The sequence below is a fragment of the Erigeron canadensis genome, chromosome 2 (genome assembly GCF_010389155.1).
Source record: "Erigeron canadensis isolate Cc75 chromosome 2, C_canadensis_v1, whole genome shotgun sequence".
NCBI lineage: Eukaryota > Viridiplantae > Streptophyta > Magnoliopsida > Asterales > Asteraceae > Erigeron > Erigeron canadensis.
Window position 1 is genome coordinate 4047213 of NC_057762.1, and position 71010 is coordinate 4118222.

At 32.7% G+C, this 71010-nt stretch overlaps 9 protein-coding genes across 9 annotated transcripts; 4 read left to right on the forward strand and 5 right to left on the reverse strand.

Moving 5' to 3' along the window:
- Nucleotides 1-2620: 2620 nt before the first annotated feature.
- On the forward strand, nucleotides 2621-8351 carry LOC122589197 (probable cinnamyl alcohol dehydrogenase 6). The gene is made up of 6 exons (XM_043761446.1): nucleotides 2621-2731; nucleotides 2845-2958; nucleotides 3253-3480; nucleotides 4972-5260; nucleotides 5873-6026; nucleotides 8030-8351. The coding sequence occupies exons 1-6, from the start codon at nucleotides 2637-2639 to the stop codon at nucleotides 8230-8232; spliced, it is 1083 nt and encodes a 360-aa protein (XP_043617381.1). The 5' UTR covers nucleotides 2621-2636; the 3' UTR covers nucleotides 8233-8351.
- A 5240-nt stretch (nucleotides 8352-13591) lies between these two features.
- Nucleotides 13592-20058, forward strand: LOC122589319 (probable cinnamyl alcohol dehydrogenase 6). Its single transcript, XM_043761604.1, has 6 exons — nucleotides 13592-13698; nucleotides 13800-13913; nucleotides 15231-15458; nucleotides 18276-18564; nucleotides 18869-19022; nucleotides 19692-20058. The coding sequence occupies exons 1-6, from the start codon at nucleotides 13604-13606 to the stop codon at nucleotides 19892-19894; spliced, it is 1083 nt and encodes a 360-aa protein (XP_043617539.1). The 5' UTR covers nucleotides 13592-13603; the 3' UTR covers nucleotides 19895-20058.
- Nucleotides 20059-20177: 119 nt separating this feature from the next.
- LOC122589571 (peroxidase 64-like) lies at nucleotides 20178-21634 on the reverse strand. The gene is made up of 4 exons (XM_043761874.1): nucleotides 21340-21634; nucleotides 21040-21228; nucleotides 20783-20945; nucleotides 20178-20679 (listed from the first exon to the last, which is right to left on the reverse strand). Exons 1-4 carry the CDS (start codon nucleotides 21610-21612, stop codon nucleotides 20285-20287), a joined length of 1020 nt encoding a protein of 339 aa, XP_043617809.1. The 5' UTR covers nucleotides 21613-21634; the 3' UTR covers nucleotides 20178-20284.
- A 1990-nt stretch (nucleotides 21635-23624) lies between these two features.
- On the reverse strand, nucleotides 23625-24845 carry LOC122587542 (F-box protein CPR1-like). The gene has a single exon (XM_043759726.1). It carries the CDS (start codon nucleotides 24843-24845, stop codon nucleotides 23625-23627), a length of 1221 nt encoding a protein of 406 aa, XP_043615661.1.
- A 3326-nt stretch (nucleotides 24846-28171) lies between these two features.
- On the reverse strand, nucleotides 28172-29386 carry LOC122587543 (F-box/kelch-repeat protein At3g06240-like). The gene has a single exon (XM_043759727.1). It carries the CDS (start codon nucleotides 29384-29386, stop codon nucleotides 28172-28174), a length of 1215 nt encoding a protein of 404 aa, XP_043615662.1.
- Nucleotides 29387-29606: 220 nt separating this feature from the next.
- On the reverse strand, nucleotides 29607-31097 carry LOC122589857 (peroxidase 64-like). The gene is made up of 4 exons (XM_043762177.1): nucleotides 30882-31097; nucleotides 30567-30755; nucleotides 30259-30421; nucleotides 29607-30074 (listed from the first exon to the last, which is right to left on the reverse strand). Exons 1-4 carry the CDS (start codon nucleotides 31095-31097, stop codon nucleotides 29680-29682), a joined length of 963 nt encoding a protein of 320 aa, XP_043618112.1. The 3' UTR covers nucleotides 29607-29679.
- A 3052-nt stretch (nucleotides 31098-34149) lies between these two features.
- On the reverse strand, nucleotides 34150-36025 carry LOC122587008 (expansin-A1-like). Its single transcript, XM_043759065.1, has 3 exons — nucleotides 35783-36025; nucleotides 34823-35144; nucleotides 34150-34644 (listed from the first exon to the last, which is right to left on the reverse strand). Exons 1-3 carry the CDS (start codon nucleotides 35913-35915, stop codon nucleotides 34338-34340), a joined length of 762 nt encoding a protein of 253 aa, XP_043615000.1. The 5' UTR covers nucleotides 35916-36025; the 3' UTR covers nucleotides 34150-34337.
- Nucleotides 36026-49268: 13243 nt separating this feature from the next.
- On the forward strand, nucleotides 49269-56035 carry LOC122588500 (tRNA-specific adenosine deaminase TAD3). The gene is made up of 11 exons (XM_043760632.1): nucleotides 49269-49541; nucleotides 50717-50819; nucleotides 51000-51093; nucleotides 51208-51259; nucleotides 51351-51424; nucleotides 51876-51997; nucleotides 52110-52192; nucleotides 52877-52973; nucleotides 53384-53797; nucleotides 54101-54213; nucleotides 55498-56035. Exons 3-11 carry the CDS (start codon nucleotides 51009-51011, stop codon nucleotides 55733-55735), a joined length of 1278 nt encoding a protein of 425 aa, XP_043616567.1. The 5' UTR covers nucleotides 49269-49541; nucleotides 50717-50819; nucleotides 51000-51008; the 3' UTR covers nucleotides 55736-56035.
- A 3399-nt stretch (nucleotides 56036-59434) lies between these two features.
- LOC122587214 (probable ubiquitin conjugation factor E4) lies at nucleotides 59435-65728 on the forward strand. The gene is made up of 16 exons (XM_043759319.1): nucleotides 59435-60395; nucleotides 60505-60709; nucleotides 61002-61153; nucleotides 61241-61421; nucleotides 61512-61664; nucleotides 61753-61956; nucleotides 62058-62170; nucleotides 62262-62379; nucleotides 62748-62837; nucleotides 63192-63395; nucleotides 63481-63576; nucleotides 63670-63792; nucleotides 64372-64464; nucleotides 64558-64722; nucleotides 65135-65224; nucleotides 65365-65728. Exons 1-16 carry the CDS (start codon nucleotides 59551-59553, stop codon nucleotides 65548-65550), a joined length of 3018 nt encoding a protein of 1005 aa, XP_043615254.1. The 5' UTR covers nucleotides 59435-59550; the 3' UTR covers nucleotides 65551-65728.
- Nucleotides 65729-71010: the final 5282 nt, after the last annotated feature.

Below are 71010 nucleotides of genomic sequence, written 5' to 3' on the forward strand. Positions count from 1 at the left end.
CGGGCCTAAATTTTATGTAATCCTGGTTTACAGGCCGGTCCGGGCCAACCCGGGGAGAAAACCGAGAACCCGACCAACCCGTAGCAAAGCACATAGTTCTGCTGAAGTTCTCTTGAACCAGCCAAAGTCATAATTCAAGGTAACTTGACATGGTATTATGTTGCATACTGTAGGGTTTTATTGAGGTCAATCATTTACGTACTAAATTACGTTACATATTTACTACACTTTAACAACAGCAAATACCACAAGTATGTGGATGGCAGTATGAAAGTTATAAACTCCAAGTGTCACACACCCATGTGTTTATATATAGTTATAGACTATGGACAAGTGTAAAGAAACTAAAATGAAGATGAGCTTTAAGCATACCATGACATAGATAATACAGAAGATGGCAATGATCCAATGTCTGCCATGAAAAAATCTGCCATGAAAGGCATCAGCAAGAAATGCCTCTTAATTTCAGCTAATGAGTTTTCTAACTCCATTTGTAACGGGCTACGGATTAGCCCGTAAAAAACCCGAGCCCGCATGCTAACCCGGACCGAACCGACCCAATGAACATGGGCCGGTCCTCGGATCACTTTTTTTGGTAATTCACGGGTTACGGGTCGGGCCGGGTTGAGCCCATGATCACCCCTAGTTATTATTACGTAAATTATAAAAAAAACAAAAAAGGTAAGTCCAAGGGCAATTACGTAATTTTAAAGACAAATATATTTATTGGAAGAGGGGGTGTTTCTTTTATAAAGTAGTAGAAAAGATTTTAACTCAGTGACCCACTTTTAAATCACATCTCCCAACTCCATTAATTTGATTAAAAATTTTTTTTTATTAGATCTATGCCCAGGGTTGGATGTGCGTGTGGGTTAAACGAACGTTGGCACGGTCATGTCACTTGGTTGCGCCAGTTCGTTGAGTTGCTTAAGTGACAAGCGGGAGAAGTGTTGGGTTACGCGGGTCCCATGCATAATTAACCGTTGCTTTTATTAAAAAAAAAAATTCGTTTTTTAATTATTTAATCTTTAGCAAAAAAGAATTATTGATTTTAAGTATCTGATCTTTAGCAAAAAAGAGTTATTTGAAAAATGCATACCCCACCTCGAAGTTTTAGATCCGTCACCGCCTACAAAAGAAAAATCTGACACGAACAAAAACATACGGATGTATTTAAGGGATCAAGTACCTAAACAAAAGTGCAAATACATATATCGAGTAACTTTATGTGTGTTCCTTAGCGTAAGTTGTATTTGTAGACGTCTACGCCCCTCGTTTTGATACCTGCAGTAAGTGATGACTAGCTAGTAGCTAGATAGGAGTGTGTGAGTGATGGTGTGCCTAACTCTTTCCCCATTCCCCTCATTTGTCACTATACTCTTTCTCTCATTCTATCCCTTAAATTTTTTACTCTAAGATCTGAATCTGTGATCCGGAGAGTGGGATCGAGTTTGAGATTAAGAGTTTGAGATTAAGAGTCTGAGATCGAGATCCGGTTAAGGTTTCCACTACGGTGGATCTAACCCTATTTTTCACTTTTGGGCCGGAGGTCCCTTCCACTCGGGTGGATCTGGAAGCAGCCTCTCTACCTTTGAGTAGGGGTAAAGTTTGTCGACATCATACCTCCCCCGCACCCGGCTTTTGCCGGGATTGGGTATCGTTGTCGTTGTCGTTTCTTTCATTTACATGAACCAAACACCTATTCACTAATCTTTTCTCAATCTAAATTCAGGTTTTATCATTTTCGGTCAAGTAAAACTGTTAGTAAATTGTATTAATTGTAATAATAATAATCATATTTGAAAATTCAAGAATTGGTTTGGTTTCAAGAATTATTCATGTCTTCATCAAGACACGACATGTCTTCAAGAAACTAAAATTGTTAGCAAGACACGACATGTCTTCAAGAAACTTTTCGAATTTTGAACCATTTCGGTTTAGGTGAATTAGAAAATTAAAATGGTACCCGCTCAACTACAAACGGCGTGTTTAGATCCCAACAGAAATAATCCTTTTAAAAAGTACTTTCAAAAATACACTCAATTGACTTTGCTCCTCCTAATTAGGGTACGATTGTATATACAATGTGAACGTTTTAACAAACTGTTCATAAATAGTCCTTAAAGGAGCAGAATCAAAATCCGTTAGTTTATCTATATGAACTAACTTGAACATAGCTTTCGAGCTTTCGTTATTATGTAATGACATTAAAACCCTGATTATATTTTCAACGGTACTTAATCTAGTCTTTATGAGGTATCATGGAGATGAGATGTATCATTTTAGCTCCCACTTTACAAATGTTATACATATGTTTTTAGGTAGTCAATTAGTTCTAATATATTACCAAGCAAATATTCGTATACTCATTCAAATTATCTCGACTTAGAAAGATAACTTGACTATTTGAGTGACTTTGACCATATAATTGGAAAGTTTCCTTTTAGTTTCATTATATATTTTTTGGTATATACAATTTGGAAAATAGAAAACTTTAATGAAGTTGCTAGGTAATATACTCGATATTATCACAAGAAGTACGTTGACACAAGGCTAACTTATTACTAGCCATGAGTCTATATATAGAAAGTATGTGTCTTCATTTATTTGCAAAATTCAAAAGCTAATTTGTCACAATGACTCAAACAACTCCCAATCACAAGCTTAGCGTCTCCGGCTGGGCAGCTCATGATTCCAACGGTGTAATTACACCTTATACTTTCAAAAGAAGGTTGCTTCTTTTTTCTTTTTTTTTTTCCTTTAACTTTTTTTTCTTTCTATATTTTTTCTCTCATTTTTCTTATTAAAAGTGAGGTTGAATTTGATTTTATTTACATCCTTTAGAGTGAATGGAGCTGACGACGTTTCAATCAAAATCTTGTATTGCGGGATTTGTCATACTGATATTCACCATGTCAAAAATGATTGGGGTATCACTAGGTATCCTGTTGTTCCCGGGTAAGTCTCTTTTCTAACCGATTATAAATGTTTTTTTTTTGAGCATGTGCTTCAAATAAATAACAAAATTATATACTACACTAAGAAGTGTGCAGTTTTAACTATGATTATCAAAAGGTTGATAATCAACCCAAACCGGCTTGGCGGCTTACAATATGTTACTAATTCGACATATTGTAATATTCAATTAATTTGTCACATTGGTTCAATGTCTTTATTTCATCTATAGCCAGAATATGTATACATTCTTCAAAGTTCGGCTAATTATAATGAACTTGTTTTCAATGTTACAAGGCATGAAATAACAGGATTGATAACTGAAGTCGGAAGCAATGTGAAAGGGTTCAAGATCGGTGACCGGGTTGGGGTAGGATGCCTTGCGGCGTCGTGTTTGGAGTGTGAATTTTGCAAGGGGTCAGAGGAGAATTATTGCGAACAAATCCAGTTTACTTACAATGGCATCTTTTGGGATGGCAGTATCACCTATGGGGGTTATTCCGAGATGTTAGTTGCGGATCATAGGTAATTTACAAAGTGCATCACCTCTGTTTTTATCTACAAAAAGTTTTTGTCCATTTTTTTCGATATTCCATATATCACGTTGGCTTTATCACAGATAAAACTTTGACATATATGTATCTATAATATTTTATGAGATAAACAAATATTGAAACAAAAGCTCTTAAAAAAAAATTGAAGCTAGACCTACTATGTAAATAAACACTTTGTACCAATAAACCAAAAGGATAAGTATCCTGAAATATAACGAACTTTGGACGAATGTCTATAGTGTGAAGTTAAAGTTGTATTCTTTGTATGTAATTATATTTAAATTATGTGTATTGTATGTAAGAATACATACGTGTCAACCATATATAGCTTTCACTTGTTAGTTTGATTGGTCAGATATATTTTTTCACATACAATACTCATAAATTTAAAAATGATTATATACAATGAATACAATGTTACTTATTTAACACTATATACATTTGAACAGAGTTTGTTACATCTTAGAATACTAATCCGTAAACCAAATAGCATCTTGTGTTGTCATTTTGGCTATTTAAGACATAAATTATACAAACTTGACATTCAATTCGAATTATTGTCAGGTGATAGTTTTAAATTTAAATATAACACAATACATATGTGTACACAAATTTATTGTAAGGGTTGTTAGGTATAAACACATTAAATAAAATACTACACGTAATTAATAGACGAGGTAGTAATAATGGTTAAAGAAAGTGGGTGAACCAGTTCAATGGCCTTGATGTAGTGCCTGCGGGACCCGCATTATATACACCACATATATAGTACCGTCATCATGACTCGTACTAATGAATCTTAATATCTTATGAACCCAGTCGATTTGATAGATGTTTTTGTTTCTTTTAGGGTGAAATTCAGTGTCCATTTGCTGACATGAATGATTTTAAGACAATTTAAAGTAATCTAAGAGTAAAAAATAATAATTTACCGTTCAAAACTTCAAAATAAAACAAATAAGGGCTGAGAACATCAAGACCAGTGGGCTCAAAGATCACCCATTCACCCCTGTTTGTCCAATTTACTAAATTCACATATATTCGCATGCTTTTCATTTCTTCTGAAATCTTAATTCATAAGGGGATCCGATAAAAGCAAAAGTTAAATGGAAGTTAATATCAGAAAATCTCAAAATATAAGAACCAATGAAAAACATACAAGATATAAGAATGAGATCAAGTACCTAAACAGAAGTGCAAATAAATGGACCAAATGAGTAGGGGTCCACGACCATATGTTATACAGAAATAAAAAAGTCAATAAATACGAGTACTTTTTATGAGATTAAAGAAGAACATAACTAGCTAGTCATATAATTAAATTTGACCCCATTTTAGTTTTGAACTGACTAATTGTATTGGTTTCTTTTTGTATATGACCTTTTTTAAATAAAAAAAAAAATCATTTGTGAAAAGTAACTTCAAAAGAAATGGTAATTTAGTTTTTTTATTTTCGTTGAAGGTATGTAGTTCATGTACCCGAAAGCTTGCCAATGGACGCGGCAGCACCATTACTATGTGCAGGAATCACAGTGTACTCACCAATGATCGACAGCAAGCTGCACGAGTCTACTGGAAAGAGAATAGGGATCGTTGGTCTGGGAGGGCTCGGTCATGTAGCCATTAAATTTGGCAAGGCTTTTGGGCATCATGTATCTGTCATTAGCACCTCCCCATCAAAAGAGAAAGAGGCCAGGGAGCATTTAGGTGCCGAGGATTTCATAATCAGCACTGATCCGAAACAAATGCGGGTTAGTAGTCTACGAGTACTCACACAATCACTTATTATAATGAGTGACTTAACGCTTGAGACTAAGATTTATTAACATATCTAATGTTTAATTGTCAAATGACATTATGGTGTATGAAAAGTGACTTTTAGTGATGCATTTTATATCATCACGAGTCACATATGAAACACTTAAATTATAAATCTAGATGAGGATGGGAGAAAAGTAAAATGCAAACAATTTATTTTATGACAATTGTCAAATAAAGTCTGTCATCATCATCCAAATCTGAGGGAGTTTTTAAAACCATGTTGTTTTAATTGGGCCCCCATCACATTCAATGCTAACTCGACATGCAAGGTAAAACCACCGAAGGCCTCCCACACAGTTTGAATGGTTTTAAGTCTTTATAAGGATTCGAACTCCCACCTTTAGTACTGTTTAACCATCCTACGTGACACCTTATTTCCGTTGAAAGAAAAAAGGTCTTTAATTAGTGTTAAATGATCGTTATCTCTGGATAATGCACTATTTATTCAATGACCGGCCTTTAACTTTTATATCTAAAAGACAATAATATCAAAGGTTAAATAATTTGTTGAAAGCTAAGTTTTGACTTTTGGTTTTATTCAGTCAAAGAGGAGGACACTGGATTTTATATTGGACACTGTATCCGCACCACACTCGCTTGGGCCAATTCTGGACCTACTCAAAGTGAATGGAACACTCGTGCTTGTGGGTGCACCTGACAAGCCTGTTGAGTTGCCTTCTTTCCCTTTGATCTTTGGTATGCTTCAATTCCATCTTTAGTATATACTAGATTATAGATTATAAGCATAATACGTGGGAAACATATACAATTAATGACATGTTAAATATTTACAATATCACAAGTTGACAAATATTTAACTAAGTTAGAATTAAACCACTAAAAAATGAAATTACATTAGTGATCGTTTAGATTTCGGTTAACAGTGATCGGACAGTTGAAAAATAGATACATCATCTATTAGAGGTGTCGCTAAGTATGGTTTTCATTTCGTTGGATGTCTTTTAGTTATTCGGATATGTCTGCATTGTCATTGTACTAAAGTTACTAAGCAATTTAATTATTAACTCATATAACATATAACGCATGTTGTGTTAATCTAACTTAGAATTATGCATATTATCATTGCAATTTTTATACAGTTATTTTTTTGATATCTAATTATGATAGCTTACTATAAACTCTAAGTTTGTTTATTAATTCTTTATTAAGAAGGCTGATTTGACATCCGGTCTGATTTTCAAAACACTGATTTAAAAATAATAAAATATTAATGATATAAAACTAAATACTTATAAACAAACTCTATTACGTTATATGATAAAAATCATATTCAAAGTAATAATTTAATAAAAATGTATTACATTAAAAAAAATTATTGTAAAAAAATCAAAAATTAATTTTAAAACAATTTATAAAAGTAATTAATTTTCAAACAATTTTTTATAAAACAATTTTTTTTTATAAAACAAATTTTAAAACAATTTACGATGTATGGTAGTGATACAGATTGTATCATAAAGAAATTCAAGCCTTATACATGATTCATAAGTATTAAATAAATTATGGTTAAAGTAAATCGATGTTCGAAGCTAAGTTATAATAAAAGGTAATGAGTAATGATAAATATAATATATGTTTAGTTAAAATATTGGATTTAACTTAAATCTTTACAATCACATCAAAATCGGAACTTGTAAGCATTGTGGATGATAGCAAATAAACTTGTGATTTCGGATCATAAACTCAAATTTTTGGAGTCTTCATGTTAATAACTTATTATTATAAGTAATATAAGTAATAGAAGTTGAAGAATTGAGAAATAAAAATAAAAAAAGACAATTTTATTAATGAGAAAATAATCAATCAATTAATAAGATTATAATGTGTTTTGTATTTAATTATATTTATAAGCCAAAAGTTAGAGTTCAGTTCCAAATACAATAAGAAAATTGAATCCATATACAATTACAAAAGCTAATTTAATTTAATAAAAATAAATAAATTAAAATGACACATGTCAATCAAGGATTACGCCACATGTTGTTTAAAAAATATCTGAATCCTGTTTTAGTTTATTGGTAGATCTCATATACATATAAACATATGTCGATGTCGATTTGTGTTTATCTTATTTATAACTTGTGAGATTTAGTGTAAAAAAATGGTTGAAAACGTTTCGAAGTCAAGTGATTATCTTTAAATACGTATAAAAGAGAAACTTTAATTCATAATTGGAGAAATATGATTGGAAAAATACGAACCCTTACATGAAACTCAACTTTTAATTAGAGCTATTAGATCAAATGATGATGTCATATACCTTTTTAACTTTTTTAGATTTAATTTTAAATTTTTTTTAATAAAAACGTATTACATTAAAAAAAAATTTATTGTAAAAAAATCAAAATTTAATTTTAAAGATAAAAAATGATGTAAAATACAACAATATTAGTTTACATAATTATATCATTAAAAACATTAATTATTAATGTCTACAAACTTAAATAAGGAAATAATAATAATTTAAATTTATTAAAATAGAATTAAATCACTGATACTCTTTTTTTTTTGAATTTTATATCTGAATTCGTTAGGAGACATGAACTTTTATATTCTGGCTCGGCCTGAGCATTTGAATCATAAGAACAAACCTGCCCAAACACGTTGTATACGAGTATGTTCATGATTGATTGAAACTTTGAAAACTAAGTTTATGATATGATTTGTAAATATAATAGGAAAAAGAGTGGTGAAAGGTAGCATGACTGGAGGAATGAAAGAGACACAAGAAATGTTGAACTTTTGCGGAAAGCACAACATAACATGTGATATCGAGACCGTTACAACTGATAACATCAATGAAGCCTTAGACAGATTAGCCAAGAATGATGTCAAGTATCGTTTCGTTATCAATATCGCAGGCAAAAACTCGAGCCCTTAGTCGAATTAATGACTCCATCATGTATTATTGTATGTCTTGTACGTTTTCATGTCTATGGTCATGTATTCTCTTCAAAATTTTTATTCCAAGAGCCTTTTGTTCGATCTATTAAAAATTAATCGAATGTCTTTCTTTTCTATTTCTTATGCAATAACAACCAAATAAGTCATTTCACGCCATTGTTACTCTAATAATCAAGTTAAAAGTATAAATTATATAAGATAGAAGATTTCACGTTCTTAAAGACGAGATGATTAAAAGATAGGCGTGGTAAATTACAGTAGTTTGTACTGTTTTTGAGTGAAAAATATATCATTTCAAATAACGTTTTTTTGGTTATGAAATTTGATTTGTATAACTGAAATTATATATTCTTGACATATGTGAGAAAGGTAAAAAGATAAAATAAGAACTCAATTTTTATCGAGAACTACGAGAACTGTTTTCCATCAATTATATTCAAGGATGTTTTTGTAATTTATTAAATCATATTTAAACAATTTAATTAATCTATGGAAAATTCCCATAAATATCTCATGTAGTTAACTGAAATGTAATTATTCTCTCATTTAATATCACTTCATCAATTTTTACTTGATTTTTTTTATATAAAAAGTCGAGTAACTATGAATTCTTTCATACGTTTGAGACACCATTTCCAAATAAACTAAACTAGTAAAATACCCGGTCGTTGTCCGGGTTGTAGTTATAAAAGTAAATTTATAAGTCACATTAAACAACTAAAAAGGTGAGACCGAAAAGAGTAAATCAACATAAATAAAAACACAATGGCAATTAAACAACTAAAAAGGTGAGACCGAAAAAAGTAAATCAACATAAATAAAAACACAATGGCAATGAAAAAATGATAAGATGTTTAAAGATGTAGATAATCCATAAAGTTATAAAAAAGATACGATCCAAACGCCTACCCCATGGTTATTGATTAATGCAATAACGTGAGATTTCACGTACAAAAGAATAATCCTACCACTTTGAAGAGTTTCACCTTGTTGGTATGTGGATAGTTAATTTATTAAATATCAATAGACATGCCATATTTTTATAGAAATAATAAAATGATTTAAGAAGTTGATGCAATCCGAATACACATTGGGTGACTATATTGAGCTATTAAACCCATTAAGCCCTATAACCCACAATTTAGTTTTTACTCATCAATGGGTCGAAATGTTGTATTAGATTCAACTTTTGTCTCTTTACACATGATGAAATACCTCAATCTTGATTAGAATAAAAACTTGTTTCCAACAATCTAACATAACGTATATAATTCAACAACAACGAATTGAATATTCATTCTCTTCCATCTATATTTAATTAAATAGAACCAATACTCATATCGACGACAGTCTCTCATGGCTGACGACAAGGTTCCAAGAATCTATAACCACCAAGGAACCATTATCTACCTCCCGCCACCAAATGCGCACCCAAAACTCCACCAACCAAAACCCCGACACCACCACAATCACAAACACCCTCAACTCGTCGTCACATTCCAGCCATCCCAACCATAACTGGCAGTGTTATTTCCAAGCCAGATGCACAGACATAAACACCTATTTTAAATTTTCTTGCTTCATAAAGACATAAACACATCTACAATTTAATCGGATAGAAAAACTACGGGAGACAGCTCAGAGATCTCTCGGATGATTACAATCGATTTTTCATAAAACCATGACCATATATATAAACAATAAATCATCCCAAATCAATATGTTGGTTTCTATTTATCAAGAATATATAAAAACTCATTATATTGATTAACTTCGGCTTCATTGACGAATATTGTCACTTTACTTGATTATACCATTTCCAGCCGTCATTCGCGCATTCTAGTTAGCTTTTGATCTCGAAATCATCCAACTCACATGATGAACCTATAGAATACTTGCGCAAATAATGAATAACTAAAAACATACAAATTAGACTCAAAATGCATAAAAGTAAAGGATATTAGCCATTAAACTAATAATTCAAATATGTATAATTTGGCTATTATCATTGATCCGATGTATGATGATCACTATATATATGAACCTGCATGTAGATAATACTAATCAGCAATTCTTCATTAACTATTAAAGCTTATATATAGCCTAACTAACTATAGACGTGGAAATGATAAAACAATAAACACTAAACTTACTCCTAAAGAATAAGTTAGGTAGTTCCATTCCATAACCAATTAATACTCACGTTAAACCCGGTCAAAACAGAATTAATTCTACTAAACAATAGCTGGTAAATGTCCACGTTTTGATTATCCGAGTAACAAAAGTCCCGTTTTAAATGGAGTAGTTTGTACGGCTAGGATCAAATGAAATTTCAATCCAATGATCATAATTAAATAAAACCAATACTTATCGGTGGCAATATATATAATACCACCATTTTTTTGCTCTCATTTAATGTCTTTATGTTGGACATTTTTTTTCTCTATAAATTATATATTTTTACCACCTAAATCTTTTTTTGAGATTAACCATGCACTTAGCAGTTAGCAATGGGAATATGGAGATTTTTTATTTCTTCATAAATGGTGTTTATATATGTTACGTTCATTTAGTAGTTATGAACTAGATTTTAAATATCTTTTTTTATAAATGGCTTTTATGGTACAATCATTTTAAAATTTGGTAAAAAATTATCTGTACACATATAAACGCAATCTATTTCCATGTGAATAAGTAAATTAATTTGATGTCAAGATATTACTTTGTGAACAATTAGGATGTAACAATGTCAATAATTAATTTTTTTAATATAAAATGCATTTAGTTCACATTTGAACTTTATTTATATATGAATATTTTTAAATATATTCGTGAACTTTGAAAATATATATATATATATATATACATACATACATGTGAATATGGTTATTCATGTAAATGTTTTATAATCTAAGGTTTTAGGATAAACCACTATATAATCGATCAAATTAAAAAAAATTAGACACTTGTGAATTAAGTCATTTCAAATATGTACAATTTACATGTTTACATGTGAAAGTAATTCATGGGTACCACTCACTAGTGAATTTTGTTATATAAAAAACCAAATATTTGTGAATAGGGTTATTCACATGTGTACATATGAACAAAAATTCATATATCATTGTTTTTATATATACAATTGTAAACTTTCGTAAAAAAAATATACATATACATATGAACTTTGTTAAAAAAATATTTGTACACATGTGAACTTTGTTAAAAGGTTTATTATTTTCAAAAAATCTATGTTTTTTAAATTTAATGTTATTAATTTTTAATAACAAGTTTTAAACATAAATCACATGTGTACCACTGAAATGGTTCATGATTTTCAAATAATTTATATTATTTAATTTAATGTTAATAAATTTTTAATATAAAATTTTATACATAAATCATATTACTCACACAATTTGCAAAAACATAAAATATATTTTTAAATTGTCATAATCTATCAATTATTAATTAATAGTCAATATCAAAACGTTGACTACTACTCGTATAACAAAAATCCATGAATTTCGTGCACCATATTTTGTAGGTGGCCGTTTCATTTTTTACGAATGTTCCTATTATGCCCTTTTCCAGTTTTTATTAATTTGTAGATTAATTTTAAATCCCATTAATTACATTAATGCCAGTAGAGATCTTGACCATTAGTGTATATAATCTAATGGATGTGAGTGGTTCTCGCAGTTTTTGACAATTTTTTAGTTCTTACAATAACTCAACTCTGTGAGAAAGAATATCTATCAATGGAAACTTATTGTTTTAAATCATGATAATAAAGAAGAATAGAACATTCGAAAATATAACAAAGAGTGAGAAAAAAAAGGGTATTTGTGAGAAAAAGATTATAATATAAAAAGAAAATTAAGGTTTTAAAACGGTTTTTTCAAATATGATTTGTGAGAAATTAGCTAGAATAATGAACCATATAGACAATCACTGATACTCTTTTTTTCCTCATATTAAATGTCTAATTTTAATTTTCCAAGTTTTTTTCTTTTTTTACTTTGACTAAAAGGGTTATTGGATGGAAATCATATGATCTCATGTACCATTTGGTACCCACTAATACCTTAGTCAGGATAGTTTTCAGTTGAATCTTAACCACTTAATAATCTCCTAATTATCTCAAGTTTGTCTTTGACAAAACTTGAACCCATGACCTCTCCTAAAAGTAGCGGCTGATGGCCACTGGGCTATTACCCAATGGTTTTTTTACTTTGAATGTAAAATATCTTTGTTGGTTTTATATAGTAAATGATGAAAGTTATATTTAAAACTCAACTTGTCTACTTATTTTATATGTTCATATATTTTATATGAAATGTTATATTTCTTATGTCCCAATTGTGTTTAAATTTGATTTGTTAAGGTTTTTTTTTTTTTTTTTTTTTTTCTTTTTAATAATGTAAGACCTAATGAAATTTATATCAATAAAAAATATATTTAAAATTCCATTTATCCATATATTTTACGTAAATAAGAAAAAAAATGGATCAAACGTAATAAAAGGGCAAACCTACTTTAAATATTAAGATAATTTAGTATGGGTTTGGCAATGATTACGTTTTTTTTAAATATCACATTAATAATATTTTTTAAGCCCCAACTAAACACTTTATATCCCATAACCTGTTCGCCATAATCCGATTCTTGAAGGTTATCACGAGCTGGTCCAAACCAGTTGGACGGAACCAAAGCCCGTTAACCCCATCGACACACCGCCTGTAGACATGACGACAAATTAATGATAAACCCAATGCATGTTAAGATTTAAACTTGGGTCTCCTCAAGTCAACGTCAAATCGGTTATTGAATCTAAGTATTCGATTAGGAAAATGATTTATCTTCCTAAAACATTAGCCTAATATCATCAAATCTTGACATGTGTAACCCACTCATTATCTTCTTTCACCACCACCCCTTGATTTTTCCATGTGGCTTGATCTTATAGTTAGTAGGATAATTAGGCTAATATATTAAAAGGATCCATCATAACTCATTTGATTATTATCAAGATGGAAAATGATAAATCCTCCTAACCAATCCTTCTAAAAATCCTCTTAATATATCCTTTTGTTAACACATGTAATCAACTAATTCTTTTTCCTAATCTTACCTCCTAATTTTCCACATGTCACGATCCTATTAATTAGAAAGATTTTTAGACTAAACAATTAGGAGGATCGATTATTATCCTATCAAGATTCTCCTCATTGGTACGCACATCAAAACAAATGTAATTAACTAATAATGCTGATTATTATATATATGTATTCAAAGCACGCGACTCTATTTCTTTGTAGATTCAACATTTGGTCACCAGGTGATAAGAAATGACACAAACAACTCCTAATCACAAGATCACAGTTTCCGGATGGGCGGCCCATGATTCCGCAGGTGTAATCACTCCTTACACCTTCAAAAGAAGGTGTTGTACTTTCTACTTTTAACAATCTTTTTTTTTTTGTTTGTTTCTTTGTTTGGATTTTGATGTTGACTTACTTTGTTTTTATATATTGCTATTTGTAGAGTGAATGGAGCAAATGATGTTTCCATCAAGATCTTGTATTGTGGAATTTGTCATACCGATATTCACCAAGTCAAAAACGATTGGGGTATTACCATGTACCCTGTTGTTCCTGGGTAAACTTCTTTATTAATTTGCTTATGCATACATAGTCATAGATGAGTGTATATATGAAGCTTTTAGACCATAGGGGTTGTATAGAAGTGCATGTATAAATCATATATGTGTAGGTAAAAGTGAGGGTTGGTTGTCACACATTTAAGTTAAGTGAAAAACCGCTCACATATCAATATTTTAGTATTAATGAATAAATGATGGGTCTTCTGATTTTTATGGAATAAAAAATCAAGATGTAACGAGTTTTTTTTACCAAAATTAGGTGTGTGACAACCCCACCTTTAACCCCACCTTCACTTCCCCGATATGTATATATATGTAATGTATGCGTATGTAAGCATACATATAATATGTTCATCATGAGCTAAGACCACAATCGCTTGATTGTTATATATGTCATTTAACATGCTCCTTTGTTTTTTTATTTATTCTTATATAAAATATAAGTAAGTAGTTGAAATCCTTTTGGATATTATATTTTGACATTTGGTCGTAGCGGCATAGATGGCAATTTGATCATGACAAATAATTGTATACAAGAATAGTGTCTGCGCGTTGCGGCGGTTAGATGGTAGAGGTGATAGGTCATGTCATAGAGTATGATAGTCAAATGCCTTAACCGTACGGGCTCTGCCCTCGGATTTAAAAATTCGTCGAAAGTATATCGAATGAAATTTTAAAAACACCCATATAATTTTTATAATTTATCGATATACGGATTTTGAGATAAAAGATTTTAAATGAATTAGAAAAATAAAATGATTTATGGGGGAGAGAGAAAAAATGAGTTGTTGAAATTTGAAGATAGAGAGAAAAAATAAATGATTGAGATTTAATGGTATTATAGTTATGTTAGGTAGAGATGTTTATATTATTGAAAAAAAAATATGAGTAATTTAGGTAGTTCAATTACTTAATTGAGATTTGAAAAAAAGCAAAATGTTTTATAAGATAGTATTATATATTAGATATTTGTTTGTTAATAACTAACTTTGTATAGATGATTACAACCACTTGGTTTAATTATTGAGTTTTGCTAAACGAAGCCCTAAAGGCTTTCGTTAAGCTGCATTAAGTAGTTGTACACTTACCATAAAAATCATGGGGTGAGTTTTTAATATAAAAACGTATAACTTTTTTATGCACGTTAAGTAAAACCCTAAGGGTTTCATTTAGCATATTCATTAATTATTTAATTTGAAACTATCGACATACACATAACTAGCTAACTTGTTATAGGATTTTAAACCAACAAAATACACATTATTAGCTAACATATACAGTAACTAATAGCAGTCGTATTTAATATGTTTTAGGCATGAAATAACCGGAGTAATAATTGAGGTTGGAAGCAATGTGAAAGGGTTCAAGATTGGGGACCGGGTTGGGGTAGGATGCTTGGCTGCGTCGTGTTTAGAGTGTGAATTTTGTAAGGGATCCGAAGAGAATTACTGTGAAAAAAGCCAATTTACCTACAATGGTATATTTTGGGATGGAAGCATCACTTATGGTGGTTATTCTCAGATGTTGGTTGCTGACCACAGGTAAAATACTACTCGTAATTTACTTTTTTTTTTTTAAATGTTGGTTGCTGACCACAAATAAATTACTAATTTATTTTTTCTATTTGGGAGGTGACTATCAATTTTGATTTACTTATCACAATTTGTAACATTTGTAGTAAACTATACACAATTAGTCAAGCGTGATTGTGGTAAGTAATCAAAAAAATACTACGTATATAGGATTAATTAAGCTCTTCTAAAATTGAAACTAACTAAAAGGCCAAGGCATGTCGAGAGGTATCTTGAGTGAAAAATAAAATACTAAAATAATAGGTTGTTAATTTTGGTTAGTTGGAGGCCTAAATTTTCATTTAATAGTTTGTGATTGATCACCATAAATAAAGAATATTTAATAACCCACAAATAAAAAAAACCCAATAATCATTTTGAATCACACATTTTTTTTCTTTCCCTCTCTTCAATTAAATAATAAAATTCACCCAAAGCATTCAAAATACTTTATTTCACAAACCGTAAATCGTTAGACGAAATAAAAAGCATGGGTAGTCTTAAAATTTCATCCTCTTTCACTAGAGATCCAATTCGATATACTTTTGACGACATTTTAATTTTCGTTTTTTTTCTCTTGTACTTGTGTACCTACACATGTGTAGGATCATTGTTTTCACATGTAAATTAGTAAATGAGCATATGTACACAACAATGAAGGTTAAGGGCGGAGCTCGTCAATCTATGGCGGAGCCATGGTGGCCAAGGGCGGAGCCCGTCAATCCATGGCGGAGCCATAGCGGCTAAGGGCGGAGCCTGTTAGGTAAATCACCCATTACCGGTCACCTCATATGACCTATCACCCTCTATGACCTATAACCCTATGACCTATCACACTCTATGACCTATCACCCCCAGTAGCTTTGGTTTATGAATATCCTTAAGGGCGAAGCCCGTTTCGAATCATAATTTTTGTTCAACCTACACATGTGTCAGTTCAACCTACATATGTGTAAGTTATATGTAAGTACCAAAAAGAAAACGAAAACTAAAAAGTCATCAAAAGTATATCAAATTGGATCTCTAATGAAAGATGATGAAATTTTAAGACTGCCCATATTTTTTGTTTCGTCTAACGATTTGCGGTTTGTGAGATAAAACATTTTGAATGATTTGGGTGAACTTTATTATATAACCTTGAGTTATTTTTTTCTTATATTTTCAAAACAACTCACCCCGATCACAATAATTCATTATATTGTTTTCAATTTTAAAATATCTTGATCTAAACATACATATACGATTTTTCGTTGTGGGTACTGGTTTCAAACATCATTACAACAAAAATACTATTTGTTCATATTTAAACGACTGTGTAAAAAATCTTCACATTTACACGCTTTTATAACAATTTTTACACTTTGTAGTGAAGTTTTATTCTTATTTTACTTCCCTTAGCTTGGGAACATTGATACATTCCTTGTATTCTTGTAATGTTTTTTAGATACATTTGATAGTATACCAGAGGCATAATTGATATAAATCAATACATTTTTTGATAGTATAATATTAGAGGCAAGATTGGGATTTAATTGTATGAAATTGATTTTATCAAAAAAATTTAAATGAAATGGATAAATATGAGAGTTTTAGCATTTAGCTTGGTTATATTTGATATTATGTAATTTAGTTGGGTATATATGTGATTTTAAAGGTTAAGAAGAGGAAATATGATAATCTCCCATAAAATAAAAGTAAACAAATATCAAACTTATTAACAATAAAATGTATGGACATTAATTTATAACGCCAAAATTCTCACACGTGAAAGAAATTTTAGTTTTTATACTTTTAAATGTGAATAATTTATATACTCGTGTATTTTTACACATTTGTAAGTTATGAGTATAAACCTATTTTACTACATATATTAGTATGGAAATCGTTCTATCTGAATTTTTTTACTAATGTAAATATAAATACTTATAAATATTTTTATATATAAATAACTTAATATAACTTTTACAACTTTTAAAATTGCCGAAATGAAAAAGAAAAGATGTGAACACATGATATTTTTGTTGTAATGCGTTCATATATATCATTTAACGTTGTTGATGCCTGATGGCGAGTGAACGAATAAATGGACGTCTCTTTTCATCATTATTTTCTATACTCATGAATGAGTCATATTGTCCATATGTTTTAGTCCACATGTTAAATCAAACTTTTTCAAATCGGTCAATCCAAAGAAAACAACCTCTTTAAATTATGCGTATAGCGAAGGAATCAAGTGAGAACCAACATATATGGTGAGAATCATTAAAAAATAAAAATCCATCTCTAAGGACTTTGCCCTTAGAGTTAAGGGCTATGCCTGTATCGTATCAAACCGCCAACATCTCTTGGATAGTTGGATCACCGCCTATCAAATACGTACCATTCTCATATGCGTCCGGTGACAACCCTTTTAGAACGGATGAGGGCAACGCCCGTACCGTATCCATACGTTTTCAACACGTAACCCATATGATTTTGAACAAATTTTTTTTTTTTTTGGAATGGGTTTTTGTTAAAAGAAAATAAAAAAAACAAAAAAAATTCAAAAAAAAAATTAAAAATTAAAAATTAAAAAACCACACCAAAAAAGAAGAGAGAGAGAAACTAATGGTGGTCCTCTCCATAGTTGTTACTCATTTTAACCCGACCCATTACATACTGCATGGATGTATTATGTATAGTTTAGTTTTTGGTAAAAATTATAAATAATATATCAAATCCTGGCTCTTGAATACATATAAAAACTGCTACATAAAAATTCATAGAAAATTTATATTTGCACTTTAGGTATGTAGTTCATGTACCCGAAAGCTTGCCAATGGACGCGGCAGCACCATTACTATGCGCGGGAATTACAGTGTACTCACCAATGATCGATTGCAAGCTACACGAGTCTACTGGAAAGAGAATAGGAATTGTTGGGCTGGGAGGCCTTGGGCATGTGGCTATTAAATTTGGTAAAGCTTTTGGCCACCATGTTACTGTCATTAGCACCTCCCCTTCGAAAGAGAAGGAGGCCCGACAACGTCTAGGTGCTGATGATTTCATCGTTAGCACAGACCCTAAACAAATGCAGGTTGGCCCTTCAAATTTTTAGAAGTTACATCAACTAGTTAGATAAAGAAAAAAAAACCTTGAAACTTAGGAGTCGTTTGGTTCCCAGGATTTGATGGAATGAAATTTATAGTTTCGAAGGTTAACCTGTCATGACAAAGTAGAAAATTCAAATTCCATTTTATCAAATTTTTATGGGAACTAAAAATTAATTCCGTTACGACTCTGTCACTAGATATTACACTGCTGCACATATAAGGTTCTTGATATCATGTGATTATTTAAAACATTAACATTATTTGGTAATCGACTTATGTTTTGTTTAGTCAAAGATGAGGACACTGGACTTCATATTGGACACGGTTGCTGCACCACACTCCATTGGGCCAATCCTGGAACTACTCAAAGTGAAAGGAACACTTGTGCTTGTGGGTGCACCTGATAAGCCTCTAGAGTTGCCTTCTTTCCCTTTAATATTTGGTAAGCTTCCTCATCTGAAATATTTTCGGCGTCAAATTAAATAGGTAGGACAAACGAGCTCCGTAACATGTTAATACTGGTTAATGTCAAAATGAATATATTTTTCATGTTGGGTCATAAAATGTTGGATTAGAAGCAATGCTCTTGGTTCATTGTTTAGTACTTTCACATACCATTACTATAATAACGATTCGATATATGTCACAAAACAAATTAAGAAGTTTATGTGCTTTGAGGTGGGCAAGTCCTGAACCAGTCATTGGCTTGGAGACTAAAAGCCCAAAGTTTAATTCATTTCAATCAATAAGAGGCTTTTTTTTTCCTCGCAAAAAATAATACTGGGCTTAAGTTGACCCAGTCCAGGTGGGATATGATAGTTAATTTCAAACATATTTAGAAGTTTCAGGGCTCGGGCTTAAGCCCATTGCTGCACCTTGTTTAGCCATACATAAATAGATCCATAAATTCCAAGCCATATAACAAAAAACCCAATTATATAGGAAATATAAAATTCACATATGTAAACACTGAATATTGCGACATGTTTACTCCCACAGAAAAGTATACGTATCATGTAAACATAGTTGTATATTGTTTTCACTTTATTATATTCACGTGTATTTGAGTATTCGGGTTTTATATGAGTCTATGGACGTCTATGTTTTTTAGGAAAAAGGGTGGTGAAAGGTAGCATAATTGGAGGAATAAAAGAAACACAAGAAATGTTGAACTTTTGTGGGGAGCACAACATCACATGCGAGATTGAGACGGTTACACCGGATTATATCAATGAAGCCTTGACTAGACTGGCCAACAACGATGTCAAGTATCGTTTCGTGATCAACATCGCTGGCAGAAACTCGAGCCTATAATTCGATGTTTCAAGACTGTTCTGTTTTCTAAAAATACTTGCTACTTGTGTGTGGAGAAACTATAAATATGTGCAAAACATATTCTAGTGTATCTGTTTGTAACTTTATGTGATTGCATTTTTATCTAAGAAATAAAATTATATGATTAAGAATGCTAATTTCAATCTATGAACAATTTTGTAAGGTTCTTCAAGAAACATTACTATAAATAGAACACAGAAAATATAGAAAGAAAGGAAGATTTTTATAAATTTCATTAAACAAGAACAATTATTAACCCAAATATAAATCAAATACATTTGTGCACTTCTAAATCAAGAATCTTTTAACTTAGGAACAAAATCCAATAAACAGAAGATGCAAACAATTTAAACCAAGAACACATTGGGCTCAGTTTACCACTCTGCAATCTAGCCTCACCTCTTGACCACCATTGATGCTACTCATCTTAATCATAGAATTCACAAACGCTTTCTCGAACTCTTGCTTTGAGTTAGCAAACTTTGTGACCATTGCTTTGGTGTTTGCCAACGTGAGCAACGATTGATCAGATGAGAAAATACTCTTGCCTTGAAGAAGCAACTTATAATATCTGTTGTCAAAAGTTGTGGGTGTCGAGTCAAGATTGGAACCTGCATTTTTCACAGTGTTTCCTGCAGGGCAAACTCTCTGCAATTTAGCTGCAAATGACGATTGAAGTGAGGGGTCAACACTTTGCTTTGAAGCAAAGTTGTGTAACCTGTTCTGAAAGGATGAGCAATGAGCAAATCCGAGTGTATGCCCACCTACACGTTTGTAAATAATAGCCTTTTATATCGTTTGTTTCACCAAGTCTAAATGTAAATAATCTCATTTAAATAAACCACGTTCGATTGTAGGGAGATTTACCTGAGAGCGCAACTAAATCATTTGTAGAAAGACCTCTCTGAGCAAAACTTTGTTGGAGCTGAGAAATATTAAAAGTTGGACCAGGTAACTGTCGGGTTTCAGTTGCTTTTGAAACTCTTCCGTCTTTTCTTCCTTTGGGCACATTCCATGTTGGCCCTCCAGACTACATTCAAATAACAAAGTATATATAAGAATCTTAGCATCAAAACAAAATTAAAATCTGTGCACTTTTAAGGTGTTAAAAGAAGAACACTAACCAAAGTGACTGCATCCCTTGCTGCAAGTGCTAAAATATCAGCACAAGAGACGGTTTTGGGGCATAAAGCCTCTACCGCTTTCTTGGCATTATCGATTACATAAAATGCATGTAAAGATATGTTTGGAGGTCCATCTTTTTCAGCTTTGTTCTTCCCAGTTGAATTCAACAACACTGAACCATCACATCCCTACAAAATTCGATACATAATTAATAATCGATCAAAATGTAAATCCATACAACAATGATCACCAGATTCTTGTGGGTAAGACACAAAGAGAAGAAATTTAAGAATGGTCACCCGAATGAAGCAGTCATGGAAATGCATTCTAAGAAGTGCAGCTGGGACCGTGCGGTCATTCATCATGGCTTTCTTCACAACACTTGTAATGGTTGATTCAACATTGGGACATGTTTGATCATAGTAGTTAGAACTTAGTGCATTGATGGTGTTAATATGGGCTAGTCCCAAAATAGCCAGACCGAAAAGAATGGAAAAGACTGTGTTTTTGACTGCCATTTTTTGCGAGGTTAAGAAGAAGTTGTAGTGTTGATGATGATGTTTGAAAGACATTTCGGCTATTTATAAAAGAAATAAGAAGGTTATTGATGCATGGATATGCTTAACAAATCAGGTGAGCTAAAATTTGTATTGTAATTATTGCTTTATTCAAAAGCAACAGTTGTTGAAGGTTAGTACTATATGACAATAAAGAGTCAAAGATAATGCTCAAGTATATATTTGGCTGTTTAAATTGTTAGCCATTTGGTAAAAAATGGGTTGATTTGGTTATGTATTACTTTCATAGAGATAAATTTTTGTAACTTACAAACTTAGCTAAATTTTAAGCTAACGGGTTAAACTGATTAATCGGGTCCAAATTCAATCTTGATCGTAAACTGTTTTCCTTTGTTGCCCTAAGCCCCTAATCGTCATCATTTTGTAAAGAAAACAGATTCTGATTTCGAAAGCATATGATTGTAGTCATAAAACAGATCAAGAATATCCACAGTTCAAAACTTGTTTTGGGTCAGCTTAAACAACCTCTAGCTAAGATCTATGACCCGTATTACAATATCATTCTTTTTGACTAGTTAAACATGTTGATCATTCTAAATCTTAAATTTGTCATCACATCTAATTGTTGCTTTATAGTTATAAGTCAACCAGAAGCGAAAAATGTATAATTTCAACCTAATGCCACACTAGGTTCAAACGCAATACATGCTAACACCTATTTGGGTGCGCGGTTTTCTTTCTCATAAGGTTGCAAAAGGCTTGTTGCACGATGTAATTATTCATTATATTTATTTGTTACAGTTTGTAAATAGGATATCTGATACATGAACGAAGTTCGAGTACTACAATCTAACAAGTTATACAGTAGTACAAATCAATTTGTACTTTTACGAATGAACAGAATGAAAATGATCTACTTAAGATGGTTGATGGCTCTCCGAATATTAAAGTCTCTGACTTTCCTGATATGGTGAATTAGGTGTCCATAAACTTAGAGTACAAAAAACAACATAACAAGATTGAGTTAGTTAAGATTGGTGCAAGTCATCAACCACTCTAACTAAGATTAAATGAATCAAAAAATTAATTATTTGATGTTGCTAAGTCTGTCTGATGAAGATTTGTTGACATCAAGTTGTAAGCATTAAATTAGTTTTGGTTGTAATTTGTAAATAACAAGTTGTAAATACTAGCAATATTTAAAGTTCTCCCAAACTGAACTTAGCTTCAAATTGAACTTTTTCTTTTAGCTGCCAACTAATATGATGTTGGGTACTCCCTACGCGGTGCCTCATTGGCTAAAGATAATGGACGAGGCCCTTAGCCCCACTGAACTTCACATTCTGGAAAAACCCACTAGCCCGTCCGCCCATAGGCACGACAATGAATTAATGGCAAAACCTGATGTATCTTTAGACTTGAACATGAGTCTTTCCGATTCAAGCGATATGATATGTTTGTGAGTTTGACTTGTGTACTATCTTATCTTAATTTGTAATACTATTATATTTAAGGATTAGTTGATAGGAATAACAGAATTTTAATAGATATCATGGAGTTTGACACTTTGACCACTTTAATAGGTAGCAAACATGCTTCCTTCCATTCATCTACTATTTAGACAAACAAAAAGTTGGTTGATTAAGTGCACCAATCATAACGAACTCAAATTTAATATAAGTTGCCTCTGGCAAACTAAAATAATTCCAACTAATCCACCAAAACTCGTTCCAAAAATGGAAAAACTAAAATGTTCATTTAACCCTGCCACTTAATCTAGATACAGATGGACATGCCCATATTATGCTGAAGGTAATCTCTTCTGCTAACTTATATAGCAACACCAAAGAAAATCAACTATAACAACATTGTCTAGTGCACAAATTAAAACATACTAATTGCTAAGTAATTAAAGAGAATATGAAAAACATCATGCACTAAAACTAATAATTAAGAAACATACATAGTATGGATCATATATGTAAAGTTGTTTTAACGACAGAAATAATAAGTATGGCTTGTCTCTTGTTTGCAGCCTTATATGTAGCCTTATTTCCGCCATTCAATCAACCATGCCAATAATGCCTTGCTAGATGCTGCAATTTTGTCCTCCTTTGAATTTCTTTTAACTTCCTATAGATTATTAAACTTTGCCTCTTTTTTGGGATTTTTCTGATACCGTCCTTTTTGCAACGCGTACTAGCATACTTTTTTCTTGGCGCTACCCAAATAAGAGAGTCAATATAGTGAACAACTTTGGTACATACACTTCGACGAGAATAACTACTAAAGGATGCAACCTGGGTTGTATCCGGATCGTACGAGGCTAAATGACTGCCAACTCCATAAAGGAACTTATTATCTAATGTAAATCCAATTGGATCGATATGAGTACCACTAAACTTTGAAGAGAAATTATGATGTTTGACCCAAGATTCGGCTACTCCATACTCATTCATCACCCACACCTCAAATTCATCAAATTCATCATGTCCTACGTGTGCCATTACACAAAGCTTTCCAGCCCAGTAACCAAAAGACAAATTATTAGACCCATATATGTAACCCCAGTCTAAATTTGAGATGGAATTCGGAAGAGATATCAAACTGAACGTTTCCGTACCTAAGTCAAATGCTATTATCTCCAAGAAGAAATTATCAAGATCATCAACAACATGTCTACGAAGCCAATGAACATGACCATCATGACTATCTATACAAACTTCGTTAAACAAAACAATCTCACTTTCAATATTATTGGACGGAAACTTTTCTTTGACTGATTTCCATGAGTGTTTTTTCATACTGTACACCTCAACTAAATCCGTCAAAAAATCATACGAAAGCTTGACAACTTTGTAATCATCGGTTTTGGGATCATATCCAAAACGACAATATTCAATTGGATAAACATTAGGCTTAGGTCCTGGTAGAGTCACTAGAGCCGATAAAGAAGGGTTCCAAATATGAATGAAACGGGGGCGAAAACGACATGATAGAGTAGTATAAAAACATATTAGACCATTAACTGAACCAAAAATACAACTATCATATTTATTAAATGAATCTGGAGATGGAAAATTATGAGGTAACTTAATAAGATGGTTGACTTGGATTTCGGGCGATTTCAAAAGGTGTGCAGTGAATGGTTTATCTTTGTTAGCATGGTTGAAGACCAAGACAATTTCATCATCTTTTTTGTGGTTTTGGGTCGAATGAATAAGATGGGTTTTAATGAAACCGGGTTGCGATAACAGAGCATAAAACAGTCTCGAAACACATCTCATCTGAGCAAGTTGTTTGCTCGGTAACCCAATGAATATGTGGGTAGAATATCGCAGGGAAGTTTTTCCATAGTCTTTCAATCGATAGCGTACTTACGTGCATTAATATTTGATGTTTGTTTTCAGGATCATCGATCTGTTGGCAATTCTCTTCTTGTGCGTGTCCTGCTTTCTTTGTAAGTTCAAACAACAAAACAAGGGTTCGGTTCTTTTCAGGTTTTGGGTCGATGAGGTTAAGATGTAGGCACACCTCTAGAGAGTATGATTCTGTAACAAAAAGTGTAAAACAGGAAGTAAGAAAGGGTTGGTTTGTTGGGTTTTGGTCGAGGTGTGTTGGGCTACTTATCTGGGCAGCTGGTCCAAATAGCTCTTGATCGAGGGTTTGTATTTTGGGTAGCATAATACTCAATAAAGAGATATCTTTGTCTAGATTTAATTGACGAAGTTGAATACTACTTTGTGAGATATATTATTAGTCTTCTATCTTGTCATTGGTTATCAAACAGTTGTAGAAACTTTCTTTGGGCCGGTGACTTTTGATTTTTTGTAACTAGTTTTCGGTACAATTAAGAAGACAATCTACAAATCGGTTTCAGAATTATAAGGGGTAGTTGATCTCTCTTTCTCAAGGAGTTTTTTTTTCTTCTAGTTAATTGGCATCGAAGTTTGAAATAGGGAAGTTTGATGCGAAGAATGACTTTAAACTTTTCGGAAAGTTGTTTTGTCATAGAAGTCATACATGCTTTCAAAATCTCACAGTGCAATCATACTATAACTTAATTGGTGATCGGTACCTAAGACTCTAAGAGAGGTCAAATCAAGAGTCTTGTAAATTAATCGAGTACTAAGCTTATGTTAGATCGACAGAGTTCAAAAACTAGTCTACTTTTGCAGCTCGAATCCGTGGTCAAAGCTATTTAATTAATACCAGAAATCTTTGTCACAATTCAATTCAATGATGCCTTATACTTACAATATCCATAAGAAAAAAACACACGTCCACAAATTTACAAACCAAACAAGATCGAATGAACATGACCAGTTGATACCACCCCAACTCAAATTTTTTTTTTTCCTAAAAAGAAAAACAAAAAGACAAGATAACAAAATGATCTCAATTTACGAATCTACAATTAAATCTAACCTCTAGCCTAGTGTTATTATTAAATGTTGAAAAGAAAACCTTTAGGTAAAGAGTAGTATTGTTAACCCTGCCAACTTAATCTGGATACAAATTGACATGCCCAAATTATGTTGAACGTAATCTCTTCTGCTAACATATATAGCAACACCAAAGAAAATCAACTATAACATCATTATGTAGCGCACAAATTAAAACATACTATTATACTAATTGCTAAGTAATCTATCTATCTATAATATAACTAAAAGAGGGGATTGGGGTACACTTGACACCCTTAATCTTCCTCTTTTAGCCTAATACCCATTCCTTATTAATCCTCTATTTTCTTTTTTTTAACAAAAGTCATATTATAAGCTGACCTCTCTAATTCATCTACAATATAATATAATATTTTATTTTATTTTTTATTTCCTCCTAATTATATGTAGGTGCTCATCTATATTTCCTTATAAAGAGTATTGGATTTCTTAAAATTCGGCACTTTTTTTCTTCCCAAAATACCCCTACTTAAACATAAAACTCTTATATACCCTCATTTCCCCATTCTCTGTAATCATTACACATTCTCATCGACTTTCTATCATCATCCGTCGTTGCCCTCCTTCTCCACCGCCTCCCTCGATCTCCACCACCGTCTCCCTTTTATATTGTCATCACCTTCTAGCCCTCGCAACGCGCGGGTACTATGCTCGTATAAACCTAACCGGCCTCTCTATCTCTCTCCTAAAACCTATTATTTTTCTGCCTCTCTTTATTAAAACCTTAATCAATTTCTTCCAATTTCCACACTTGCAATCTCGAGCAAACATCTTCCTTATCTTTTAATTTGGATTTCAACATATAAATGCTTAATTTTCAATTTTTTATTTGTATTTAAATTTTAGTTGAATTTCGGTGGATACATCTATATATGTTTCTAACTATTATATTATGCATATAACACGAATTCTTATGTTATTATTATTATTATTATTATTATTGTTATTATTATTATTATTATTATCTCTTTTAATTTACTTTGTTGTTTATTGTAGGTTCATTATGGCTTATTCTTGAATAACAAAAAATTATACCACGTTAGTTCATCTTGAAGATCTAAACCAACACATGCGAACCATAATCTACGACTCCGTGTTGTGCATGCATAGATTGTTTCAGAGTGGAATAACCTGAAGAAAATCAAAACGTTCGAGATGGTCTTTGTTAATAAATTGGTATGTATTTTTCAAGTTATATCCTATACACTTTTAGAATATAAGTTACTAGAAATTTTTTATTTAAGTAACGTTGGAAAAAAAAAGGGTAAACTATAATCAATATTTATGTGGATTGAGTTAATTTTCGTATGTTTCTTTTTTAGTTTTCGTATTAATTAAGTTTTATATGACTTGGCTAATTTATATATTATATATTAACTTTTGTATTTGTAACTTTTGTGTTGTGCATATATGAACTGTTTCTGAGTGTAATAACCGAAGAAAATCAAAACGTTTGAGATGATCTTTGTTGATAAATTGGTATGTATTTTTCCACTTATATACTATACATTTTTTGTTCCTCTTTTTGTTGAACTTTTTGTTTCTCTTTTTCACGAGCTTAACTCTAAATCGTTTAGTCTAAAATTGTTCTTTGTGTTTTTATTAAGTTTAGATATAACAAATTGCAAACTTTTTATTTAACTAAAGTTAAAAAAATAAAAAATAAAAATAAACTAGAATCAATATTTTTATGAAGTTAATTTTCATATGTTTTTTCTTTAACTTTCGTATTGATTAAGTTGTGATATTGGTCATATTGATGGTTGTGTAAAATTTTAAATCGTCTAAGTTGCTCATCTCATTTTGATGTTAATTTTTAGCTTTGATTTATATATTTTGAGACTACCCGTTCATTGGACGGGTCTGAACACTAGTTAAAGAGAATATGAAGAATATCATGCACTAAAACTAATAATAATCAAGAATTATACATAGTATGGATCATTTAAAGTTGTTTTAACTTTTAACGATATAATTAATAAGTATGGTTTGTCTCTTGTTTGCAGCCTTATTTGTAGTCTTATTTCCGCCAATCAATCAACCATGCCAATAATGCCTTACTAGATGCTGCAACCCGGGCTTCATTGTTTCTTATGAATATTTAAATTTTGTCCTCTTTTGAATTTCTTTTAACTTCCTATAGATTCTCAAACTTTGCCGGTTTTTTTTTGGATTTTTTCTGATTCCGCCCCTTCTGCAACGCCTACTATCATCCTTTTTCTCGGCGCTACCCAAACAAGAGAGTCAATATAGTGAACAACTTTGGTACATGCACTGTCACGGGGACAACTACTAAAGTATGCAACCTGGGTTGAATCTGGATCGTACGAGGCTAGATGACTGCCAACTCCATAAAGGAACTTATTATCTAATGTAAATCCAATTGGGTCGATATAATTAGTACCACTAATCTGTGAAGAGACATCACGATGTTTGACCCAAGATTCGGCTACTCCATACTCATTCATCACCCACACCTCAAATTCATGAAATCCATTATATCTTACGTGTGCCGTTACACAAAGCTTTCCAGCCCAGTAACCCAAAGCGAACCCATACCGCCTTTTATAACCCCCGGCTAACTTTGAGATGGATTCTGGAAGAGATATCAAACTGAACGTTTCCGCACCCAAGTCAAATGCTATTATCTCCAAGAATTTTTCTACATGATCAACAACATGTCTACGAAGCCAATGAACACGACCATCATGACCATCTATACAGACTTCGTTTAAAGAAACAATCTCACTTGTAACTTTATTAGCCGGAAACTTTTCGTTGACTGATTTCCACGAGTGTTTTTTCATACTGTATACCTCAACTAAATCATCCGTCAAAAAATCATACGGAAGCTTGACAACTTTGTAATCATCGGTTTTAGGATCATATCCAAAACGACAATATTCAACTGGATAAACATCCGGCTCAAGTTTTGGTAGCGTCACTAGAGCCGGTAAAGAAGGGTTCCAAATATGAATGAAATGGGGGCGAAAACGACATGATAGAGTAGTATAAAAACATATTAGACCATTAACCGAACCAAAAACACAACTATCATTATTGTTAAATGAATCTGGAGATGGAAAATTATGAGGTAACTTAATAAGATGGTTGACTTGGATTTCGGGCGATTTCAAAATGTGTGCAGTGAATGGTTTATCTTTGTTAGCATGGTTGAAGACCAAGACAATTTCATCATCTTTTTTGTGGTTTTGGGTCGAATGAATAAGATGGGTTTTAAAGAAATCGGGTTGCGATAACAGAGCATAAAACAGTTTCGAAACACATCGCATCTGAGCGAGTTCTTTGCTCGGTAACCCAACGAATATGTTGGGTAGAATATCGCAGGGAAGTTTTTCCATAGTCTTTCAATCGATGGCGTACTTCCGTGCATTAATTAATGATATTTGTTCAATATATATACAGGAAACCCATATATATATATATATATTACGTCCGCCCCAATATAAGGAAAGTTTCTATTAATACCAGAAATTTTTTGTCACGCTTCAATTCAATGATACATTTAGGTACAAAATCCAATGAAAACAAAAAACACAAATATAAACACACGTCCACACATTTACAACCCGTTGACCATATATGCAAAGTCAAATGTTTTTTAAAAAAAAAAAAAAAAGATAACAAAAAATGATCAATTTACGAATCTACAATTCAACCTAACCTCTTGCCCACCGGTTATACTGCTCATCTTGATCATAGACTCCACAAATGCTTTCTCAAACTCTTCTCGTGAATTCGCAAACTTTGCAACCAATGTTTTGGCAGTCGGGTTAGTAAGTAAGGCTTGATCAGAAGTGAAAATGCTCTTCCCTTCGAGTAGTAGCTTGTAGTAGCCATTGTCGAAGATGGTAGGGGTGGAATCCAAATTCGCCCCTGCGCTTCTCACCTTGTTATGCATTGGGCATACGCTGCGTAAGCTAGCTGCGAAAGATTGGTGCATCGATGGATCGACGTCTTGTTTTGTTGCAAAGTTGTGGATCCTGTTTTGGAATGAGGAACAATGTGCAAAACCAAGGGTGTGTCCTCCTGTAAAGTTTGTTGATTATAAGTATGCACTCCAAGCATGTGTGAAAGAACGTGGGATTTCGGTGGCCCATTGGTAAGGTCTGACCTTGGGACAATCCACCTGGGTTCAGGTCCCACTTCCTATATTTGTAGGGTAGAATAGTTTGCCGTGAAAAAAAAAACAAATTAATTGAAAACTAATTACCTGAAAGTGCAACTAAATCTTCCATAGAAAGACCTCTTTGAGAGAAACTTTGTTGGAGTTGTGAAATGTTGAATGTTGGAGATGGCAATTGTCGAGTTTCTGTTGCTATTGAAACTCTGCCATCTTTTCGCCCTTTTGGCACAACCCAATGGGGACCTCCTGACTGTAAATATAGGATTTAGGATTTAGCGTTTATCTGATACTGTCTTAATAGTAGTTTGGTAGGCATATATTGAAAAGGCAATGCTATATATACTAACAGAGACTATTAAAAAAACAGGACTTCATATATTATATTGCTTAATTACCAGATGAACGGCATCTCTGGCTGCTAAAGCTACTATATCCGCACACGACACGGTACCAGGACACATAGCCTCTAACGCTTTCTTGGCATTATCAATAACATAAAATGCATGGAGAGATATATTCGGAGGTCCATCTTTTTCGGCTTGGTTGGCTCCAGTTGAGTTCAACAACACTGAACCATCACATCCCTATGAACCAAAAAACACCCCATAAATCAAGTTTTGTACCAATATATATATATATATATATATATATATATAACAAATGTATTAATAGAGGTGTAGAATTGAAATGAATGAATGTAAAAAACTGACCCTAATGAAACAATCATGGAATTGCATTCTTAGAAGTGCAGCAGGAACTGTTCTATCATTCAACATGGCTTTCTTTACAGCACTCGTAACAGCTGATTCGGCCTTCGGGCATGTTTGATCATAGTAGTTAGAACTCAATGCATTACTCTCATTAAAATTAACTAATGCAAGCACAAGAAATCCTAAGAGAAATGAAGAAAAGTTGCAAGCTGCCATTTTGTTTAAATGAATGAAGTTTTGTATTTTGTTGTGATGAAGATTAAGAATAAGGCCCAAGTATTTGTAGGGAATAAAAGGTACATGTTTATGTAGTTGTTTATAAAAAAGTTGAAACTTTTTGCGTGGTGGTGCTTTTGCAAATTTGTTGAGCAGAAACTCATTTTGGTTTATGATCATAGTGAGTTGTTGAGGCTAATTATTTCTTGATAAATTTAATTAATACATCAGATCTCATGAGAATTATGGAGTTACGTACGCATATATTCAAATAAAAGTAATAGTACTAGAATAGGCGACCTCTTGAAATATATGATCTTCAAAAATAAAGTCGCAAACATGTGAGCAAATCAAACAATATTGTGTGTTACATAAATGCATTATGCATAAATACTTTGTTTTGAATTCAAGGTTTTCACGGTATTTGTATGAGTAATTAAAAGATTTATGAACTACTATTTTCTTTATCTGTGTCAATTGAGTAATGTCACTACAAAAAATGTGATTTTTGGCGACTAAGATATCGGCGACAACACAGATATGGTCTAAGCTCACAAAATATATAATTAAAGAAATAAAGAAATAAATAAATAATTCAAGACTTTGACTAAGAAAGTCAAAATATTGTTTGGCGACGTCGACGTTGCTGTGTCGCCAATCTATTTTTCAATTTCTTTTCGAATTACATATAATGTTTATTTTCGTTTAGGAAAAAAAGAAGTATAGCCCTAACCTAAAAATTGATAGAATGATAAATACTCGTATTATACACGCATGTTTTGTGATTGAATAAAATACATAACTTGATGTTAGATATAGTTTCATAAATTTAAATGGAGTAAGTATTGGGAAAAAAAAAATTTTTTTGAACATTAAGTATAGGGAATTTAAAAGTGGAGCAGTAATACGTGTTTCTGGTGGGAGAACTTAAACTTGAGCAACTAAAGTTCGTTGCTATTCATTGTTTTAGGCATATAAGCTTTTCAAAGTGATGTTATTGATTTAGTAGTTTAATAAGTTTAAATGTTGTATGGAGTGTCACGAAAGTATTGTAAATCCACCTTTCAAATGTGATTATTAAAACTTTAATAACTAATTTTAATTTCTTTCTATATCAATGGTCATTTCATAGACTCGGATTTTGGTTGATTAACATAAATTAGTACTGGAAGCAAGCGTCTTCATCGCTTGGTGGACCATATGGGAATTCATAAGTTATCTAAGTAATTCATAAAAGTTTTTAAAAAATTTTATTTAAACATGTGATACTTGGCCAAAGTGTGACCTGTTAGCCCATAAGTAAGTACTTTGACGAAGCAGATGTTGCTCACCTGACACGAGTGTATGAGGTCACAATTCACTTAACACGATCATCTGGGGTGAACAAGAATTGGGGATCGGATGCGGGCAAAATTCCCGCCAATGGCTGAGATGTTCAGTCGACTCCCTCCCTCTTTGTGGGGTCCAAACCCTTACGAGTGAGCAGAAGGGAGGAGGAAAGAGGCCCTGGCAAACCGTCATAATTAGTGAACAAGTGTAAGCTTCGCTGCCCGACAGTATAGAAGACTAACCACACCGAGGGGCAGGCCCTGAAGCGAAGGACGGGAACGAGCGGAATCAATGTGTTTCAATTTCTGGCCTTGCACAAATTTCTGATTTATCAATATCAATGTTAAATATACGGATTTTCTTATACGTTCGGTGGCCCAATGGGTCAAACACAAAAACCTAAAACTTGGCTAAAATAGAAACATGCATACAGATATTGGGCCAGGCTGTTAACGACAATGTGCCAATGTGACAATGTCTCATGAATACCTCCATTTAAGTATTTAACCATTTTTATATTATCTATATCTATATTTCTTTATAAAAATTGTTATTGACCCTAACAAATAGAAAATGTTACTCAAATAGTACATATGAAAGTACTAAATTGCCCTAAATAAACACCAAGAGTTTTATAAGTTACCTAATTTGCTCTTAATGAATTACTCGTAATTTACATTTTAAACCCTCATCTTAAACCCTTATCTTTTTAAATATTTCACTATCATCTTTACATCAAATGACACCACTTTCCACCGTCACCACCACCAATAATACCGTCACTGAAACCACTAGACCGTTGTCCCCGCCACCGCCGTCGTTTGCGCGGGTACCAAACTCATCTCAACTAAGATATACGTTGAGAAAACTCTAACCTATAACATTACTATGTCAAAATATTCACCAACGTAGTATCTCTTTTACCATGTATAACTGACGATCGTCAATTCCATTCGCTTGTTACGAGTTAAGTTTTTTAATATCATTATTAAATTTATTTAAGCCTAAATTTGGGTTTTTGATAAATCATTTGCACGGGTATGATTCTAATATCTCTTATATTTGCTTTAAGCGTTCTACCTCTGAATTCTAACATTGTAAAGAACCATAAAACACCTTCAAGAATCAAGACTCAAAGATTTAGACCCGTTTATGTGCCATGAACCCATTTGATGGGTCAATCCTTTTGACTCATTTAGATGGACGTGTTACCTAGATCGTCTCTAGGTTAACTAAGTTTATCTTGCGTGGCTTTGGTCAAGTTTTTTACCACAATAAATAAGATTGGGTTTGTATAAGATAAATCCGCCCTTAGCCTTAGTTGGAAGCTAATACGAAGCTTCTTAGCGTGTAGTGGATCAACCAGGCTATTCTTCGGACTTCAGGTAGTAGAGTACCGGAAAGTGACCATCATGGCCTTGTATACGCCAATCGCCAAAACCTTAACCAGTCACCGACTAGCCCAGAAATACGATTCTCACCTCTACTAAAGTTATAAAAGATCACTTTTGCTTATTCCAAACGCTTTTTTGGAATCTTGTCTTATTTCCGCAACCTTTCTTTAAAAGTGCATATAAGAATTTATATTATACTGCTTTTTTTTCATTAACATATACTTACAGTTACATACTTCGTAAAATCCATTTATTTGTATGATATAAAACTTGTTACATATAGAGCTTTTTATTCACTTTAATATCTAATCAAAAAAGACATACATATATATAAGAAACTTAACCTCTTTCAATGTAATAAATCTATGTGTGTGTTACAAATATTATTATCATTGCATCAATATCCCAAAAACATGACAAAAACAAAGACCACCATGTCTCCAAATGGCGGGCTGCTTCCACAAAAAGAGTAAGCACGCCGCTGCCATCCATAAAACCATAGACCAAACCGGCCATCTTAGAACTGCACCGAACTAGAGAACGTTTGCCCAAATCCCCAATTAGCTGGGACGATATTGGGAAAGGTTTTTGTCACACCATCACTTGTTGTTACCATGAAAGACAATGATTGACCATTCATGTATGAATTTGATTGCCAATTAGCTCCCCAATTTCTTGACATTGCCATCCATCCTGTTTTCGACCCTTTTACTTGCACCGATTGAATTGATCCAGCACCAGCGATGTTACTAATGAGAACAAGCTCAAAGTAATCTCGACCATTGATTGTGAACCTAACACCTCCATGTTTCTTGCATGGTACTCTGAAACCCCCCAAAAAAAATTTTCATTCCAAACCGGAAAAAAACAAAGTTCATATAGACAGGGTATTTTTTACTTTTTGGTGGGCCAGATTATGGCCCACCCAACCATATAACCCAGCAACTCTTGGTTTGCTAAAATTAGTAATTATAGATAGATGACAAAATTGTTTATATATACCTTTGGTAGATAATGGGGACAATTCCACCTCTATAGATTCCAATTTTCTCCCAAGCGGGTTGTGCCATGTCAAAATGTTGGCGTGGCGGGTTGCACCAACCTCCATCGTCACTAGGTTGAGCGAAATTTGGTGGGCAAAAGTTTGTGGCAGTGATAGTAATAGATGTTCCTTTGATGCACCATCTTGGGTCCGCCTTGTAGTCGCATATGATTTTGTAGCATTGGCCACACGCAGCACCATCATTGAAAAGAGCAGTGCTGAGTGCAGCCGTTCTTGTACCATATCCAGCCGAGTACAAGTTACCGTACCCACAAGCACCCCCTAAAACGTACAGAAACAATTTGTCAACTAAAAATCTATATGACATTTTACAATCATAAAATGTCCATAAGTACCTAAACTGGCATTGTTCTGTTTTGGTTAACTAGACCACTTATAATTTATATTATATGCAAGTTGTTTGTAAGTTTGTAATTATTTGATATTTCTCAAAAATGTAAATCCTTAAACTGGCCTAAGGGTTTTTTTCTATATATCTTTGGCCCATAAATCTTCAAGAAGGCCGGCCCTGGTAAAATTAATCATGTTGGAAACATGGAACCGAGATATATATCTTTGGCTGATAAATCTTAGGCATATTCTAATATAATGATAACCGTACCGTATGTAACTTAATCTAATAGGTCATAAATACCCCTCATTATCCACACAACTCAAACAAGATACATATTTTCTTTTTCCCTTTTTCTCAAAGCAAAGAAATGGATATTAACCAAGCATGCCAATAATTTGAAAATTAACATAATGAACAAATTGGTAATTCTAACTTAATATATGGATATACATACAATTATACATATTCACAAACATACATACAAACACACATATAGACATTGCAATTTTCGTCATGAATTTGATGTACTATAACATATATCAAAAACAAAATGTGTGCAACATACCCATTGTTCCGGAAGCGTCACTACCGCCATAGAAAGTGGCATGAGCCTTGGTCCAGCCTGAAGCAGTGAATGCATGAGCATGATATTGAAGAACAGAGAATAAAGCTAACAAAAGAAAGCCAATTTTTGCCATTTTCTTTGTAGTGCAATTGCAAAAATAGGCAAATTGAAGAAGCTAAATTAGATACAGAAAAATGTGAAGAATTAGAGGTGCTTAAATAGTACCAATCCAACAATGTCACATGTGAGTCTGCAAGTAGGGAATAGAATTAAATATATGTAATAGTAGTTTTAATATTTTTTATTTTGTATTTTTTTATTGGTAGAATTCGATAGAATTATCTATGTGTGCACAAAGGCCAAGAAATGCTATGAATTCTGATACAATTATTCGCATGTTATTATACAACACCCACATGTGTCTTCACCCCACAGAAGATCCTTAAATCTTAATGGACCAAACCTCACCATTTTGGCTCAATCCAGTGTCTTTTTACTACTTTATATATTATTTTACAACCGTTTTTTTGTAATATATAAGATCTAGTGTATGAATCTACGTATCAACGTTACATGATACATATTTGCTGTTCTCTTCTTTGGCTAATTAATAAAAAGAATTATGTAAGCTATTCTGCTGTATAAAATTGTGACATGACAATATGACATGTACCGAATAATAATGTGTAAAAGTGGAAATTTTGATAGAATTGTAGTACTACTAAAAGTCCACCAAAAAAATCCAATAAATGAATATGGATATCATTTGTACCTAAAATATTTGATAGCCTTCTTAACCAAAATAAAATCATAAAAAAAAAAGGTAGTTGTCCGGAAACCCCTTAGTCACCTAAAGAAATACTTCAAGTCTAACGACCCTCCAACCTTCAACGTTGACTAGCGGTAAAACCCCATAAACCTTAGGGAACGAAAATCATATTAATGCTAAAAAGAATTTTTCTCATTTAAAACGTAATGATATATACAAACAATTGTTATAATATGTGTCGCGTTTTAAAAACGAAATTCACAAGTTGTTGTTCAAACAATTTACTAAAAAAAGATGTCCTTCCAAACTAAGAAACATGACATGTAATAACATATATTATAAAATAACAGAGTCCTGGTATGTACATTGGTGTTTATGTATAGCATCTGCTGATTTTCAGTTTGGAGTAATAAAATCTTCTCAAAAAAGATAAAATAACAGAGTCCTATGTTCCAATATTAACACTGATGAGATATCCCTATCATTGATTCATGGCTGATGCAAGAAAGAGTCATCATGATGTTATTATCTTTATATAATTTTTCCTACTAAATATGGCGGAATACATTTGTGACAGAATTAAGCGACATTTGTATTGTCAACTAAAAATAAGCCAACGAATGAACAAAAGTACAAAACTCATCGTATTGTCACATACCTTAAGGTATTTTTGGTTCAACTGCTCACTTAGAGGCTCAAAATGGCATTTTATAAATTTCTAAATTTGTTCATAATGTATATTATAACAAGCTTTGTAGAAATATGTAGGGAAAAAAGGAGTAACACTACCAAAAATTTATTCTTACATTATGCCTGGATATAAAAAGTAATGTATGCTCGATGAGCATTCAAAATATGATAACATTATACAACCGTCAAAAATCACATACTTTATATTTGTTCATTCAGCCACTTTCTAAGGGAGGTTTTGAGTTCGAATATTACCAAAAGTAAACTTAAGATAATCAGAAAATTATTAAGTGGTTGAAAATCACCTGAACACTAGTCTGACTATAGTGGGTAATAAATAATATATGGAATCAAGGGATTTCCATCCAATTATGCTAAAGCAATTTATTTGATTTTAACAGGTGATCAATCTACAAGAAAATTGGTGGAGGATTTTAAAAGACAAAAGAATGTGTATCGATCAAGCAAAACGTTACATGTAGTTTTAAAATATTTTAATCCTCCTTTAGATTCACACGGGCTTTCTTAGTTTGACATTATTTCGGTGAAAATCCTCCCTAAATATGGAAATGCAATTGCATGTGCATGTTGACATTGTATGTCAGCTATCATTATTTCTAGCCAACTTGTTATTACTTACTATAACTAGTATTGTACCCGCGCAATGCGGCGGCGATTTGGTGGTGACGACGATTGACGGTGGTGATGGTGGCCATGGTGGTGGTGTTTATGGTGGGTGCAACTATGTAAGTAATTTGTGTAAATGTAATTGATGTAAAGTGATAGTAGATATAATTTAGAAGATAAAAGATTAATGATATAAATTAATTTATAAAGAGTAAAATAGTAATTTTTCATCTAACACTTTTATGAGAGAGAATGTGATAATTATTATAAGATGGTATAGATAAAGGAGTTGGATGTGAACAATGTTTTTTGTCTTTATCTGCCTTTTCAATATAAATATAAAAATTAGCAATCTTAAAACAAAATATGGAGGTAGTTGAGTGGTTGCTCTTTATGCCTATGGGGTGGAGGTTACGGATTCAAACCATCCTCCTCTTTTATTATTTTTTTGTTTTTATTTAGTACTGTAATAAAGTATTTGCACTTTGGTTCCTCCTTTTTTTTTTCTTTTTTTTTTGTCCATTCTATTTTTTTTATTACTTCAACCCCAAACTTTATATAAATTTTTTTAAATGTTTTGTGATTTATAACATTTTGTTTTTTTACCTTAATTGTATTTAACATTTTTTTTTTAACTTTTTAAAATGTTATAAATTTTTTAAAAAGCTATATATTTTTTAATTTTCTATTTTTTGGTTTTTTGTTTTTTTTGTTGCATTATATATCTTTATATTCTTTTAAACATTTGGTTTTTATACCTTTTTTTACATGTAACATTTGTTTTTTTTATAACTTCTTCATTTGGTTTTCGTAATCTTTTTTTTGTTGTTGTCTTTTTTATTTTTTGGTTTAATACATTTCTTTTGTATTTTAAACTTTTGGTTTTCAATATTTTTTGTCACCTATAAATTTGTGGGGTTTTCTTTAACCCCACTCATATACGTAAACGTTATCAAAAACTTATGTCACCCATCAGGCGGCATGAAATTCCTAGTTTTTAATACTCCTCCAATACCAAAATTATACACGAGTATTTGTATGCTCTGTAGAGTGACCTGTATTAGGCTCTATTGTCTCATCTTAAGTTAACTAGCTTAGTAACCCGCGTATTATACGGGCATATAAATGAAATTTTTAATTTGATGTACCAAAAGTGTTTACACATGTCATGTAATCCGATTATAAAAATTAAAGAAATATAATAAATAATTATTAACTTTTAAGATATATAAAAGTGAAGATACTTCCTAATGCAGCAATAAAAATATAAAAGTTTAATTAAATATGATCTCATAAATTTAACTAAATAAAAAAAAGTTAATTAATAAGAATTTTTTAAATAATGTCAAGCAAGTTTTTCTTAAAAAATAATGATGTCCGTCTTATTTTTAAAAAAATTGTTTTGACAAAACTGTATATATGACGAAAATAAAATGTAAAACACCATGTTTGTATTTTTAGAGTTCTAAAAAGAGAATACAAATATTTTCTTAAAGAATTATCACATCATTAAGAAAAAGTAAAATTAATTTTAAGTAAAAAGTTGTTATGACATCATAATTAAATAAATAAAAGAAAATAAATTTTTGAGAGAAAACTTGATGATTCCATGTAAGGAATTTTTATAAAATAGTTATATCATCACAATCTTGTTTTATTTATTTAACTAGTTAATTATCCTAGGTTAGATTCAGGTATTTCTAAACAAGTTTCGTAAATACATGTTTATTATCATAATGAAACATAAAAAAAACCGTAAGTAAAAATGTCTATATTTTAAAGGCAAGTAAGCAATGTTATTATACATTAGGTTTATTTTACATTAGGCTTAAAAGATTTAAAAACTTTCAAATGAATGGACTAAAAATTTTAATTCAAAAGATGATGTCATAAATTAGTTCTATAAAACATAAATAATTAATAAGAAAAAGTCTAATAATGCCAAATAAGATTTTCTTATAAACATATTATGTCATCACAATCTTACTTTATTTATATAAGAGATATAAAAATATCAGTTGAATATATTAATTTTATCATACTCCGTATTAATCTAAGAATTATAATTATTTGTTCTAATAAAGCTTTAAGATTCCAGTAATCCTCAAATGAATACATAATTAACAAAATTTTTTTGATATTAACAACTCTTTAGACTGTCACGAAATTATAAATAAATGCATTAATAATATTTGTACTTTGAATTCATAATATATAATTAGTTACTAGAAAATATAACACACATGTAACATTATCTGATGCATAGCAGGATATATATTTATTGAACGCGGCTAATTATTTTTGTTCAGGTGGTTAAAGAGAAGATGAAAGGCTAGCAGTTCCCAAGTTCAGATTTAGGCAAGAGTGTTTAATCAAAATTTGGGGTTGAATTGGTTTAATGTGTTAATTATAAAGAATTGTAACAGACATTGGAGGTCTAAAGGGTGTGCAAACCCAATTCTTGGTCGGGGCATAAATTTTGAAGGGACATAAATTTTCGAAGTTAAAGTTATTGAAATCTTATCTACGATCAACAATGTCTCAAGAAAGACTTAGTGGATTGGCCATGATAGCTGTTGAGAACGAAATCTTAAAGAACATAAATTGTGAAGAGCTAATTAACCAATTTGCTATGAAGAATGCTATTTTTGCGAGAACCTTTGAGAACTTTTCAAATCAAGCCCAACCGATGATTATTCTTTACATGAAAATTGTTTTTGATTGTTTATAGAATAACTTATGCATGATTTTGAAGTTTTTAATTGTGTGGAGGCCGGCATGGATTATCATCCGTTATACAATTATGTAGAGATTTAGATTCTTGATCACATGTGCACGAATATTGCTATGATTACATGTGATCGACTTGCATACATGTGATCATAGCAATATTCGTGCACATGTGATCAAGAATCCAAATCTCCACATAATTGTATAACGGATGATAATCCATGCTCCACACAATTATAAACTTCAAAATTACACATAAGTTATTCAAAAAACAATCAAAAAACAATTTTCATGTAAAGAATAATCATCGATTGGGCTTGATTTGAAAAGTTCTCAAAAGTTCTCGCAAAAAAAGGGTTCTCAAAATAACTTTACCATATATATATATATATGTATATTTAAATTCGGTTAAAGTTAGGGGCATATTTTTCTTTGATCGGCCGGGGTGTTAAAATTTATAGGGCCGCCATTGATACTAACAGATATACTTATTTGAAACCTAAGTTTAAAACTTTAACGACTTAACAAACTTTTGAAATAGGATATTATCAAAAGTTAGAAAACGTGAACTTTCAAAAGTAGGCTTAGTACATAACGGGATAGTATAGAAAAAGGTATTTTGATGGGAACATTTTGATTGCATGTACTAAATTGATACCCATATAACCCCAGTAATGATAGTATCAAGATAATTCAGTCAATTCAATTCAATTATGCCTTCAACAAAAATCGAGCACGGGTTACTTCCTGAAAGTAACCGCTGGTGTAAAAAAAGGGGCTAGTATATGTGCATGCAAAAGTGAAACTCTATGCAAAAGAAGTCTTAATTAAATTCTAGCTTCATGCCTTCATCAACTTTATCTTTGAAACACTCTGAACTAATTAATTAAGAAGCAAAAAAATGAAGTTTTAGTCAAATGAAAATAGTCAATGCTTGTGCACATGGAATTCATATAATACGTTCGTACGTACGCGATGATGTACATAAATCATAAAATGAGGGTCAATTAATGATTAATCTAAAAAGGTGCGTATGATGTATAATCACGCTTCTCATACAGTAGTAGATAGTTGAACCTGCTCTCTCCCTTGTTACCCGGCGACATTTGACTAACAACAATTAATAATTAAACTAAACTAATTATATATTGAGCAACACTTATAAACATAAGATAATACTACTAAGCTTTCCAATGGGCCACGTCCCATGTGGTAGTCATACTTTAGAAAGTCAAACATACAATACAAAAACACAAATTAACTTGAAGTGAACGGTTTAATCATTTGCATGATAGGGTTGACTATTTATGGCTTTATTTTATGCTTAATATAATGCAATTTTGTGGATGAGTACGGTTGTTAATATAATACCTCAATAAAAAGGGCATTTTCCATTAAATAAATAATCATATGCCAAAATGTCAAAATGATGCGACCAAGCCGTTTTTAACGGCCAATTGATCATTGATAACTTATCAAAACCAACCTTTCAGTATTTGGCAACCCAAAAAAAGAGAATGTTATTCTTTTTATAAATCAAAATATAATTTTTTAGTGATAACCAATGTTTATAAATTAATATAAAATTTCAGATATTGAGCCCGATCGAAAATAATACAATAGTTTATACGGAGTAATAATTGACATGTGTTTATGCTTATATATACCCTGCAATAAACTCATTAACATATGTTTTACATTAATGTGCAAGTTAGCTCCCACAATAACCTGTATTACTGATACACGTACGATAACTTATGCACTATCATATACGAGTATATCAATAACAAGTCATATACAACATTGCAGAATAGTAATTATTATGTACGGAGTAAAATATTGTGTATAAATCACCTTTCATTTCATATAGATTAATTTTATCAGGTCATAGCGTATCATAGCGTGATGAATATCTTTCAATTTATTTGTTCTATTACATATATAATAATATAAAATAATATATTTGTTTTCTCAAGATATATGTGCAATATACCATATAACGACAACATGCATTTCTGGTATTAATGGGGAAATGTTAGATAAAGCATGCAGTACCTATCTTAGGTAAAGCAGGAGGTGATTATGTAAAATTCAGAGGGAGTTTATGTAAAATTCAGGGGGGATTATGTATGTTTATTAAATTCAAAGGTTTAATATGTAACTTTTTTTAATGTGGCAGTACCAAAGCTTAGGTAAAGTCTGCAGTACGGATCATTTTCCCATTTATATATGATATAAAGAGTTGTATTCTTTTACATCTTTAAAAATTGGTGAGATCTAAGGGTCACATCTCAACCCTTAGATAAAAAATGATCAATGGTCAGTTAAAAAACTAAAAAAATATACAGAGGGGTAGTTTTATCATTTGACATATTATCTTAATCCCCTGCTAACTCTTCATAGCTTCACACACACACACAGACATAGATCTTTTTCTTTCTCTCTCTCCCCCTCTTGAAAAATCACCAGCACCATTACCATCACAAACACTACCACCGCCATCTTCAAGTCACCACCACGTTCCAATGGAAAATACAGCCATCGTTGCACCCATCATCATCATCATCTCCATCAGTCTTCATCAATGGATCTTGCAGATGTGTTAATAAACAATGAAATATCTATTGAATACGAATATATGGCTTTTTGTTATGTAAATTCGAATTTTCTTAGGTGATAATCAAATGTAATTTGATAATATGTGATTAGATCTATTCTAACATTTGAACTTGTTAAAGTTTATTAGTTATTCAATTGACTTTGTTGTTTGGTACAATATTGCCTAGAAGGTGTTTGATAAATGTCTAAACCAAAGTTTCTTATATATGATTTAGAATCAAATCATATTTGATTGAGTATTGCATACAAGGTGTTTGATGAAATGTCTAAACCAAAGTTTGATAATATGATTTAATCAAATTTATGATTCTAAATTAAATTTTTTGGCGTATAGGTTTGTGGATATAAACTCCATTTGTTTTGTGGAAATGTATGAGTAACATCAAATTCGATTTGTTATCTGTTATTGTTTACTTTTATGTTATAATCATATTTGATTATGTATAGAGATTATAGAGATTTCTGTTTTTGTAACTGTATGTGTAAAATCATATTTGATTTTGTATATAGATTCTATAGATTTTTGTTTTGTAACTTTGTTTTATACAATCAAATTTGATTTTGTATTGAGCTTTTAGTTAAATGTGTTCTTATGCCTAAAATCATATTTGGTTTTACTCTTACAATGTGAAAATTCTATATATAATGAATTATTCAAAATCAAAAATGATTTTACGCATACATTGTGAAAAACCTATTCAAAATCAAAAATGATTTTACGCATACATTGGGGAAAACCTATACAAAATCATATATGATTTTTTATAACACATTGAGACAAAACCAAATGAGTTTCATACAAAGAAAACCATTTAAAATCAAAAATGATTTTACCCATAGAGTGTCAAAACCCTATACATCATACATCTAGACAAAAAAAAAATGAGTTTGGTATCATTAAACATATTCAAAATCATATATGATTTTGTATATACTTCAGTACAAATAAACTTATTCAAAATCAAAATTGATCTTAAGCATACACAATGAAAAGTTTATTCAAAATCATATATGATTTTACGTATAAATTTGAAACAAGACAAATGACTTCTATACAAATAAACCTATTTGATTTTGATTTTATTCATACAGTGTGAAAAACTTATACAAAATCGTATATGATTTTATGCATACATCGTCAAGAAAATATACATTGAGTCAAACCAAATTGTTTTCTTAAAAAGAAATTTATTCAAAATCATTTTTGATTTTACTCATAAAGTCTGAAAACTTATTCAAATCAACTATTCAAAATCAAAAATTATTTTACGCATACATTAGGGAAAAACTATACAAAATCATATATGATTTTGTATAGCACATTGAGACAAAACAAAATGAGTCGCATACCAAGAAACCCATTTAAAATCAAAAATGATTTTAAGCATACAGTATGAAATACCCATACAAAATCATATTTGATTTTATTCATACATCTAGACAAAAAAAAATGAGTTTGGTATCATTAAACCTATTCAAAATCAAATTTGATGGAATTTCATTTGTTTGTATAGATATATGGAATTTCACTAAACCTATTCAAAATCAAATCCGACCGAGAAGTGTGATCACGAGGGCCTTCGGCCCCGCGCTTTAGGTTAGGCTGACCCTAGGACTTCAAACCCTAAACTAAAGCTTAATTTCTAATAAAAAATGATTTCACATGTATAATGTTAAATATCAATGCAAAATCATTTATGATTTTATGCATACATTTTAGAAAAGTTGCATTAATCTAAAACCCTAAAAGCTAAAACCTTAAGGGCTAAAAGCTAATCCGAGGGGGATGTGTGATCACGGGGGCCTTCGGCCCCGCGCTTTAGTTTAGGGTTTGAAGTCTAACGGCTAACCCTACGAATTCAAACCTTAAACTAAAGCTTAATTTATAATCAAAAATGATTTCACATGTATAATGTTAAAAATCTATGCAAAATCATTTTTGATTTTATGCTTGCATTTTAGAAATGTTGCATTCTAAACCCCTAAACTTTAACCCCTTGGGGGCTAAATCATTTCGTATGGGTATTTCATACTGTATGCTTAAAATCATTTTTTGATTTTAAATGAGTTTCTTGGTATGTAACTCATTTTGTTTTGTCTCAATGTGGTATACAAAACCATATATGATTTTGTATAGTTTTTCCTTAATGTATGCGTAAAATCATTTTTGATTTTGAACAGTTTTCAAACTTTATGAGTAAAATCAAAAATGATTTTGAATAAATTTCTTTTTAAGGAAGTCATTTGGTTTGGCTCAATGTGCTACACAAAATCATATATGATTTTGTATATTTTCTTGACAATGTATGCGTAAAATCATATATGATTTTGTATAAGTTTTTCACACTGTATGCAAAAAATCAAAATTGATTTTAAATAGGATTATTTGTATATAACTCGTTTGCCTTGTCTCAATTTTATACGTAAGAAAACCAACAAAATCATATATGATTTTATACATACATTGAGGACCTGATTGTCTTTTCATGGCTTATCCAGAACATTGAACCAACCTTGGCCGGAAATCTTACCGAATTCTCCACATCAAAAGAACTCTGGGATGCTTTAGCAGTTACTTATAGCAGCGGCAAAGACAAATTACAAGCCTTTAATCTACACGTCCAGGCGAACGAACTTAAACAGAACGTTAAATCCCTTGAAGATTTATGGATTTCACTCCAAGGTGTGTGGGGTGAAATCGACTGTATAGATCCAAACCCAATGAAGTGCCTTGATGATATTAAAATATATACCAAACTAAGATCGAAACAGAAACTGTTCCAATTCTTAAATGGGCTTGATCGGAAGTTTGAATCGATTAAACGGAAGATCCTTCAGGTTGACCCGCTCCCTACCGTTGAATCCGCGTATTCAACCGTTCGCAAAGAAGCCGCTCACCAGAGTATTCTGATTTCTGAGAGCATGTAACACCCCAATAATTTTAAGATAAATAAACTAACCCCTTTTTATAGTTTTGACTTTAAATTAGTTTCCTAGTATTTTATTTTTGGATATGGGGTTAATTTAGTTGGAACTTTAACGGATAGCGGGTAAAAATACCCACAAAAGTTAGTCAAGGGCGTGGCACTCATAGGAAGTGCCAACCATTTTCTTTTTCCACTTCTCACATTTTCACTCTTGTTCATCATCATTCCTCCATGCAACTTCATCTCAATTCTTCCAAAATCAAAGACTAATTCTTTCAATCCAAGAATAAAAATCATAATAATAATTATCACCATTAAATAATCTCCATTCAAGAATTGAAAAGTTAGGGTTTGTGGGTATTGTGGTGGTGGCCGAATTTCAAAGAGAAAAGAAAGGAAGAAGAATTTCCAACTTAAGTCTTGCATTAACTTATTGTTTATTGAGGTATTGAATTCCCCTAATTTAGTTTTCATCTTTCTTTTGAAATTAGGGTTCATGGAGTGAACCAATTTGGGGGTTTTTGCTAGAAGATGAATTATGGTTAATTTCTCCCAATTCCTTAGTTAACCTAGTTGTCATTGAGTTATATGATGTGTTTGATTATGAAATTGATAAGTTCTAAGTAATATTTTGAGTTTGCAAGAAAAGATGAACTTTTTGCTAGTTATTGAAATGTGGTTGAAAAAGGTAAGATGAACTACCTAATTTTGTTGTTAAAGGTGGAAGTAACTCAATGACAAATGGGTTGGGTTTTGGGTTTGAAAAAGGCTAGTGAATGAGAATTTGGTAATTTTGAGCAACTAGATGAAATGGCCACATGTTGGTGGTAAAATGAGATTTTTAGCAAAATGATAGATTATTGAGATTGATGAGTTAGAGAGATTGAGCTTTGTTAAGTGAAACTTGATTTTAAGCCAACTCAAGGAAATTGAGTTTGGGTGAATAGGAATGCTAGTGAATCGTTAGTTTGGCTAAGTGAGTTAGCCAAGATTGTGAAGAAAGTCTTATGTGCATATTGTATTGAATTGATAGGTTGAAAGCTTTGCACTTGTTGTTGCATTGTTGATTGTTGATAGTCGCGGAGGAGGTGAGTACTCTTGCATACCTTTATGTATACGTTGGGTCAATCGACCACATCATGTTGAAGCCTTTTGTCCATGTGTGGTGTTGACCACATCATGTTGAAGTTTATTTATCCATGTGTGGTGATTGATTCGGCGTAGGCCCATATGGGGCATAGTGTTTATGAGGCCTAAGAACCTCCGGGGCCTAAGAATCCCGATAGTTAATCATGTTGATGATTGTTTAGCGTATGTGGATCCATGTATGTTTTGTTAGCGCAAAAGTAAGTATGCAAGTGATGATATGACGGTATCATTGGCTACATGCGATAGTCTTTTGTGTTTTTGCCCTCCTTCGTATGTATAATTGTATGCAAGTTTATTCACTAAGCATTCGCTTACGTTTTAGTTGTTTACCATTTTATAGGTGGTTCCGGAAGAATGAACTAGGTATTGTTGATTTGAAGTTGTTGACTTGAAGTGTTAGTGACTTGAAGGTATTTGGTCATCCATAAAAGAATGACATTTTGGTTAGAAACCTAGTTAATTCCCTCTCAAACTCTTGGCTCTTGATACATGTGTCTTTCGAATGAGAATGTTGTGTATGATGTATTTTAAGTCTTGAAGTCTTGACTATTATGGTGGATTGAAGTATAAATCATTTTGGAGTCAACTTGGTCTTTTCATCACTTTGGGTAAATGCGGGCGAGTGACCCGCTTGGTTGTTTTAGTGTAAATTTCAATGGTTAAAGTTTCGAATGTAGTAATTATGTTGTAAATTATGTCATGTGAAGGTTTGAAATCAAATTTGATGTGTGATGGAACTTGTGTTTGAGTTTGGAAAATGTTGCAAATTGAGTTAATAGTCAAATTTGATGTTTTGTGTGTGCAGTAAGAGTACAGACGCAGACACGGCTGACCGTGCTCAGCGTCTGCAGTATTTCCTCTTAGTGTTCAGTTTCTGAGAGCACGGACGCAAAGCACGGTCGACCGTGCTTGCGGCCGCAGTTTCTCTGTCTTCAAGCAAAATTTTTCCGAGCTTCATCCGATGTTTTCAAGGTCTGAAACTTATAAGATATGTTTATTATAACATATTAAGGTGTTCTAATTTGTTAGATTTTGAATTTTAACATTTTGAGTTTTTCACCTTATTTTGTCTAAAAATTTTCTAAGTATGGATTGGTCAAATAAAGTCAACTTGTAAAAAAAATAAAAAATAAAAATGGTCGAGTCGAGTTCTTTCAAAGCAACTATTTCAAAACCACAGGGCATAGCCACCGGACTTATCGCCGACGAAATGCATGGGAGCAGTCTCGCCACAAAAGGGTTCCGACGAACTGCCAAAAGATGATAAATCTCATCTTAAATGTGAAGAATGTGGCAGGAATCGACACACCAATGACCAATGTTTCGAAATCATTGGTTATCCCGATTGGTGGACCGAAAATCATCGAACGACAAGCAAAAAGGGTGTCTCAAAATCACTTTCTTCTCCTACCACCAATACCGGCAGCATCTCCACCACTAAAAGAAACACTGATCGGCTTTTGGAGGGAGGACTAGCAGCAACGGCGGCGACCGGAGGTAATGGGGAAGAGGGTTTTGTTTCGGTAGCAGGTAATGGGAGGAAAGAAATAACTCCAAAAAATAACTTTTTTCCTTTTTATGTTGACCGACCCCTCTTTCCTAATAATGAGTGTATAATATCACAAAAAATAAACTCTTTTCTTTCTTATTCGGACCGACCCAATATTGGGCCCAACAGTCATGGGTTCTTCAATAAAAATAAAAAAGGCTATCCGTTCTCTTTAAATGGGTCAGCCTATGTGCCCCAAAATCTCAATAACAAATCCATTGGACCGTGGATTTTTGATTGTAGGGCTACCGACACAATAACATATGAGATATCTGATTTTACGAAAATCTCGACACCTATTGAAATTTATCACATCAAAGCCGCAGATAAAGAGAAAATGGATGTAAAGACCAGCGAAACCATTGAAATTTCTCCAAACATTAAATTGCCCAATTTTCATTATGTTCCATCCCTATCAAAGTTCCATCCCTATCAAATAAACTTTTGTCTACAAGTCATGTGACGAAAGAATTAAACCTTTTACCCCCAAATTACCGAGTCACCATCTTCCCAACCGGCCGGAAATAGCAAACTGACAGCCAATCCAACATTAGCCAACACAACCACATTCTTAGCCGTCTGTTTTTCATTGCTTTCATACGGGTCTTTCCTTGCACATACAACAGAGACGCACTACCCATTTGTCCCCCTATTACTCGTGGCGGCGCCGATATCTCCCTCCACCAGTCATTCCCTCCGGTGAGCTTCACCATCAATTTAGTTTTTCATATATATATATATATATATATATATTTATAAGGATTCAAAGTGGTATTTTGTGTGTGTTTTATTTGTGCCCACCAATTGTTTGATGAAATGCCTGTGAAACCAATTTTTTTAGCATGTGAAAAACCATCATGATCTTACTATATGGATTTATTTTTCTGTCTTTGAAAGCTAGCTGCTTTACTAGTACTTGTGTCAAGAAACATTCGAAGACGATTTCCATCTAGATGTACATTCAAAGATGTTGTTTTCAGATTAGGAGCAATAACACAATCATTTGAATATTTGATCTCAGTTGAGGTGCCAAAGATCATAATTCGTTGCTTGGACCTTAACTTGGAATACTTTACCTCTGTCTCAAACTTCAATATTGTACTCGGAGCAACGAAACAGTTACTCCGGGCTGAACTGTTTTTTTTTGTTTTTTTGGATATCTTTGGAGTTAGTGTAGTACAAGTCGGGAACTTTGTTAATGTTTTTCTTTGTCAAGCATAGTCATGCAATGATCCAGTACCGTTAATGATTTGTATTTACTTATCTACTTCCTCTTTGTAACGCCTAATTGCACGGAAACGAGTTTCCGTTGTTGTCCCATCGTTGTTGTATGAATCTTGGGGCATATGATGAAATTCCATCAAGAAGTTGTGCTTGATGACCATCTTTTCAACCAACCCTCATAATGCTTCAGCATTTTAGTAAAAGTTGCACGTGTTACTTTACTAATATACGAGCCTTCTGTAGAAGAGTTGGCTGTAGCTTATATTAAAGAACTTTAGAGACTAGTTGAGTTATCCCCTTATGAGAAACAAGTCAATAATGTATCTTCAGTCTTTGGCTGCTAACATGGGAGACACATGCCATATTAGCACTTTTAATATGGAAATAATAACCGATTAGTTTACATTTCAAAAGGTGACAAAAACTTGGGTGATGACATTAAACACAAACAAAGTTGGGCTACTAAAGTGGGAAAATTCTTGAAGTTGAGAACAAATATAGTGAATTTCCCCTAGAAAAGACTACTATGATCAAATTTCAAATACACATTACTTTTGTAGGTTATTGTAAAATCATGTTTATGGACTTCTTACAATAACATGGATCATGTAGTAAAGTAGCCTCCTTAAAACTAGTATATTCTGTTGCAGATAAGAGCAGCTGCTTTTCCATTTTTGATGCATACACATCTAGTTTGGGTGCTAGATATCTGTGTCTCAAAACCTGCATTGCTACTGGTTAAGAACAAATAAGGTATGGTTCTATTTCGATGTACATTAGATGCTTTTGTTTCCAGAATAGTAACACACACACACACATGATCATGTTTCTGTTTGTGTGTTTTTACATTGGATGGATCATCTTTGTTTATGATCAACCTCTTAAATCAAGTCTATTTGATTGTGTATGATTTGTGACTTGGAATGTTTTTAGTTTGGAAACATGAACAAGTTTAAAGACAACAAGTGTTGGGAAATCATATACATCCCCGATAAACCACTCTTTCCTCTTCACCAACAACCCACAGGTACTTCAACATCCATTTTTCAGCGCATGCATATACGTCCAAAGTTTTTGTGAATAGCATATACGTCTAAAGTTTGATAGTTTCTATGTACTCGACTTGGTTTTGAATCTGCAGTCAATGTTTATGCTGCTGTAATTGATCCTAAGCAAGCCCACACTCTTGTCAGGTATGTGCGTACAAACTATATTCACTTCTGTGTTCTTGACTTTTATCATTAGGCACTAACTATCTTTGGTTGATCGATTGAAAATTTTCAGGAAATTAAATCAGATTTTGCCATTAGAAAATCTACGTCATGTCAAACGGGTGCGAAAGCACTACACTGATGGAGGTTTCTTACTGTCCTGATTTTTTGCTTATAAAAGTTTGATTATAAAAACATATATGTATATGTATAGTCAATGCTATTTGTAAAAAGGATCAAATTCGTGAGAAGGGCCTCCGAAATGGCATTTTCCTAAATATAACTCCTTTTGTGCATCAGAAACTTATTTTGTGTAACAAATGTGTTGCACAAATGGCATTCTGTGATGCACATTACAAATTTTTTAAAAACGTGAAATCGTGAATCGCATAAAATCCCACCAAGTTTTTTTTTTAACCCTTACATATGCTACTATAAAGAGCTGAAAAAGAATCGATGTCGAAAATGAGAAATCAGTCAAGCGGGATTAGAATTTAGTGCCTCTTTGCAAGTAATGAACTTGGTCCTTCAACCGCCCACACACATATACTAATGTTGGCTGATGCTATATCTTGTATCTATTTTTGTGGCTTGTCAGGATCCACTCAATTATCAGTGATCTTATGTTTAGCCGGTGAAAATGATAGCCAGTTAGATATCATACCGCAAGAGGTGGTTGAGCTAATAGATTCTCATCAGTTGGAAATTTTCATCACAAAAGTAAGTCATTTTATAGATGTATTTCATTTGTATACCATTTGTGGATATAGAGATGTATTTTTTCATACTAGTATGGTCAGCATTTGACGTAGTTTTTTTTAATGTGGATTAGGTTTGCAAATATGCTCCATTATCGAAAGAAGAATGGGAAGAACAATGCAAAAGATGGCCAACATCTTTTCATCCACCAACCTAGTACTTTATCTAACTTATCTTGTATATATTTATTAGGTGTTTCGTGTTTCCTATTCGTCACTTACATCACCAAATTATATCCAAAATCTACATAATTGATGTGTATGCTAAATTAAGGTAAAGTGATGCAAATTTGGGGCATTGTCAAACTACTAGACTTATGCCCGCGCAATACGGCGACGGTAGGGGTGGTGGTGGCGGTGACCGGTGGGGTAGTGGTGGCGGCGACGGGTAGCGGAGGTGGTGGCGACAAGTGGCGGCGGTAGTGTCGACGCGGTGGCGGTGATAGTGTTGGGGGCGGGGCGGGGGGTGGCGATGGTGGTGAATGTAAAAGTAATTGATGTTAAACTGGGTAGTGTAGTTATTTTAAGGGTATTATAGGTATATTATCTGTAAATGTTTAAATTGGTGAATAAAGGAGAGGGATATTTTTGGTTTTTCAATGGCTGAAAGTTTAAGAAAAGGAGGAGCCATTTGCTTTATTAGATAGTATAGAAGTATAGTTATAGATACTGATGAAAATCATAGTAATCTAAATACGCTTTCTTAGAGATTTTTTTTCATGTAACACGTCATGGTATATTCAGAACCGATCATATTGTATTTCTTAATACCTTCATTTATGTAACATAAATCACACAATCCTCTTTTGACTTTTCTTTGGGTGTGTTGTCCGAAATGTAGCAATATCAGTGGCATTACTGGGTTTTCAGAAGAAGAAGCGCACTTGGTATACACCTTCATGAAGCTAGCACTGGATTTGGCAAAAGGTGAATCCCAGGTAAAAGTTTGTACCCAAAGCATTTAAGCGGTTTTTAAGAATTTTACTGTATATAGTTTAACTTTACGTTTAAAACAACAAATATTGTTATTGATATATTCTATACAGCAATATGAATATACTGTTTCACATTGATGAAATATGGTGCTATAGTTGAAATTTTAAGAATCCATTTCACAACATATTCCATATAAAACTATAATGATTATGGAATATTTAAAAATGAATGTAGAAGAATATTTCATCTACATTGGAATCAGAGGGAATGGGCCTTAAATTAATCATTTGGCACATCAGATTATATAATTCATATAGCAGTTAGTTCCAAACAAGATATCACGCTGTAAGTATAATGGTATCAGGTCTCTACTCTACAGTACAATTGATCTTATTAATATAAAGTAGTGCAGATGGTGAATGCTGCTGTTGTTGTTGATCCTTCAACGAATGAGGTGATTGCACGTGCATGTGATCAGGTCCACTCTTGTAGCTGTTCCATAAATTATGAGGTTACTACTTCCTCGTCACTTGCATATAGAACTCATAATCATGACAATACACAAAATTCTTCAGCTACACAACCCCAAGTGTTGTATGATCGGGTTTCTTGTTTAAATCCTTGGCAATGGTCCACCCAGAAGTCATGTAATGACTCTTGTTCATGGCATCCTTTAAGGCATGCTGCTATTGTAGCCATTGAATATTCTGCAGCCAGAGATAGACATCTTTTTCCTGGCAGTGGACATGATCTAGCAGAAACTGATCATGTCGGTCCCACTTTAACATGTCATACGTCGAAGAAACAAAAGACCAAATCCGTTCATGTAAGTTCCTTGATTCTTCTTTGTTGTTTCACATTAGAATGACAAATTGGGTGGGTTGGGTAACAGGTCAATATGTTTAGTTTTTTTACGGGCCAGAATGACCCGAAACACTTTTATTTCCCGTTTTTATAATTAATTAACATTAGAACATAAACCAACGCTGAAAAAAAGAGTTGGTCTTGAATGCTACTTGATTAAATAAGCGTCTTGCAGAAATGTAAATATACAATATACTAATGAGTTTAGTTAGTCACTTGTAAAAATATCAAAAGTTTCTAATTAATGATGGGGATGTGTTTTTAGGTAAAAGATGACGAGGAAGATAACTTAATCTTATCTGGCTGCACTTCTGAATTAGCCAGACCATATTTATGTACTGGTTATGACATCTATCTTATGTGGGAACCATGCACAATGTAAGTTCATAAACTGAGCCTCGTTTTGTGTTTCCTTATCTAAGAACACCCAAAAATATCAATCGAGAAAGTAATGGACTCTTCTGGAACAAAATCATTGATATGAAGCCTTAATAAGAAAAACATGGGACTTCTTTTGGCTTGGAGAGCGTATTAGTTATGACGTTTTACCCTTATTAAACTTTCTAGCGTGTAAAGATTTAAATTTTGATACAAATTGAAAAATTCTGTTATCATGATTCAGTTTGTATCAAGTGTCATTTCCTTTTTAGGTGTAATTGTATAAATTAAGAAGTTAGGGATGACAATGGGGTGAGTATTATAGGGGATCTCAATCCCCATCCCCATACCCGGTTTCCACTTGTAATCCACATCCTCGTCCCCATCCAGCCTGGGAATTAAATTACATCTGCATACCCTCCCCATCGGGTATCGGGGATAACTTTTTTGAGTACACATAAATTTATCGTAGTAGAAAGTAGGAGAGTGTGTAGTTCGATCTTTTCTTTCTATATATAAACTAATCATATGTTAAATAAATGATATAAAATAAAACACATAAAAAGTATTTTATATAAAGCTCTAAACTTAAAATGATTCTAATATATAGAAAAAACTTAAAGTAATTCTAATAAACTCATATAGTGTTTTCGGGTATGGGGATGGGGGATATACGATTTCCCATCCCCGTCCTCATCCCCGTCGGGGAATAGAATTGCATCCTCATACTCGTCCCCATCCCTGGTAAGCTCGGGGAGTCCCCAGTCAAATCGGGTTCGTATATCTGATTACCCATTGGGTACGGGTATATTTGCCATCCTTATTAGAAGTAAGCTCGCTAGCTTGATCTGGTGACTTTGGGATCTTTAGACTATATGCAAATGAAACAATGCTAAATATGGAGCGTGATTTATATTCTTAGACTTGAGAATTTGAAGTACAATTTGTATGTATGTACTTGTCTCTCCTATTGCTCCATGAACGTAATTATTGAGATAATTTTAAAGTTATCTAACCAACCCTCACATTAATCAACTGATTATACGATTATGGATGTCTCTATAGTCATCTTGAAAGCTCATATCCAACCGTCCCCCCCCCCCCCCCCCCCTTATTTTCTCTCTCGTTGAGTAAGAATCCTAGCAACAACAATCAAGGTAGGTAGATTATTTAACCATACAAATACCTTGTTTATTATTTCAGTTTCTTTCGATTGTTCAATGCCACCTTTTGATTTTTGATTGTGTTATCATTCTTGTTTTTTTTTTTGATGTTACATTGCAGGTGTGCGATGGCACTTGTTCATCAAAGAGTTAAGCGTATATTCTACGCTTTTCCAAATCCAAATGCTGGTGCCCTTGGAAGTGTTCACAGATTACAAGGAGAGAAAAGCTTAAATCACCATTATGCTGTATTCAAAGTTTTGTTACCTGAAGACTCCCTTGACAGAGAAGATATACCTCTAGTGTCAAAAAGTATTGATTCCAATAATATTGAAAACCCATCAAATGTGGCACTATAAGGTCATATAGATTGTACAATTGTAACATTTTTACAGCCCTTTTAATTTAAAAAAGAGGGTTTTAAAGGTGCCCCAATACTGCTCGGGCGTTGTTAGAGTTGGACCGTCTAGTCTTTGTGCTTGCAAAGCTGTTTGTGAGGTGACCGTTATTCTATTTTATACTAACAGATATTTGTTTTACTAGTTACTTAGGATTTTGTTTGTATCTAAATTAGAGTTATCTTGATTCTCAAGAGTAGGGGGGTAGATGTGTTTAGAAAATTGAAAGGATCTATCTGTTATTTCTGTTGGCATGTGAAATACATTCTTTTTGTATTTTATCATTATTTGCCGAGTGCAGCAATGTCAAATGGAAAAATGAGTGCAAATAGTTGTTTTATACTGTTAAATAAGCATCCAAGAATGAAGTTTGGATGCTGGTTGCTAGACTACCTAGCCCAAGCTCTCCCACTCTTGCCAGTCTAGAAGTTGACTTGCACGAGGTTCAAAAACCGAAGCTACAGGTAGTCAATAACTTTTCAATATCTTAGGTGAGACAACCGAGTTGGGTTGGGCCTCCATGTTTGTTTCACTTCTCTGGTCTAATAGGATTTGTTTTGATTATTGTGTTTATAAATAAAACGAGATATGTCACCCGGGCATTGCCCCGGAAGACATTACATTTGCTAACGATTTAATAAAAAATATTATTCAAGAGATAATGTGCCATAAACTTTTTGAAGAAAACACTTATTATTCAAATTATTAAAAACTGACATTTGTCAGTTAAAAAATGAACTGTAAAAGTTTTGTGTGAAAGTGAAAGTCGTTCACATAAAAGTTTAGTGCTAAAAGTGTAATAGACTTAAATGTTGTGGCGAAAATAAAAGAAAATCAAAAAGTATAAAAATTTGGTGTTAAAAGTGAAAATAAAAAGATTAAAAAGTTTACTAAGAATTATAAAAGTTTTGTTCTAAAAATGTAAATAGTGAAACTATTGTGGTGAAAATAAAAAATAAAATAAAAAGTATACTATTCTATACACGCTTTCCCATACCATAAAATAAAAAAAAATTAAAAACTATGAAAGTTTAGTGCTAAAAGTGTAAAGATTGAAAGTTTTGGGTTGAAAATAAAAAGAATTAAAAGTTTACTAAAAAGTATTATAGTTTAGTGCTAAAAGTGTAAAGATTGAAACTTCTGTGGTGAAAGTAAAAAGAATAAAAAGTATACTATTATTAAAAAAATATTATAGTTTAGTGTTAAAAGTGTATAGATTGAAAGTTTTGTGGTGAAAATAAATAGAACAAAAAGTTTACTAAAAATTATAGTTTAGTGTTAAAAATGTAAAGATTGAAATTTATGTGGTGAAAATAAAAGAAATAAAAAATATACTATTCTTTACACGCTAAAAAGTATTATAGTTTAGTGCTAAAAGTGTAAAGATTGAAACTTATGTGGTGAAAGTAAAAAGAATAAAAAGTGTACTATTACTAAAAAATATTATAGTTTAGTGCTAAAAGTGTAAAGATTGAAAGTTTTGTGGTTAAAATAAATAGAACAAAAAGTTTACTAAAAAGTATTATAGTTTAGTGCTAAAAATGTAAAGATTGAAACTTATGTGGTGAAAATAAAAAAAAAATAAAAATATACTATTCTTTACACGCTAAAAAGTTTAATAAAAGTATTATAGTTTAGTGTTAAAAGTGTAAAGATTGAAACTTCTGTGGTGAAAGTAAAAAGAATAAAAAATATACTATTACTAAAAAATATTTTAGTTTAGTGCTAAAAGTGTAAAGATGAAAGTTTTGTGGTGAAATAAATAGAATAAAAAGTTTACTAAAAAGTATTATAGTTTAGTGTTAAAAATGTAAAGATTGAAACTTATGTGGTGAAAATAAAATAAATAAAAAACATACTATTGTTTACACGTTTTTCAATACTTTGTTTTTAATATATATTATAATAACAACCGTATCTAATTTCATCATTTATGAAATATGGGAGAAGTGCGATGTTGGCAGTATAACACTTGATTACTAAGTTCACCTATTAGTTGAGTTATTAAAAAAGTTAATCGATTGAGTTATTAAAAAAGTTAATCGTAATCAAAGCATGAAATATATACATCAAACTCCAAGAAATATTCAAAAATCAGTATCAACATATATATGTATGAAACTTCTAAGCTACAATTCTATAGATTCTAAGGTTTTATTCTAGATTAAAGAGAGTAATTGAAGTCTCCTTCAGTCCTTTGTATTATATACGAGCATAGTGTCTGAACGTTGCAGCGGCTAGAAGACGATGACAATATAAAAGGGAGGCGGTGGTGGAGATCGAGGGCGGTGGCGGAGGGTGATAGAAGGTCGAGGAGAGCGTGTAATGATTAGAAAGAAGGTAGGGGTGTAAGAGTATTATGAGAATACTGAAAAAATGCTTAATTTTCAAAAATAAAAAAAACAATATGCTTTATAGAGGAGTATAGATATAGATAGATAAAATAAAAAAAATACAATAAAGGTATTGCTTCATTAGGATTCGCTAACATAGTAAACATAGTCTTAACTCGTGAAAATTATGTTTGGTGAAACCCAGTTTTATACTCCGTATTATTATTTAGATGTGGCTACACTCGAAAACAATAATAAGTTTGTAAATTGTAACCACACATTGTTCTGATTTTTATATTTACAATAACATTTTTTTAACTTTGAAAATGCAAACCATCCTATTATTTCTACATATTTTAGGTAAATAACTAAATGATAAGATAGAATTTGGAGAGCTCTAACTACCATAGATTTGTTTGAGTACTAGAAAAAATATAAACTAACGATAAAGGTTAAATTAAGAAAAATGTTGCATACTAAGATGTTAAATATCAAATAATTTTAGGACATAAAATCATTGAAATACTTCTCATGACAGAAAATTGGACAAAGCTTCTTATAAGATTGAATTCAAAAGTATAAATGAGAAAATGAACAATGTTAAAATTATTAATCATGAATGAAATGCAAATAACGATTTTTTGAAAAAAAAGTTACTATTAGAATGAATTTCTCGAAATCTGACCGATACACGCAGACCGCACCTCTAAACTGTTCCACTAGATACTTCACATAAACAATCACCTGAAAAATATATTTGATTATTTAATAATATTTCTCATCAAGTAAAACTCCAACATATGAATGAAATATGTTTAGAAGGAAAAACATATAAAATAATACTGTATTTTTTTTATTAGTGACTCGATTTTGACTCGCATCGACTCGAACCGAAACAACAAATAGGGAGTCATAGTACGAGTCTGGAGCAACTTCAACTTATCAACCGAGACATCAATTTTCAAGTGTTTTTTAACTTTATTCGTACAAACTCCTGACTTGTATGTATCTAACAACTATGCTTCTACCCATCTCTTTCTCTATCTTCCAAGGGACATCATTTTCACATGTACAAACTCATAAGTACGCAAAATTTTGACGTTATAACAAACGATTATAGCAGTCTAACCAATTAGTATATAAATATATTTATTTATTTAGATTTAGACTTAAATAAATAAATTTAGATAAATATTTATAGATAATACACATCAACAAATTTTGGATATGGTAAAAAAGAAAGAAAAAGAAAAAACACATCGAACTATCGAAGAAGGTATTTACTTGTACACTTTCTTGACAAATACACAATCAACACATTAGTTGTTGATATAAAACTTTCTTTACAAAGACTTTAGATCCTTCTTCATCCTTCTTCTTCTCTATTCTTATATAAAAACCAAACCCCATAACCTTAAAAAAAGAAAATAATAAAAAAAAAACATGGCATCAACAACAACACCCAAAAGATCCCCAGAAGAAATCGAAGACATAATCCTTAAAAAAATATTCCTCGTAACCCTAACTGATTCAATGACAAACGACCCACGAATCGTTTACTTAGAGATGACAGCTGCAGAAATCATGAGTGAAGGTCATGACTTGAAACTTTCTCATCATTTAATCGAACGAATTCTCGTCGACCGATTATCGGGTAATTTCGTATCTGCAGAACCCCCTTTTGTTTACTTAATTGGTATATATAAACGTGCTTATGAAGAAAGTAAGAAAATTTCTAATATGAAAGATAAATTAGTTAAGACCCATATGGAATTTGTCGTTAATCAGGCGAAAAAGTTGTCGGTTTCGTATTGTAGGATACATTTAAGTAACCCTGATATGTTTCCTGATTGGGATAAGAATAAAACCAATGTTTCCCCTTTATTGCCCTTAGTGTTTAACGAGGTTTCGAGTTCGGTTGATGTGTTTGGGGGTGGTGGGAGTGGGAGTGGGAATGGGGCGTTGAGTTGTCCGGGGTTTTTGGAGGAGTTTTTTAAGGATACGGATTATGAGACTATGGAACCGATATTGAAACAGTTGTTTGAGGATTTGAGAGGGATTGTGTTGAAGTGTTCGGCACTTGGGAATTTTCAGCAGCCGTTGAGGGCGTTGATGTATTTGATTAGTTTTCCTGTTGGTGCTAAAGCGTTGGTGAATCATCAATGGTGGATACCTAAAGGTGCGTATTTGAATGGTCGGGTTATTGAGATGACGAGTATTTTGGGTCCGTTTTTTCATGTTAGTGCTCTTCCTGATCAGACTATTTTCAAGGGTCAGCCTGATGTTGGGTGAGTGAAAAGCCACTTCGAACGTTGGTTGGTTGTGTGTTTATGTGTGTTTGGATTAGTTTATGATATTTTATATTTTTTCTATAATTGTGTTTGGAAATTGGTGCAGTCAGCAGTGTTTTTCGGATTCATCGACACGACGTCCTGCAGACCTTTTGTCATCGTTTACGACTATTAAGACTGTCATGAACAACTTATATGATGGCTTGGCAGAAATTCTTAGGTCTCTTCTTAAGAACACGAGCACACGAGAGAATGTGCTTCAGTATATTGCCGAAGTGATCAACAAAAATGCATCAAGGTCACACATCCAGGTAAAAATTATTTTTTTGAGGATAGTTGTTTTAGACACTAGTGAACAACATATTTCTTTTATTTGATATCAGCTTTTTAAGAAATGGTTATGCAGTTTGGTGAATTTCTGTTCTAGTATCTTTATTGACGGTCACTAGAAATAAGAAACATTTTAGAAGTATGATATTTGACAAAATATCGATTAGACTCGAAGAGAGTACTTGATGATATTTTTACGTATGTTCCCTGTTTCGGGCCTTCCTCTTTGTTTTTTTTTTTTAGATTAATATTGGATGATTTGTTTCATGATAGGTTGATCCAATATCTTCTGCAAGTTCGGGCATGTTTGTCAATCTCAGTGCTGTTATGCTTCGCTTGTGCGAGCCGTTCTTAGACACACATTCAACAAAGAAAGACAAAATTGACCCTAAATATGTATTTTATGGTTCTCGTTTGGATTTCAAGTGAGCTACTTCGTAGACTTCAGATTATATGTGGTATTTTTGTATTTACCAGTATTATTTATACTGATTCTCAAATTGATACAACAGAGAACTCACTGCACTTCATGCATCTTCAGAGGAAGTTACTGATTGGTTAAAATTAAATAGCCCAAGCAATGCACACGGATCTACGAACTATTCATTTATTTGTGAATGTTTTTTTATGACTGCGCGGGTCCTGAATTTGGGATTGTTGAAAGCTTTTTCAGACTTCAAGCATCTTGTGCAGGTAATATAAGGGTACTTCTTTTTTCATATTTTCTTGAGCGAATGATTCTTTGTTTAATATATGTGAAGGTATCTATATACTGATCTGCAGGACATATCAAGATCTGAGGATAGCCTAGCAACTTTAAAAACCATGCAGGAGCAAGCACCTTCACCTCGACTGGCACAGGATATTGCTCGAGTTGAGAAAGAAATCGAATCTTCTACACAGGAGAAACTATGTTACGAGGCACAGATATTGAGGGTAATTCACCCACTTTCATATATATGCAAGATGAATTCCTATCAACAAGTTAGATTAATGCCACTATAATTATCTTTCTGTACCTTAGGATGGAGGACTTCTTCAACAGGCGCTATCTTTCTATCAGTTAATGGTAGTTTGGTTGGTAAGTCGAATAGGCGGATTCAGAATGCCGTTACCACAACCTTGCCCAATGGAATTTGCATGTATGCCTGAGCACTTTGTGGAAGACGTTATGGAATTGCTAATTTTTGCTTCTAGGATTCCACGAGCTTTGGATGGTGTCAAGCTGGTATCTAGCTCCACTTCATTTTGAAATAACAAAGTGTACTTTATTCGGGCACCATTTATCTCTGTTGCTTATTTAAGCTTTTACGTGTTTGTATTTGGTAGGATGATTTTATGAACTTCATTATCATGTTCATGGCGAGTCCAGAATATATTAGAAATCCTTATTTAAGAGCAAAAATGGTTGAAGTCCTGAACTGCTGGATGCCTCGTGGGAAGTACGTTAATATTCTTATATCATCATGTTATTCTTTTATCGTGTTTCCTAAATTGGGTACATTTATGACTTCTTATATTTTGTATCTGCAGTGACACATCGTCTGCCACAAGTTCACTATTTGAGGGGCACCAACTATCTGTCCAATATCTTGTGAGAAATCTTTTGAAACTTTACGTTGATATCGAATTCACAGGCTCCCACACACAGGTGATTGTTCCCCATATTGACATTAAGGGTTTATGATCATCACAGTGCAATATTGTAGTATTTTTAGCATTAAAAAATACTCATATCGAAAAGAAAAAAAAAGTCTCAGGCTCGATTTTCCATCAGTTTCAATGATGATAATTAAACAATAAACAATGAAAATGGTAGTTTTAATTTGGATTTTATGAAAAAGATAGTGTTGTAGCTTTCATGATACAGTCCGAAAAGCTTGCGCTTTTTCATGTGGTAGATTGTTGGTAACTTATCCTCTTGGACCCTGATTGATTGGATGTAAACAGATGTACAATAATTACTGGTTATACTTCTACAACCTAAAGGATGATTTACACTTTCTGACCTTTTTGCAGTTCTATGACAAATTTAACATCCGTCATAACATCGCTGAGCTACTAGAGTATCTGTGGCGGGTTCCTGTTCATCAGAATGCTTGGAAACAGGTATTTTCTATGGTTGCTACTTCTTTGATAAGTCAACTTGGACCCATTAACTTACGCATGGGTTCTTTAGGGTTGTGTCTTTTTCCAAACTAGCAAATTATAAAACATTAGCTGAAAGAGGGAATGGGTCAAGAAGGTTAGAAACTTAGATTCACTCTGAAGTTCATATTGAAATGTGTACAGCCTCCTAAAGTATCTTGTTCATCAATTTAGATTGTTGTTGTAGCAAAGTTGTTTTTGTAATCACAATCATGTGGTCAACTGCAAGGATCTTATTTGCAGCTAAGGCAAATTGGAGGGGAAGTTTTGAGTGCAAAATGTATTTAATGAGGTTATATTTGTTTTCATTTTCAGATTGCCAAAGAAGAGGAGAAGGGTGTTTACCTTAACTTCTTGAACTTCCTAATTAATGACAGTATCTTTCTTCTTGATGAAAGCCTGAACAAGATTCTTGAACTCAAAGAGCTGGAAGCTGAGATGTCTAACACAGTTGAATGGGAACAAAGACCGGCACAAGAGAGGCAGGAGAGAACTAGACTTCACCACTCCCAAGAAAATGTTTGTCTTCTCTTTCTCCAGATCAAAATATATACATATTTTTGGATAAATTATAATGGGTAAATTATGGGTGTGTTTTGTATAGATTATTAGGATTGATATGAAGTTGGCCATGGAAGATGTGAGCATGCTTGCTTTCTCCACAGAGCAAATTACCGCTCCTTTCCTGCTACCAGAAATGGTATTTTTATTTTCTTGCACCCCATCGAATATAATCTCAATGTTGACTAACAAACTTCATGTTTTCTATTCATATTATTGCTCCTCTTTGCAGGTTGAAAGAGTTGCCAGCATGTTAAATTATTTTCTACTACAACTTGTAGGTCCCCAGAGGAAATCGTTAACCTTGAAGGATCCTGAAAAATATGAGTTTCGGCCAAAACAGTTGCTAAAGCAGGTTTTTCATTGCATTATTTTGTTTCATGTTGTTCTTTCACATTCATCAGTATGCATGATGAATGGTGGTTTTTATGCATGTTACATGGGCAAACCAATAGGAATTGAGGGTATTTAAAAAGTTGAATGTAAACATTTTTTATTGAGGTATGCCAAAAAATGAATGGTAGTGCATATCTGGTCGAAATTCCGGATCAATAGTGTAAATAAACCAAATTAAGTTGCTCCATTCCTTCGGTAAGCGATATTTTTTATTTTTGACAAACTTTCTAGGTTGATTTACCTGGATGTGTCTACGTCTCACCTCCCCATTCCCTGCCCCTGGCAGGAATGTGTATGGTTGCATCTGTTTTATTTCATTGTTAAGGTTGAAATCTATAACCTTAATATATAGCCGAATTAATTGCACTGAACTAGATCGGTTGTTACCAATCATAACTCATAACTACAAGTAGGTGATCTGTGCGGTTTTTGTTAGTGAATCATACCCACCCTTTACATATATAATGACCTCTTAGGGTTTGATAGTATTTTGATCAACTTACATGTAATTAAAATGTTAATTGTTGCTATCTTGAAGATTGTCAACATATATGTTCATCTGGCAAAAGGTGATCATGAGAATATTTTCCCATCTGCCATTACAAAGGATGGACGGTCCTACAATGACCAGGTAATCTTAAGATTTCTATATTGTTGAAATTGTGGATAAATGGGCCCATGGTGTTTTTCCCATTTGTTTCTTTTAAGAACCCTCCCTCTGCAGTTATTCACAGAAGCTTCAAGTGTTCTTAGAAGAATTGGTGAAGATCCAAGAGTTATACAGGCATTTGATAATCTTGGTCAAAAGGCTAAAGCTGCAGCATCAGAAGCCATGGATGCTGAAGCTGTTCTTGGGGATATCCCAGATGAATTTCTAGATCCAATCCAGGTAACTTGCTGGTTTATGACAAAACTACACTCGTTTGACAGCACAACACTTAACAAAAATTTGGTCTGGGCGGGCAAACCCTAAGAACTGAATAGGGAGTGGACTAAAATGGAACGGAACCATGTTAAAACCACAGCTGTGGCAGGATTCCTTATTTTATATATTATTTTCAAACATAAAACGACACTCCTATTGATTTAAAACAAAACCAAGTATGGATCTTGTTTGTTGTCTGGGTTTGGCACCAATTTAGAACAGTTTGCTTTTTCGGTTCTGTTATATTATATTGTTGGTTCAGTTTGGTTCTCGGTTCCCCAACATTACTTATCACCAACAAGTTCTTTTATATATTGTTTAATGTAAACAACTTTTATAACATTAAAAACATCTTATGAGGCTATGTGCATTGCAGTACACTCTGATGAAAGATCCGGTCATTTTACCATCCTCAAGAATGGTAGTAGACCGACCAGTGATTCAGAGGCATCTTCTTAGTGATGCAGTAAGTCTTCAATCTTTCCTTCTTTTATCTGCAGCATTTCTCGTTGACTAGTCTTCAATCTTTCCTCCTATCTGCAGCATTTCTCGTTGACTATAATGTTTTAATGGTATATCTAAACTTCCATATATTAAAAATTGCAGACAGATCCCTTCAATCGTTCACATCTTACCCCAGAAATGCTGATTCCAGACATAGAACTGAAGCAAAAAATTGAGGAATTCATTAGGTCACAACAAAATAAGCAAGAGGGTGACGAGATGAGCATGCAAAGCAGCTCCAAATCTTCAATTCAATCACCTGATGGTACGAGGCCTTTAATTGATTAGGAAGTGATCGTAGACTGTAATTTTTGTATTTATTAGCATCCAGTGCCATGGTATCGAGAAAGGTTTTTTCTTTAATCTTCAAAATTTGTAAAACGATCAATTATATGATAGAAATTATGGCTCCGTTGATGTCAAGAACCAAACAGTGAATAATTTATGGCGACGTTTTGCCTTACAATCTTGCCATGTGAACTGGTATTTCAGGTGATGTATATTTTGTCAATATTATAATTTGCTATTTGTTGGTTTTATGCTGCTTAAGGGATCCACGCAATAAGTAGGATCATCTTTGGTTATACGTTATAAAAGGTTGGATTTGCAGAGTCTCCAACAATTAATTGATAGTGATCTTTTTATGGTTGAGTATAGATAAGCTCAAAAGTAAGGCTTTGAAAGAATATATGGAGGCTTGTAAAAATGAGAAAATGTTATTTCGAAAGTTAAGATGGACTAGTTGCTTGAGGGTGATAGATATAGTGCCTATTTTCATCATATCTTAAAAGTTAGGAGTCAAAAGCAACATCAGTGTCAATCAATAATGTGGATGGGGATTTCTTCGAGGGAAGTCAGGTTGCAGATCAATTTGTGAAGGGCTTCCAATAGTTACTGGGTGTTGCAGTGGATGTGAGAGACGTATCAAATCCTTTATAACAAGGGTTTGATACGTCTCGATTTGTAACAAGGGTTTGAGACGTGTCAATTTGTAAAACCTCCATGCCTTTGTTATGGAGGTTTATACTCTAAGGTTGAGAAGGACGGTTAAAGAGAATAGTAGTTTCAGATATCGTTTGGGATGTAAAGAACTGGGTATTACCCAATGTGATTTGCTGATGATCTTCTAGCCGTTTGCTATGGGAAAGAGAAGTCAACAAAGTGTATTAAGGATTCTATTGATGAGTTTAGCAAGAGTTCAAGTTTGTGTCTTAATATTGGGAAGAGCTCCTGACTGCAAATGTACGTGAATGCAAATATAGAATACGTGAACTCTGAACTCGTTACTCATATAAACATGGGCTGAACATGTTATGACCATTTACCTCTATGACTTTTGAATTAGGCTGATCACCAAAATATAATAAAGAACAGATGAGATTTTGTATCAAGACTTGTTGCAACTTAGATTGGTCATTTGACCCAGGTCGGCCACCCATTTGACCTAGGTTGGGAATATGTGACTGTTAAACAACTAAATTTAAATACAATTATCTTTATATCTTGATTTTTTAATCGATGAAAAACATGAGACCAATCATTTATATCTTTTACAGTAAGTATTAAAATTGAGTTAAAAATATCAAATATGATTTAGGTTGCGTAAAAGATTGAGTTAGCTGGTCCTTTATTAAAGGTAAGGTTTATGTATATGTAAATAGGGTATTTTCTTGATTTTGTTTTCCGTTGGGGGCCCTCCTAAAGAAAAATAAAAATTAAAGAAATTCTTTTTTTTTTAACGAAATTTTTGATTCTAGGAAATTTTTTTTTTTCTTTTTCAATTCGGCTCTTCCTCTTCCTAAATTGAGTATATGTTTATTCACCTAACGTTTTTGATAACATCTTCATTTATTCTATGTGTGATCATAGAATATGTGTGATCATCTATCATCTATGTATTTGAAGTTGAACCCATCAATAGTTTAATTCTAATTCATTTTCCCTAACCCCAATTTAGTTAGGTTTGTTATTCATTTTGGTTTGGTTGAAAATTCCAAAATTCCTAATAGTAAAATGTATAAAAACAGGGGAGGAAGCCAAAGAGGACTTATTTGTGTTATTTTATTTAGGATCTTTTTATCTGCTAGAGTAGTACGTAGTAGCTTTCACTATTTTATGACTTCAAAGTTGATAGAGTTTTATTTATATGTTTTTTAATGTATCAGTAATTTGTTTCGTATAATATGTTCTCACTGCTTATTGCTTTCTTTGTAAACTATTTTGTGACGGGCCAAATGAGCATCAAGGTTCTGATGTCCTTACGATTACGTACAGGATTTGACAAATGGAAAAAGATAAAACGATGGAAAGAGATGGGCATTTCTTAAGCATATTAACTCTTCGCAACATGGAGATCGATGCTTTAGAATTCAGTGATAACTTGTTGAACCAAGCAGGGCATATTGGAAACATGATAGAGAAGAAGAGTTCAAAGTTAATCTCCGACAATCGTTTACGTGTAAAAGCTACTGTTGATATAGTTCGTTGGCTAACATATCAAGCTTGTGCATATTGAGGGCATGATGTAACACCCAATTGAAGAAACTGGGTAATTTTTCCTTTGAACTATACTGTTGATTTTGAATTCCTTGAGTACCCGTTGAGTTGATATCTCAGCTTGGAAGTAGCATAGGTGACCCAAGTGAATTTGGTCTAGCATTATATTCAAGGTAGGTAATCGAGTTGATCAACGGTTATGCCTGCATAGCTCATTGTGAACTAGTCTGTAAATACATTACGGATCGATGAGCAAATATGTTGAGAATTTAGACTCCGTATCATCTTATGTTTGATCTTCAAATATTACATATTCAATCTAAACATGAGTTAAGAACTAAGACTCGGTATCATATCTTAATAAAACAAAATAGTATATATCTAAACCATATGACAGGACAGTATAAAGAGAGAAAGAAAGAAAGAATGAAACTGCTTAGTTCTGCTTTCTGGCGGGTTTTGAGCCCCAATATCTCGACGTTGTATGAGAGAGGTTTAGATTTAGGCAGACCTTACCTCTACCTAAGTAGAGAGGTTGCTTCCATTTTACTACCTAAATGGTAGAAAAGGCCCTCCAACCTTTGCATGACCTTTGTCTCTAGAGGTCAGGGTGTTTACCATTATGCTGATTCTTTCAAACAATATGACAATATAGATGTTGTATTTTGTGGAGCGCAAATCAACAAGATGCAAACTTAATTGACTGCAAAGTCAGAGCTACTATGAGATTAATCCTTCTTAATTTAGGGATAATTAATCTGCTGACGATCACTAAGTCCCTGTTTCATTCCTCTCCTAAAGGGAACATATATGCTTTCCACATAACATCTTATTACTTGATTGAATTTACTACATTAATACTGTTGGAATGTAGAAATTCATCACGATCAAGAGTGAACTTTACCAAGTTAATACTTCTAGTCTTCACATCATAGACATCTAATGGCAACATTGTCATGATCGATAGAGGTATTGCAGTTTAAAAGCAACAATGCTGCCCCCACATTCAGGTCATATATATAACCTTAATTACTAGTCTATCCATCGGATTCCAAAAGAAACTGAAACAAATTAAAATCTTGATGCCAAGAATCTCTGATACACACATGAACTACCAAATGAATGGTCAAGTATATACGGGCCAGATAGAAATAAATCAAGAAGCCCGAGCCAAACACGTACACCCCTTAACAAGGATTAACTTAATTAGGCGGACATAGGATCAAACACTGAAATAAGATAACATGAAAACAAGTATATGAATCAACCTAAAATGCTTCAGAAATTAATACATGAAGAAGCTAGAAAACAAAAATGAACCATATTATCTATTATCTAATCATGGGAAACCCAGTTAAGTTCAAACTCAACATCGAAAGTCAATGAGTCATGAAAATCAGTTTCCCAAGAACTTGTAAGAGCTTCCCATCTTCTGCTAGGAAAGTTTTTAACCACGACTTGTTTTAGATCATCATCAGTTGTGTTATTTCTCATCACCTTCCTTACGACTGCTAGCATAGAGAAGTATTTGCAGTAGCAGTTCCATACCCTTACTTGACTGGGATGGCAAATACAAAAGAAGGCATCAAAGAATCGATCACCCAAATCTATTTCATATAGGGATAGTCGTTGGACGTTATAAGTAACCGGAAACATGACCACCCCTTTTCTAAGTTCATCAACATCACTAGCGTTCAATGATTTGGAAGACGAGTCTATATGAATGTCAAACTTGGTTGCTGATAAATTATGAAGTACTTCCCACAACTTAAGGAAGAATGAAGTATCAAGTGTTGGAACCACGTTAGTGTGACCGTCACTGATCATGTATCCTGATATGATAATTGACAATAACTGAAATCCCTATGTCTAGGTAAATATATGATGGGCGTAATTACTCTTAGAGACGTAGTATAGGGTTTCCCATTAGGTGATTGTAACTAAGAGGACTAATGATGCACACATTAAACACCAAAGGGGTCTAAAGTGTAAATACTCTCCTTATATATAGAGAGTCATTAACCCTAAGTTAAGGTTAATACACACACACCTTATACCCTAATTTTCGTGTGCCTCCTCTCTCAAATTCGTGCATCATGTTCCAGCCGAATTACTCATCCCATTATTACTCAATCACCTTGTTATGGAAACCCGAAATCAATAGCAATTATGCTTTAATGTTCTTACAGGTTCCACGGGACGATTGGGGATGTTTTATCACTCGAATCGAATCATGTTTATTCCAACATGTGGTATCAGAGCCTCGTTACGAACAATCAGTCGTGATTCGGTTCGAATTTGATGAATTTCGCGAACTAAAAATCTGCAGAATAAGAACTTCGTGCTGACGTCATCACGAACTAAAGCCCACTTCATGCTGACGTCATCCTCGCGCTGATGTCATCATGGACTAAAGACCACTTCACGCTAACGTCATCTTCGTGCTGACGTCATCATGGTTTCTGCTGATCTTCGCGCTTACGTCATCTCCGTGCTTACGTCACCTTCACGCTTATGTGATCACATGAACTTTAGCTTATCTCTATACACGAATTAACTACAAGCTCGTGCTTACGTCATCACGAGTGTATGACATCTTCGTGCTGACATCGTCACGACTTTATGATATCTTCGTGCTTATGTCCTCACGACTTAATGATATTTTCGTTCCAATGCCAACACGACTTATGATGACTTCGTGCTTATGTTATCACGAACTATTACCTAACTTTGTGCTTACTTGATCACAAGTTATTACTTAAGTTTATGTATACTGAAGACGATCTTAGCTGATGAATGTGTTCGTGATTACTATTTTACCCTATAATTTTGTGGCTGAATTTGTATCTAAATTTTCAAAAATAATTTTTTCTGAGACATTTTTACCATAGCACTATAAGGGTAAAATTTTTTACCATAGCTCGATCCCAGCCAGGGGCTCTGCCCCTTGGACCCCGCTCCCAGGGGCGCTGCCCCCGGACCCCCGTAATGTGTGGGGGTTTCGCACTAATGTACATGGTTTCATCATTTGTGCCCAAAGGTCAAATATGATTCTCATGGTGCGTTCTTTTCCTTTTGGATAATGAACACTAAGCATATTGATTCTGCCCAAAGGTGATTTAATACACTTTGTGTGCTAAAAGGAATATTTTTCATGCATAAGATACACGATTCTTAATTTTGTGCCCAAAGGTCAAAAGATAAGCGTTGTGCCACATGACCCTAATGCTCATTTGTACTTAGATATTAGTT

Excerpts from the sequence above, each read along its gene's own strand:
- LOC122589197 (XM_043761446.1), top strand. The coding sequence starts at position 2,637 with ATGACTCAAACAACTCCCAATCACAAGCTTAGCGTCTCCGGCTGGGCA. Across the intron at positions 3,481-4,971 it reads ATGTTAGTTGCGGATCATAG|GTATGTAGTTCATGTACCCG; the intron begins GTAATTTACAAA and ends TTTTCGTTGAAG. Across the intron at positions 6,027-8,029 it reads TTCTTTCCCTTTGATCTTTG|GAAAAAGAGTGGTGAAAGGT; the intron begins GTATGCTTCAAT and ends TAAATATAATAG.
- LOC122589319 (XM_043761604.1), top strand. The coding sequence starts at position 13,604 with ATGACACAAACAACTCCTAATCACAAGATCACAGTTTCCGGATGGGCG. Across the intron at positions 13,699-13,799 it reads CCTTACACCTTCAAAAGAAG|AGTGAATGGAGCAAATGATG; the intron begins GTGTTGTACTTT and ends TGCTATTTGTAG. Across the intron at positions 15,459-18,275 it reads ATGTTGGTTGCTGACCACAG|GTATGTAGTTCATGTACCCG; the intron begins GTAAAATACTAC and ends TTTGCACTTTAG.
- LOC122589571 (XM_043761874.1), bottom strand. The coding sequence starts at position 21,612 with ATGTCTTTCAAACATCATCATCAACACTACAACTTCTTCTTAACCTCG. Across the intron at positions 20,946-21,039 it reads CAAGGGATGCAGTCACTTTG|TCTGGAGGGCCAACATGGAA; the intron begins GTTAGTGTTCTT and ends ATTTGAATGTAG. Across the intron at positions 20,680-20,782 it reads TGATTTAGTTGCGCTCTCAG|GTGGGCATACACTCGGATTT; the intron begins GTAAATCTCCCT and ends ACAAACGTGTAG.
- LOC122587542 (XM_043759726.1), bottom strand. The coding sequence starts at position 24,845 with ATGAGATGTGTTTCGAGACTGTTTTATGCTCTGTTATCGCAACCCGGT.
- LOC122587543 (XM_043759727.1), bottom strand. The coding sequence starts at position 29,386 with ATGGAAAAACTTCCCTGCGATATTCTACCCAACATATTCGTTGGGTTA.
- LOC122589857 (XM_043762177.1), bottom strand. The coding sequence starts at position 31,097 with ATGGCAGCTTGCAACTTTTCTTCATTTCTCTTAGGATTTCTTGTGCTT. Across the intron at positions 30,756-30,881 it reads TCCATGATTGTTTCATTAGG|GGATGTGATGGTTCAGTGTT; the intron begins GTCAGTTTTTTA and ends TTTGGTTCATAG. Across the intron at positions 30,075-30,258 it reads AGATTTAGTTGCACTTTCAG|GAGGACACACCCTTGGTTTT; the intron begins GTAATTAGTTTT and ends CAAACTTTACAG.
- LOC122587008 (XM_043759065.1), bottom strand. The coding sequence starts at position 35,915 with ATGGCAAAAATTGGCTTTCTTTTGTTAGCTTTATTCTCTGTTCTTCAA. Across the intron at positions 35,145-35,782 it reads TGACGCTTCCGGAACAATGG|GGGGTGCTTGTGGGTACGGT; the intron begins GTATGTTGCACA and ends TGTACGTTTTAG. Across the intron at positions 34,645-34,822 it reads GTCCCCATTATCTACCAAAG|AGTACCATGCAAGAAACATG; the intron begins GTATATATAAAC and ends GGGGGGTTTCAG.
- LOC122588500 (XM_043760632.1), top strand. The coding sequence starts at position 51,009 with ATGAACAAGTTTAAAGACAACAAGTGTTGGGAAATCATATACATCCCC. Across the intron at positions 53,798-54,100 it reads AAAAGACCAAATCCGTTCAT|GTAAAAGATGACGAGGAAGA; the intron begins GTAAGTTCCTTG and ends ATGTGTTTTTAG. Across the intron at positions 54,214-55,497 it reads ATGTGGGAACCATGCACAAT|GTGTGCGATGGCACTTGTTC; the intron begins GTAAGTTCATAA and ends GTTACATTGCAG.
- LOC122587214 (XM_043759319.1), top strand. The coding sequence starts at position 59,551 with ATGGCATCAACAACAACACCCAAAAGATCCCCAGAAGAAATCGAAGAC. Across the intron at positions 60,396-60,504 it reads AAGGGTCAGCCTGATGTTGG|TCAGCAGTGTTTTTCGGATT; the intron begins GTGAGTGAAAAG and ends AAATTGGTGCAG. Across the intron at positions 65,225-65,364 it reads GGCATCTTCTTAGTGATGCA|ACAGATCCCTTCAATCGTTC; the intron begins GTAAGTCTTCAA and ends TAAAAATTGCAG.